Source organism: Panulirus ornatus, chromosome 58 (assembly GCF_036320965.1).
Source record: "Panulirus ornatus isolate Po-2019 chromosome 58, ASM3632096v1, whole genome shotgun sequence".
Taxonomy (NCBI): Eukaryota; Metazoa; Arthropoda; class Malacostraca; order Decapoda; family Palinuridae; genus Panulirus; species Panulirus ornatus.
The window spans coordinates 34965299-35037387 of NC_092281.1; the positions used below are offsets into that span (position 1 = coordinate 34965299).

Here is a 72089-nt window from a genome sequence, read left to right on the forward strand (position 1 = left end):
ACGATGATCTCACGAAAACGCTGGTGTACCTCGCACTCTGGCAAGTCAGCCTTATTGGCTGGAAGCTAACTTGTCATAATTTTGGTTCTTTTAACCTGCCATGGAGGTAATTTCCTCTTGACCAGCGAGTCCACTTCATTCACTTTGATGCCCGAGTTCTCACCGACGAGGTGTATTCTGACGGCCAGGGGCCTGACGCCTCTCTCGACAAGCTGTGAACATTCCTTTATGAGGCGACAGGTGGGAGTATTGTTTCTTCTGGCCATCAGAATATCACTTTTCCAGGGTAAAATGTCGCGTCTTAGCTGGAGAGGAGGAGTTACATTTGCTTCAACTTCCATTCGTGGAACTCCTGTGCATGATTGAGCTCCAAGACACATTCGCAAACATTTATTCTGTAACATATCCAACCTCCTCAGGGTATACTCGCCTGCCGAAACATACAGCTGAGAGCCAGAGTCTAATTTAGATGTAACCAAGGACTTATATGCCATTAATATAGATTTTCTGTCAGCTCCCCAGAAGGAACCCGAGAGATATTTGAGGATATTTAACCTTTTATTACAATTTACCACTAAGTAGTCAATATGACTTTTCCGGTTCAATCTTTTATCAAAATACAGTCCAAGAAATTTAGTATTATTGCGAAAAGGGATCGCGTTGGTATGTAATGTTAACTGCAAATTCAGGATAATATTTTACCGGAAAAAACAACCGCAATACTTTTGTTGAGTGAGAAGCTAGATCCCCGTTGTAGCGGCCAACGATGAACGGATCAAGCGTAGCTTGAACCCGCTCAGCCGAAAATTGTGCATTAGGCGAGGAATGCCACAATGCAATAATCATCAGCATAAATTGAGTATTTAAGATTTCACGGGACGGAAGCTGGAGTCAGAATATCATTAATCATTATTGGGCATCAGAGGAGGTTTGAACTTTAGGTTCTGTTCGAGGAGAAGGTGAGAGTTTTTCGGTGGCGATGGTCTTTGTGACGGAAGGAGTCTGCGTGGTAACTGTACACATAACAGGCTTGTGTTTCAATGCCGAAGCATAGGATTCATTGGGGTTGGGAGTCTCACAAGACTCCTTAACCCTCTTCCTAGCCTCGCCATACGAAATGTTTTTACGTGTCTTCACCTCACACACTTCCTTCTCGAACTTGAACCGTGGACATTCCCGGTCCCAGTTTGGATGGTTGCCTGAAGCAACGCAAACGGTTCGGGATGTAAGGTCTTACTTGGCAACGTAAGTAACCAACGAAGATCTCATCCGGGAGATTTGATTATCCAAATGTCAAATTTATCAACTGGGCCACATCAACGTCTGCCAGTTCCTTCACAATTTCGTCCTCCGACATGTCCATGAGTTCCAGACAGTAGATAATTCCCCTGCACGAGTTTATGGATACTGGAATTGTGACCACGACCTTGTAAATATGGAAGTGGGTCACCTTGAGCAAATCGGCTACCTGATCGCCGACTTGACCTTGACCAGATCACCACTTGCCAGTTTCCTGACCATGTCAACGGGCCCTGACCAGCCATCAATGACCTTCCTGATCAAGAAGGGATTGAGGGAGGCCAGGGTCGTTGAACCGGTCTCATGTATGTTAACAAATTTAACGTTTCTAGCTTTGATGTTGGGTCGTTCATTACCACTTCCCAGTACGGGGGCAGTGGATGGTTTCCCGTTATCCATCCTAACAGGGACCTCGTCCCAAACTAGGTGGTGAGCCACCCCAGACAGTGGGGAAAAAAGAACTACCTTACCCCCACAAAAAAGATGAGGCAGTTGGTCGAGCAGTAAGGTTTTCAGAGTTGGTCCGGACACACAAAGGCCAGGCTGAGTTCTCCTGCGGTCAGTGAAAGTTTAATCCTGCACAACCAACCTTATGAATACAAGTTGGACGCAACAGATATCAAGCCTTATAAACCAAGCCAGGGTAAGCACTGGCACGGGAGGAAGAGCTACAACCTGGCTACAAGACGCAGCAGCGGTCACCACCGTGGCAGCAACGTGACTGTGATGATGATTGTCAAGTTCTTATCCTGATATTATATATATACCATTACTGATGACCTTGAGACTCCTCTTACATGTTCAATATATATTCATACAGTTACATTATCATTCTTTTAGTATCATTTTGTGTTTAGAAAATATCTATAAGTCATTATAACTGTGTTATTTCAAATGTTCAGCAACATAATAAAGTTATATTTACATTACAAAGACAGACAACAGAAGGCCTGATTGGCCCACGACTGGGTTGTGTGAAAAACAAAAATAATAGCTTGACAAGAAAAATTTCATTCTGCACATTAGCCTTCTAGTGTCCCCGTTATCGCTGTCGTTTATTCGTTAATTTCTGGCGTTTTTCTCAAAGTATACCTGACTTTATAAGATAATTTTCTAAACGACTTTTGAAAGTATTTATGGTTTTAGCATTCACTACGTCTGACGGTAACTTATTCCAGTGATAAACCACACCTATAGGAAAAGAAACTTTATCCCACGTCCGTACTACATCATTTAGCTTTGAGTTTTATTCCATTTGTCCTGGTAACCACATTTTCTTGTATTTCGAAAAGATGCTCGACGTTCACTTTATCGAACTTATTCAGAATTTTGAACACTTGGATTAAGTCGCTGCGAAGTCAACGTGTCTTAAAGGAGAAGAGATCCAATCATTATAGCCTCTCTTCGTATACCAGATTTCTAAAGGATGAATTCCAGATAACTTCAACTTGCCTGTCGGCTGAGAGAGAGAGAGAGAGAGAGAGAGAGAGAGAGAGAGAGAGAGAGAGAGAGAGAGAGAGAGAGAGAGAGAGAGAGAGAGAGAAACATATCTACGAGTATTTACGATCACAAAAAAATACTGAAAACAAAGGCCCCGCCGGGAATCGAACCCGGACCAACTGTTTATGAGGCAGATGTGCTAACCACTACACCACGGAGCCACTTGTCAGTGGCGGAAAAATCTCTTATATATTAACAAACGTGACTGAGGACTTAAAGAATCTGGTACAAACATAATGGTTATTGTGATAAATGATTTGTTTATGATAGATATGTATTATATTGTATTATAATGGTTGTTCATAGCCAAGATCTTTAAGCATGAATCCTTGAGATTATATAAGAAATAATAAAAACGTGTTAGAAACATCAAAACTTGTGTTTATAAAGAACAGAATGCATTATCATGCGTGTATCTAAGTGAAAATGTAATACAAGGAGCTAGTTTAAGGCAGGAGTGTTTCATCTTTTAACAAAATATTTACATCTACGTCCCTATTCTTTCATCATCATTTCTTATGTTTACTATCAAGAAATGCCTCTTATCTTACATGAAAATTCTGTATAGGTATTTGATCAATATTCTCCAACGACTCGTGGTATAACTCTTCGTTAGTGAAGTTTATTTTGTGTAATGGATCATACATTACAAAATGTGTCTATCCACACAAGTGTTACACGTCCCAGGTAAAGATATATTCTAGAGATAGTGTATATCTAACATATATATGTGTTTTATAAATATTTATAAAAAGTTTTCCTGAGGGACAATACCTAAGACTTTCGTATTAAAGTTGATCAGTTGTAAGTGATCAAGCATTACAAAGGTGTGTCCATTGCCACAGGTGCTACTGATCCCGGGTCAAGGTATTTCACCATCTTTGTATCTTTAACCTTTCTAGTTATACATGTTTCATCCCTGATTCCATCCTCACAATCGATGACCAATCAACTACCGCGGAGGCGTAGCACAGAAATCATTGGGCCGCAGAGGACCAATCATAAATCGCAAGCAGCAGCGGTCCACCAATAGGGAGTCGACACACAGTAGCGCTGCCCAAGTGGCTACCGGGGACACAATATGGAGGATTGGCCACGCCCGGACACTGGCTCATCTGGGTCTATACCTTGCTCTTCATAATCCTAAACACAATATCTTTTCATCGTAGGGAATTAACGGAGTTACGATCTGCCTTTATTTCCGATCGTTTGAAGATAGTAAGAGGGTCGAGAGTGTGATGAGTAGGGACACAAAAATAGTCCTTCTTAGGAGGAGGGTAACAGGTCCTGAGTCTCAGCCCAGGTGATGGTGTGAACAGTATTATCATTATTACCACACATCACCAGCACACCTTTGATGACACTCCTACACCTTCGTATTATTATTACCACACATCACCAGCACACCTTTGATGACACTCCTACACCTTCGTATTATTATTACCACACATCACCAGCACACCTTTGATGGCGCTCCTACACCTTCGTATTATTATTACCACACATCACCAGCACACCTTTGATGGCACTCCTACACCTTCGTATTATTATTACCACACATCACCAGCACACCTTTGATGGCACTCCTACACCTTCGTATTATTATTACCACACATCACCAGCACACCTTTGATGACGCTCCTACACCTTCGTATTATTATTACCACACATCACCAGCACACCTTTGATGACACTCCTACACCTTCGTATTATTATTACCACACATCACCAGCACACCTTTGATGGCGCTCCTACACCTTCGTATTATTATTACCACACATCACCAGCACACCTTTGATGGCACTCCTACACCTTCGTATTATTATTACCACACATCACCAGCACACCTTTGATGACACTCCTACACCTTCGTGGCTGCTGCACTCCACACAGGAGCAGGGGATGATGGCACATATCTATGAAGCAAAAAGGTTTTCGATGAGACTGTGCTATTTCTTCCCTTCCCTGGTCGATGATACAGCCTTTCCCCAAGGTTACTTGTCATTCCTGGTGTAACGACGTACGGGTTGAGCCCGGTAACACCTTCTGAATGTGACAGAGTGGAGTGACCAGGAAGAAAAGCGTGTTCTGCACCTCAACTGACTGATTATATGATAAGAATAAAGAGAATTACACACATAAATGTCACTTGCAACGATCAAGCCAGAGATGAAGCATAGATAACTAGAAGGGTTAAGGAAACAAAAATTGTAAAATACCTTTACCCGGGATCAGTAGCACCTGTGGCAATGGACACACCTTTGTAATGCTTGATCACTTACAACTGATCAACTTTAATACAAAAGTCTTAGGTATTGTCCCTCAGGAAAACTTTTTATAAATATTTATAAAACACATATATATGTTAGATATACACTATCTCTAGAATATATCTTTACCTGGGACGTGTAACACTTGTGTGGATAGGCACAACTTTGTAATGCATGATCCATTGCACTAAATTATATCTTCACTATACCCTCTTCTTCACCACACAGTTACTTCTACTATACCATCATCATTGTACTCTCTAATGTTCACTAAAAATAATTTTTATCTTCACTACATAATCATTTCATATAAACTTTACTCTTTTATAACCCTTATCTCTACTACATTCGTATCTTCACTACATTCGTATCTTCACTACAACCTATCTTGACAATATCCTTATCATCACTATACTCTTCTTCACTACACTCTCATCTTAACATCATCCTTCTGTTTACCGAACTTAGTTCAAAGTCTGACTTGAACGTAGCTTTGGAAAGTTTGTGTTCCTCATTGTGTTACTCCCTTATCATCATTGTAAAGGCAATTGTCACTACTCCCTAACTAAACCCTCATCTTCACTACAGTCTCATCATTATCATTACTTCTTCTATATCATTACAACTTATTATCATTACAACTTCATTATCATTACAACTTATATATTTATCTTCACTACAGAATAATTTTCATTGCACCTTAATCTTCATTACTCCTTGTTTCAGCTACATCCATATCTTCCATTCATTCTTATATCTTATATTAATTACATCTTTACAATATCTTTATGTCTTCTCTGTTCCGTCTTTAGAAAAATTGAAAATGAGAGTAAAGGATTTCCGGCCTTCTGCTCCCTACCCTTTTATTCGCCTTGTACGACACGCAGGGAATACGTGGCAAGTATACTTTCTTCCCTATCCCCAGGGATAACAGCATCTGGTGTTCCCAGACGGTCACCCATCCAAGTACTGACCAGACCCAACGTTGCTTAACTTGACTGATCGAACGATATATATATATATATATATATATATATATATATATATATATATATATATATATATATATATATATATATATATATATATATATATATATATATATATATATATCCCTGGGGATAGGGGATTAAGAATACTTCCCACGTATTCCCTGCGTGTCGTAGAAGGCGACTAAAAGGGGAGGGAGCGGGGGGCTGGAAATCCTCCCCTCTCGTTTTTTTTTTTTTTTTTTTTTTTTTTTTTCCCAAAAGAAGGAACAGAGAATTGGGCCAGGTGAGGGTATTCCCTCAAAGGCCCAGTCCTCTGTTCTTAACGCTACCTCGCTAATGCGGGAAATGGCGAATAGTTTGAAAGAAAGATATATATATATATATATATATATATATATATACACACACACAAGACTGAAAACAATGAATTTCCCAAATAAAAAATGGAGGCGCCGGGGTTTGAACCCGGGTCCTCTCGCATGCCAAGCGAGTGCTCTACCACTGAGCTACGCCCCCAGGAACATATTTTGTGACATAGTATTATATGAAGTACTGAGATTACCACGGCAAAATAGTGTTTGACCGACCGTTGCCGACTTGCCGGCAAAATAATCACAGGGTAAAGCTCCATGTTGCTGTCGTGTTTTCCTCTCAATTTTCCACAAAGAAATGAGTTTTACTTTTTTATTTTCTTTGCAATAGACTGGAACTAAGCAATAGACTGGAACTAAGCAATAGACTGGAACTAAGCAATGGACTGGAACTAAGCAATAGACTGGAACTAAGCAATAGACTGGAACTAAGCAATAGACTGGAACTAAGCTGACCTGGTATGAGGTCAGAGCCCTCATTATCATCCCTGCTAACTACCGGAAGCAGATTAAGTCGTTCCACAACCGATGTCCGGCCCATGTTAACTCTGATGTGCCCAGCAGTTGGAGGAGGATCGCCAGAAGCTTCTGGAAGATTTCAAGGACGTCTTGGTGGACCTGACCCTTTCAGATAAGGTCGAAAACCTCAATTTATTGTGAAGATCTTCGCTATAACGTTGGACGAACATACTGAATGTTGCACACATGTGATGCGGACAAAATGAAACAAGAAAAAGACAAAAATTATGTCTGGTGTGGGTCTCGAACCCACGACCTTGAGTGTGTGAGACTCACGCTCTACCACTGAGCTAACCAGACAAGAGAAAAATACGTCTGTTTCTTCAATTTGAATTAATGAAAATCTTTGCGAGGCAGCGTTAAGAAAAGAGAGATGTCTTTGACGAAATTTACTTGTTTGGCTTATTCTTCTGTTCTTCATTATCGAAAGTAAACATATTGAAAGATATATATATATATATATATATATATATATATATATATATATATATATATATATATATATATATATTTATATATATATATATATATATATATATATATATATATATATATATATATATATATATATATATATATATATATATATATATACTGGAAAGGATCACAATTTTGTGCGTGATCAAGTATATTCCCATGAGTCCACGGGGAAAATGAAACAAGATAAGTATGAATGAATGAAAGTGTAATAAAGTCATGATGAATGAATGAAAGTGTAATAAAGTCATGATGAATGAATGAAAGTGTAATAAAGTCATGATGAATGAATGAAAGTGTAATAAAGTCATGATGAATGAATGAAAGTGTAATAAAGTCATGATGAATGAATGAAAGTGTAATAAAGTCATGATGAATGAATGAAAGTGTAATAAAGTCATGATGAATGAATGAAAGTGTAATAAAGTCATGATGAATGAATGAAAGTGTAATAAAGTCATGATGAATGAATGAAAGTGTAATAAAGTCATGATGAATGAATGAAAGTGTAATAAAGTCATGATGAATGAATGAAAGTGTAATAAAGCCATGATGAATGAATGAAAGTGTAATAAAGTCACAGTTTAAAGGTTGGTATGTACAATGTTGACCAGATGGCGGTAGTGTGTAGACACAGCCATACCAGGTCGTATTTATCATCATTAAAGTCACCTTCCTTACTTACTTATGGCGGCGATGAAATTCACTGGTTCTTGATTCTGCACCAATTAACCTATCAGATAATGGTACAATGTTTGCCTGGTGTTGCATATATCACGTCTGTTGTTGAAACACAAGAATGCCAGGTGACTTTGGGAGTGGATGATAATGTAAAGATCAATATAAATGTGGGAAATCTTGAACCGCCATCACCAGACACAACACATGTTTGGATCTGGCGGGGGGAGGGACTTGCCTGTGACGTCACGATGCCCCGCCTCCAGCCTGGCGCCGCTCTGTGTGTGTGTGTGTGTGTGTGTGTGTGTGTGTGTGTGTGTGTGTGTGATTAGTATTTATGTATTACGGGAGAGAGTTGTACACTCGTGTTGTTCCGTCCCTTAACCTTTACTATGTGTGCTCACACACACACACACACACACACACACACATAACTTAGGATTTAATCCAGTATTTTCTTTAGACATATACCTTGTAGGTTGATTAGAAAAGATGAGGAAAAAAATATAAAAACATATACATATATTTCCACACGTGTAGATATATGTTATGTATTGAGATGTGGAGAAAGAATTTCTTATATATTAACAAACGTGATTGAGGACTTAAAGAATCTAGTACAAACATAATGGTTATTGTGATAAATAATTCGTTTGTGATAAATATGTACTGTGTTGCATTATAATGGTTGTTCAGTACCAAGGTCTGTAAGCCAGAATCCTTAAGACATGATAAAAACGTTTTAAAAACATAAACATTTATGATCATAAGGAACAGATTACATTAGCATGTTTGTATCTAACAGAAAATCAATTATAAGAGAGACCATTTAAGGCAGGAATATTTCATCTCTTAATAAAACATCTACATCTACGTCCTTTTCTTTCATCATTTCTTATGTTCACTTGTAATAAATGCCTCTTATCTAACATAAAAATTCTGTATAGGTATTTGATTAATGTTCTCCAACAACGCGTTGTATAACTCTTCGTTAGTGAAGTTCATTTCGTGTAATGGATCATGCATTACAAAATGTGTCTATCCACACAAGTGTTACACGTCCCAGGTAAAGATATATTCTAGAGATAGTGTATATCTAACATATATATGTGTTTTATAAATATTTATAAAAAGTTTTCCTGAGGGACAATACCTAAGACTTTCGTATTAAAGTTGATCAGTTGTAAGTGATCAAGCATTACAAAGGTGTGTCCATTGCCACAGGTGCTACTGATCCCGGGTCAAGGTATTTCACCATCTTTGTATCTTTAACCTTTCTAGTTATAGACGTTTCATCCCTGATTCCATCCTCACAATCGATGTATGTGGTTTGTGTTGTCTTAACATATCATTAGTCAGTTGAAGTGGAGAACATGCTTCTGAGCCTAGCCACTCTACTCTGTCTTATACATGCTATTCAAGAGGTGTTACCGGATTCCGCCTATAAGTGTTTACGCCGGGGGAAACAACTTACCTCCGGACAGCTTCTTTTTACTTTTGATGATTTGAAAAATTTGTTAATCATATTTGGTTATATGATGTCAATAAGATTGTTGGAAATTGTATATAATAATCTTTATCTGTCATTTGATGAACTTTAATTCATCAAAGATAAAGTTTATGAATATTGATTGTTTATCTCTCGTTGTTACTGATGTAAATTTTTTATCTAACAAAATACCTTCATTTGATTCATAAAGAATATTCTTAAGAAAAACGTAAATAATTTGTCATTAGTTCTCATCACACAAAATAAAAGTCTGTTTTTTCAAAGTTTTCTCAGTGGATGATGCTAACATTTTGAAGAGTAGAAACTCATAACTTAGAATCCTTGAACCTTGTGTTGATAATAATTACATTACTTTTCTCTAAACAATTCTTTTCTACAGTGTGTAAAACCCGGATTAAAAGTCAGCAACATAGATACTGACGCAATTATCTTTATGTTATTGAAAACATTATTGATTTCTACATGTAAAACATTTATCTGCAAAATAGAAATTTTTATGTTAGATGTGCTAATCTTAACGATATCACGTTACATATATTTCTGTACCTTGTGCTCCAGAAAAGTTATGAAATCTTATTTATTATCGTATCAAATGTTTAGCTTGCATGCGATATCCCATGTATTTTCACTAAAAGTCCACAAGTAAAACATATTTTTGCCATATGTATTTAACGGTAATCAGTGATAGGTTGTTAGAATAAGTAAATGTGTAATACATTACCAGGGTAGTAAATCCTTCGTCCATCACAATATACCGTAAGAGTGTCTAAGGCTCACCCTAGCTGGGGTTTACATTGTTGAACAACGTAATGCTTTTTGGTCGGTTTAGGTTTCTTAATTGTTGACTACAGGGACGAGTTTATAAGGAAGTGAGGAATTTGGGAAGGGTTTATTGATGGGTGCCGGGAGTGTGGTGGTGATGATGAAGGATCAGAGAAAATATATTATGTCGGAGGTCAATAGATCCTGGTGCTCGACCCAGAACCTTGACTAATCGTCTATAAGAAAGTGGTTGTTTATGTTTGGCCAAGTCCCAGCTTGGCAGGGGCTCTGGTCTTATGACACACTGTTATCTGGCTTTATTTGTCACTTTTTTTTTTTTCCTTGGGCTGAACTGATAAGAACATTAAGAGTTAGAAATCTATCTAAACACACTATGCCATCATATGAATTCTATGTTTTGAATTTGTAAATGATTCCTAAAATGTACATAAGTGGATGTATCATTACACTTGACATATATTTCAAGACATTTATCTCTTCATTTTTGTCAATTTATCCAATAATGGCTTGTGTCAGTGTGTCTGTCCCTCAGTATAGCAAGTCAAGCATTACTCCACCGTACAACAACTACAAGGTCACAAATGAGGGGACAAATAACATATAGGTTGGGTCACGGAAAATGCCTAATGAGCTGAGGAAAAGGAAGGACATTACATACACTGGCTTTATCAGTGAATCATTTTGTGATGGTTGTGAAATATTGGTCATGTGTAGAAGATGGTCCTTGTACATGAATCAGGACAAATATTAGTTTCATAATATGTTATAACGGTGTCTTTATCTGGTGAACTGATATGTGATACAATAGATATGATATGTGCATGTCCTATACTTCTCTTCAGAAAAATCTTTGAAACTTATATCCGATTTTTCGCACATGCAGTCAAATTGAATTTACGAGTTTGATAGATTTTCCTGATATTTGATATCTATAAGAGACACTGATTACTAAAAGCAATTTCACGATGGCAAAATCAGCCAACATTATCAACTGGTACGATGACGCAAGACGACTGCAGAAAGATGACCAGCGTCTCGTTGTACAGCGTACAATGGTGGCCAGTGATATTCACTGTAGGTATGCGCAAAATGATATACCTTGTGCACATAGCAAGCAAATTAGAGGATCATCATAAGATTTAGAAATAGAACTATCAAGGAAGGAGAAAGTCGTAGGTGTAATTATTAGTCAAGATGTAAAGCCAATACATAAACATCATGAGCAATGTGTACTGCTCCTATTCCTCTGGCTTTTGATTCTTACTGTCACATTTTAATATATATAAATAATGGAAGAGCAAGTCACAGCCAAGACAAATTCAGTTACTCGTGGATTACTTGCCTTGCCGATGGTGACTTGTCACTCCAGGTGTAACTACTTACAGTTGGAGTCCGGTAACACCATTTCAATGGTATCATTTGAGAAACACAGTAAAGTGGCTGGACTGAAAAACGTGTTCTGCACTTCAACTGACTAATTATATGATAAGGATAAGGAGGAAAAATCGATTGTAAGGCTGGAATCAGGGATGAAACATCTATAACTAGGAAGGTTAAAGATACAAAGATGGTGAAATACCTTTACCCGGGATCAGTAGCACCTGTGGCAATGGACACAGCTTTGGAATGCTTGATCACTGACAACTGATCAACTTTCATACGAAAGTCTTAAGTACCATCCAGCAGGGGAATATTATACAAATATTAAGAGATAATATATCTATGTTAGACAGACGCCATATCTAGGAATTATCTCTACTTGGGACGTGCAACACCTGTGTGGATGGACACAACTTTGTAATGTTTGATCCATTACACGAAATAATGTCAACAATAGAGTTATACAACACGTTGTTGAAGATCATTCATGAAATATCTATACTGAATGATCATATTAGGTAGTACATGGCAGTTCTTCGAAGTAAACCAGAAAAATGATGCTGAGAGAAAAGGGACGTAATAGGAAATAATTTGTTAAATGTCTAGAAACTTTGATCTTAAAGTAGTCGTCTTGTGTTGGGTCATCTTTTAGACACCAAGAGGAGAACATAGTCTGTGTTTTGTAATCATTAATAAATATATATTCTCAACGCCTTTCATCACTTCTTCCAGACCTTAACGGATTTTGGCTGAACGATCTTGGCCCTGTGACGGCCACAAAATGCAGCACAATACACATTTATTACAAAAAAAAAAAAAGAAATTTATCACAACAGTCGTTATGTTTTTTACCGGAATCTTTAAGCTTTCAGTAGCATTTTTAAGTACATAACACATTCATCTGCCTCATTTACATGCATATAGGTATATCTACAAGTGTATATGTACATGTTTTATATTATTTATCTGATTTTAAAGTTTATCATGATATCCGTGTAAACAAAATACTAATGGATACCACAACATATGTACAGTTGCTAAAAGATTATTCTGAACTTCTACCATGTTATGACACACCTGGCCCCCTGACCTGCCAGGGCAATAATCTGTTATTGATAAAGAATTGATCATATTCTTAGTTGACAACCTAAACCTGCACCAGTGCGGTGGCAATGTCTAATACAGAGAGAGAGATAGATAGATAGATAGATTATCAGATAGATAGAGAGAGAGAGAGAGAGAGAGAGAGAGAGAGAGAGAGAGAGAGAGAGAGAGAGAGAGAGAGAGAGAGAGAGAGAGAGAGAGAGAGAGAGAGAGAGTATGTTAACCGCCACACTCCAGTATTTCTGGAAGCGTCAGTCAGAAGTAAACGTGTTTTCGTCACACAAGACAACGTGATCCCAGAAGCCAGTATCTTTATCACAATATTCAGGGTCATATTGCCTGCTCTTCTCCATGTTTAAGTTACTCAGAAGCTGGTGTGTGTGTGTGTGTGTGTGTGTGTGTGTGCGGCTGTGTCAGTCCTTGGAGTGAAGTGTGTTTTCGGACAGTGTGAGTGAGGGGCGCATCATCATCATCAGAGTTGAATAATTATGCCAATAATTAGGGCTAGGCTAACCTGACCTCAGGTCTCATCACAACACGGTATGGCGTAGTGGTGGTCTGTGTTTAATATTAGTATACTGACCTGATGGTACTGGTGAGTAATGGGTAAATGGGAGAAATTTCTCTTAACTTAGTGTGAAAATAAGGAATAAACAAAACTAAATACCAAACGAGTATAACAATATATACACACAACAAAATTCCCGTAACACAAAGATGAAACAAACCAAAGATGTTGCCCATGTAATATGTGATATAAAAATATCACACAAAAACAGTAAAATACAATGAAGAAAATGCAAGGCTAAGATAATATAAGTAAAGAAAAGAGAAAGAGAACTAGAAAATACTGAAGTTCTCATACATGAAAAAGACATATAGACTAGGCTGTCCATCCAACAACAGATTAACGTATAATAGGAGATTAAAATCATAGATTTTACATCTTACATTATTAGATAAAAGGCAAAGAAAATAATATATGCAAATTATGAATAAAGTGTATACTTATATAAGATTATGTAGTTAATGGCACCAATAGAACAAGCACTAACATTCAAAAATATAATAATCTATGGAAATATAAGGTAAGACATCAAATAATGTTGCAGCAAAACAAGGATGGGATAAATCCAAGAGAAATAGATAACAAACAACCACATTTTTCTACAAACTCAGCAAAGATAAAGGCGAAGGTTTTAGATATGAGGAAGTACATACCATATTTCTTCAATACCTACAGTTTTGTAATTAAAGAAAAAAATATTCTTGAGCTTACTTATTGACGAGTCACTTATGCTAATTAACTTTGTTTTCAAGCTCATTATTGTTAGAGTATTTCCCATCATCTCTTATCTGCATAATTACTTCATCAGGATCATTAGGCTTACGTGGACCAATTACAGGATATGTATGTAAATATGTTGCTTTAATGTTAAAGAATGAAATATGTCCTGGTTGATATGGCATGATTGTTGATGAAACCGTCCAGTTGATTTGGTCCCTAACATTGTGTTTAATGTTACCTATATATGTTATTGCTCATAGTAGTCTGAAGTCGTGCGTACAAGACTTTATCCTTGGGAAAAACATGAAAAACAAGTTTTGGATTATTTTCTTTTCTCTTTTTTCAAACTGAAAACTCGCTGTAAAGTTCTCGTCAACAAACAGACAGCTAGACAGCACAAGGGTAATTAGTACCACCAGCTGTTGACAACGTGCACAATTAAGCAGCCATTGCTCACGCGAGATTACTCCTGCTTTCCTGTCTTTCTTATATAGTCTTTGTATCACTACGTAAACACACACACACAAACACACACACACACACACACACACACACACACCATTATATTTCCACTACAAGCTACATTACACTCTCCACTAGAGGCAATTCTGCCCAGTGTACACCCTCTACCGTAACCTGCCATCTTCACTATGCTGGTGTTTCATCTTCATTACACTAGTTCTTCAACTTCACTATGTTAATGTATCATCTAGGATATCAAATCAATGAGGAAACGAGAGTCGACTATATTTTTGTGTGGCTTCACTATATTTTTGCAAGTGCTGGTCTATGAAAGTTTACTTCGTCAAGTAAATCACTCATCTCACCAGATCGCAGAAATGACTCACGTCCGCGCTGCCCATCGGTACCCTGGCAAGGAATCCTTCCTTGAATTTTTCGAGGCTCACATCCAGCAAACCGGGGCTGTTAAAGATTGTATAAGCCGAACTGAGCTATATTTGCGATACTGTGAATTCTGCGAAGGGTTCGGGTACGAGAAAGCTGCCGTCCTGAACGTCGGGAGAACACTGGGACGGTGGGGCATCAAGGCAGATCGCAGACTTGGAGGACGCAACGGCCGCCACCAGGAGTACGCCTACACCAGAATTGCCTGGTTGTCCAGCAGTGAGGGCCTGGCCCAGGGAGGAAAGCGGTGCCTTCCAGAATGCCAAAGGCCTTCCAGGAAGAGATCACGTCTGGATATCGAACCCGTGCACGAGAGAGTAGTGGTGAAGATCCAGACTCGGCATCAAGATGATGATGACCTGTGCGAAGGCGGACCCAGCAAGGAAACTGGTGTAGTTGACACAGGAACAGCCGCCATCCCCATCAATGTTTCTTTGGCTCCCACCAAACAACGGGGCAAAGTGATGCCTACCACTGAATTGGTGACCTTGATACCCTACTTCTATGGGGATGAATCAGGCCTGGTGGATCCCGACGTACTCGTACTGGTCGTCGATGAAGACCCTGATGTGTCCGTCGCTGCGACTGGAGGATCAGCAGCACCTGCAGCAGCAGCCGACCTTAAAGCTGAAGCGACCGTGTTGAAGATTAAAGTCCACACCACCAACATTCATCCCTGAAATTCCTTGAACCTTAAGTTCCCGTCGTTGAGATTGGAGAATCTCCTCCTTCTCCAGCAGTCGACCCTGTTATACCCGGTCCTCAAAAGACACTTCCTATGGCAAAAGTTTTCATTCAGTTGCAAATTATTGACAAACTATTGTACGAATGAAGCGGTTATCATAAAGGATCAAATCGTTAGGAAAAGTTCCTAACATTTATGAGTCCCATCCATAGGGATGAAAAAAAATAAGAAGAATACATCCATTCTGTTGGGGGCCATAAACATGGCACAAATGGACCCTAAGTCGAACTGCTGACCTCCTAGTGGTAGGGTCCGGGCAACTTTGAGGGAACATTAACCCTCAAAGGCTAACAGCAGTCGCACAAGAGCAATAAAAATTAATCATTATTAGTCATTTACAATAATCAAAGACGATGGTTATAGCCTCGCCCATTTATCATCTCATTCGCTGTGAACGAAATCATAGGCTACTCTGATTCCACCTACATCTATCAAGTTTACCTATTTATTCAACCATCTATCTATCTGTCTATCGTTCTTGTTTGAAGATTTTCTGTATCATGTAAATCTCAGCCATTGAAATGTCCTGAGATCAATGTCGTAGTGAACAAATGAATTCTAGTTTTGACCAAAATAGCCCCGTTGTTGCACCTTCCTTCACCATTTGTCCACCATTTATTCCCCGTAAGGATTTACGAACTAACTTCAGAGTTGTATTACAAATATATGAAACATGTCACCAACTCACTGTTTTGTGAATATTTCTTGCTATATTACATCTGTCAGTTTCTAACTGCAATCATCGGATGAGTATCTTTATATATTTTGCTGCTGTTTCAGTTCCTTCATGACAATAATAAACCAGACCTTGTTTTCATCATGTAACATGCAGTTCAAGAAGAAGTCTATAGATGAGAAAAATCCAGTTGCATAAACTCAATTAATTAGATTACACGCAGAATTTTAGGCCCTCTTGACCAACTCCATTTCAGACGTAATGGTTGCTCGAACATCGGCTGTTGAGGTAAAGAAAAACAAAAAAATGTTTAGTAAAACTATATCAGTACAAATCCAATGTATCGTATGTACTAATATGAAAGATAATATATAGTCTGTATTGATATCAAAGACAATATAGGCAGCAAGTATGAATTTTTCCTGGGGATAGGGGAGAAAGAATACTTCCCACACACTCCCCACGTGTCGCAGAAGGCGACTAAAGGAGACGGGAGAGAGGGGCTGGAAACCCTCCCCTCCTTGTATCTTAACTTATTAAAATGGGATACAGAAGAAGGAGTCACGCGGGAAGTGCTCATCCCCATCGAAGGCTCAGGCTGAGGTGTTTAAATGTGCGTTGATGTAACTAAGATGAGAAAAAAGGAGAGATAGGTAGTATGTTTGAGGAAAGGAACCTGGATGTTTTGGCTCTGAGTAAAACGAAGCTCAAGGGTAAAGGGGAAGAGTGGTTTGGGAATGTCTTGGGAGTAAAGTCAGTGGGTAGTAAGAGGACAAGAGCAAGGGAAGGACTAGCACTACTCCTGAAACAGGAGTTGTGGGAGTATGTGATAGAGTGTAAGAAAGTAAAATCTAGATTGATATGGGTAAAACTGAAAGTGGATGGAGAGAGATGGGTGATTATTGGTGCATATGCACCTGGGCAACACCACCACCACAACCACCAACACCACCACCATCACCAACACCACCACCACCACCATCACCAACACCACCACCACCACCACCATCACCAACACCACCACCAACACCAACACCACCATCACCACCATCACCACCACCACCACCACCAACACCACCATCACCAACACCACCACCATCACCAACACCACCACCATCACCAACACCACCACCATCACCAACACCACCATCACCAACACCACCACCACCACCACCAACACCACCATCACCAACACCACCACCATCACCAACACCACCACCACCACCACCATCACCAACACCACCATCACCAACACCACCACCATCACCAACACCACCACCATCACCAACACCACCACCATCACCAACACCACTATCACCAACACCAACACCATCACCAACACCACCACCACCACCACCACCACCACCATCACCACCACCACCACCACCACCACCACCACCACCATCACCAACACCACCACCACCACCACCACCTACACCCCCAACCACCACCATCACCAACACCACCACCATCACCAACGCCACCACCACCACCATCACCAACGCCACCACCACCACCATCACCGACACCACCACCATCACCAACAAAACCACCACCACCACCTACACCCCCAACCACCACCATCACCAACACCACCACCATCACCAACGCCACCACCACCACCATCACCAACGCCACCACCATCACCACCACCATCACCACCATCACCAACACCATCACCACCACCACCACCAACACCACCACCATCACCAACACCACCACCATCACCAACGCCACCACCACCACCATCACCAACGCCACCACCATCACCACCACCACCACCACCATCACCAACACCATCACCACCACCACCACCAACACCACCACCATCACCAACACCACCACCATCACCATCACCACCACCATCACCAACACCACCACCATCACCAACACCACCACCATCACCAACACCACCACCACCACCACCATCACCAACACCACCATCACCAACACCACCACCATCACCAACACCACCACCACCACCACCTACACCCCCAACCACCACCACAAAAAAAAAGTCAAAACATTTGTGAACTTCGCAACCAGGTGCGTGCAGAAGTCTTCTTAACTGGCTCTCCCCTTTCTTCAAGAACCTCATTAGTTCCTTGTTACTTATGTAAACATTCTGTTTAACATTATATCATAAGAAAACAGAAAGTAGAACCAAGAAAGGTATCCTAAATATATCTTTCTCTTACGCCTCCGAGACTATTTTCATCGTATTATCAAATCTCTTGCAGATATGATGTCCACAGTGCTTAGTATAACAATAACAACAGATACTAATGGCAGAACATGATGGTAAAAGACAAGTGAAAATGATCATAAATGTGAGAGATTCGCTTGGTGCGGGGAACGTAGTGACCCCGTCCAATATATGGTAGTAATGGTCACGCCCGTTCATGCTTCAGATCAAAGACATTGGTCACCTTAAGTGTGGGAGCCAACCTGACTACACGGCTCCCTTTTCTAATGCCCGCAGGAGCAGACCTATGGGGAAAATATGCATTATATCAAGAGTGAATGAGAAGACAAGAACTACTTCTCACAACTGACGACCTATGAATTTATGGACATTTTGTTGTTATTGTGGGTTGCTGGCGAAGTACACAAACTTTTCTTGTGTTTAAAGTGGGTTTGAGAGCCTCTAGTGATACACACATTCTATTGTACTACTGAAGTATGGGTTGGTACGTCTGTAGTCTTCCTGCTTATCAAATTTAGGTAAATATCTCCTTTTGTCACGTAAAAATGCAGGCTCCCAAACCCCAACACTTTCCATGTTAGTGAAACGTACACTGGAAAGCCCACAGACATTTATATAACCGCGAAAGGCAGGCAGCTAGCTTAAAAAGCTGGCTGACAAGTGACACAGCAGGGAAGCAGGCAACCAGGCAAAAAGGAAATTTGACAAAAGGGCAGGCAGGCAGACACGCAGAAAAAGGCAGGAAGGCAAGCAATCAGGTGGACAAACGCAGGCAAGCAGGCAATGAAAAAACAGGGACGCAGGCAATCAACCAAACAGGCAGGTAGACAAGAAAGAAAATAAACAAAAACGCAGGCAAGCAGACAGGCAAGAAAAGAAAAGAAAAAACAAGCAAGCATACAATGGTGTCTTAGTAACACTTCTTCTTTATATATCAACTGACCGTTGTACGTCATCTATCTCGTTCTTGCATCTCCCCTGACGACGTGATCATTACACAAAAGTGCACTTGGGAATTTTTATTCATATATATATATATATATATATATATATATATATATATATATATATATATATATATATATATATATATATTGGAAAGGATCAATATTTTGTGCGTAATCAAGACATTCCTATGAGTCCACGGGGAAAATGAAACACGATAAGTTCCCAAGCGTACTTTCGTGTTATAATCACATGATCAGGGGAGACACAAGAGAGACAGAAATATAACAGTCAGTTGATATACAACGAAGAAACGTAGCAAGGACGCTATTTGGTAAACATGCGATTGTCCAAGACAGACTTATCATGTTTCATTTTCCCCGTGGACTCATTAATACATACATATATATATATATATATATATATATATATATATATATATATATATATATATATATATATATATATATATATATATATATTATCCCTGGGGGATAGGGGAGAAAGAATACTTCCCACGTATTCCCTGCGTGTCGCAGAAGGCGACTAAAAGGGAAGGGAGCGGGGGGCTGGAAATCCTCCCCTCTCAGTTTTTTTTTTTAATTTTCCAAAGGAAGGGACAAAGGGGGGGGGGGGGCAGGTGAGGATATTCCCTCTGAGGTCCAGTCCTCTCTTCTTAACACAACCTCGCTAATGCGGGAGATGGCGAATAGTAAGAAAAAAGAATATATATATTTATATATATATATATATATATATATATATATATCATATGACGACGTGAGACAAACACAAGTTCCTTTGGTATGGTTAAAGCAGCTGGTGATTACTTCAAATGATGTTGAGGGAAAACAAAGAGAAAACTATGAGAATAACCTTTATTTTAATGAGCTATCAAGAATTAATCTTGAATATGATAAACTTATGTCGGAGTTTAGTGAAGCTTGGGATGAATCTATGATATTTTCTTTGAAAAACGCAGCTGATGGATTCTTCTCTATTCCTGAAACAATAGGTAAATCATCTTGTCCCAAATGGTGCCGAACAACCCTGTATGAGTAACGACCCTATATTAGTGGCTCATAGAAGACGTCACTGCCTATCCAGCCAAGCCGAGTGGGAGAGCTATAACCAGGAGGCCACACCTGGGAAGGTGTCACCTGGTACGTCCGGCTGGCCGGCGGTGGCAAGATTGGGCTGGAGTCAAGAACAAATAACTAACTAAGGCTGTTTACCCAGGCCACCTCCCCTGCCTGCCTGCCTGCCCGACCACACCTGGGAAACATAAGGAATAAGCGGAGATGCAGAACCTGCACCACGACAGAGGTGAGCTGTCTCCAGTCGCCATGGTAACTTGAGGAGAGAATGTTCGTGACCAGTGTTGGGAGGAGACCATATACTGTTCACCAACCTTACGTATACAAGAGGTGTGGGGGCGGGTCGTTAACACAGCTCAGTAAACAATCAACAGTGGTGGTTATAGGTAGTTAGCTAAGAGTTCAATTGTAGCACTTAATCACCTGTTGTCACTGTTAGATTCGTGTGGTCCTCGACTAACCATCACTCGATGTCGTTGTTAGAGTTGCCAGGTTACGGGCCCTTACCTGTAGACAGTCCGCTGTCTGATCTTGTCTTACAGGTCAAATATTGTTTAGAGACTCGTCAAGTACTTGTCTGGCTCGGTCTCTTATGATAAGGAGTCTGCAATATGTATGCAGGTATGTTTAGCGTTAAACTTTCTGGTTATTGACCGTCCGTTATCAAGCCAGAATCTGTACCTTACGGCAAAACATAAGAATCACGATATTTGCAACATGATAACATGTTTGACTTAATGACCATCAGCAGGTAAGGTCATCAAGACGCACCATACATACGTCAGACAGTAACATCAGTTGTATAACAGGATGTATATATGTTGGTGGATTTAAGGGATATCACCTAAAGGTCATGAAGCCAGAATATGAACCATAAGTTCAACATAAAATGATCATCCAGGTCCAGCAGGTAACTGGAATTCGTGAGGATTTTTGGAGGGTTTTCGTGTTGTTGTGAGGAAGAGAAAGAGAGAAAGAGATGGAAAGGAGGGAGGAGGGTAACAAGTCCTGGTGTTCAACCCAGGTGCTCCATTGTCAGTCAAGCCAAATATCCAGAGTAATAGTAAAGTGGGTTAGTTTTGGGGTTTTAGGTTCATCGACCGCCTGAGTCAGTGAGGTCAACAAGTTAGTCATAACCACCATTCAAATATTGTTAAACACCTTCACCTGTTGATGATGGCTGTACGGCCATACACACTCACTAAATATTTGACACATATACGTAATACTATTTTTTTTTTTTCTTTTTTTTACTTTCCGCTCTATCAACTGCTGAGGTCATAACCGTGCTAAACGTCAAACTGTAACCACTATACAAATCATCCTGAACACATTTTCCAGGGGTTCAAGATCATTCTAAGACCATACACGTTCTCACTGCATATATGACCTTGTTCCTACGACCAATGTTTAAGTTTAACAGACAGCGACCTATGGAAGGTCATTACGTCACTAATCCTTTATATGTTCCACTTTAAAGTTACCTAACAATCCTTTCCACGTATTATTGTTTAAATAGTTGGGACAGTGAAATATAGGAAGGTGTGCGTTCAAGGAAGACATATGCAATGACAGACTTACGTACAGCGACGACAAGTAGGACAGACAAACCTGAGAAATGGTTGTTAGTGACGGTGTGAACAGCAGTATTATTATTACCACACATCACCAGCACACCTTTGATGGCACTCCTACACCTTCGTATTATTATTACCACACATCACCAGCACACCTTTGATGGCACTCCTACACCTTCGTATTATTATTACCACACATCACCAGCACACCTTTGATGTCGCTCCTACACCTTCGTATTATTATTACCACACATCACCAGCACACATTTGATGGCGCTCCTACACCTTCGTATTATTATTACCACACATCACCAGCACACCTTTGATGGCACTCCTACACCTTCGTATTATTATTACCACACATCACCAGCACACCTTTGATGACACTCCTACACCTTCGTATTATTATTACCACACATCACCAGCACACCTTTGATGGCACTCCTACACCTTCGTATTATTATTACCACACATCACCAGCACACCTTTGATGTCGCTCCTACACCTTGGTGGCTGCTGCACTCCACACAGGAGCAGGGGATGATGGCACATATCTATGAAGCAAAAAGGTTTTCGATGAGACTGTGCTATTTCTTCCCTTCCCTGGTCGATGATACAGCCTTTCCCCAAGGTTACTTATCATTCCTGGTGTAACGACGTACGGGTTGAGCCCGGTAACACCTTCTGAATAATAGTATGTGACAGAGTGGAGTGACCAGGAAGAAAAGCGTGTTCTGCATGCACCTCAATTGACTGATTATATGATAAGAATAAAGAGAATTACACACATAAATGTCACTTGCAAGGATCAAGCCAGAGATGAAGCATAGATAACTAGAAGGGTTAAGGAAACAAAAATTGCAAAATACCTTTACCCGGGATCAGTAGCACCTGTGGCAATGGACACACCTTTGTAATGCTTGATCACTTACAACTGATCAACTTTAATACGAAAGTCTTAGGTATTGTCCCTCAGGAAATCTTTTTATAAATATCTATAAAACATATATATGTTAGATATACACTATCTCTAGAATATATCTTTACCTGGGACGTGTAACACGTGTGTGGATAGACACAGCTTTGTAATGCATGATCCATTACACTAAATTATATCTTCACTATACCCTCTTCTTCACTACACAGTTACTTCTACCATACCATCATCATTGTACTCTCTGATGTTCACTAAAAATAATTTTTATCTTCACTACATAATCATTTCATATAAACTTTACTCTTTTATAACCCTTATCTCTACTACATTCGTATATTCACTACATTCTTTCCTTCAGTACAAGCTATCTTGACAATATCCTTATCATCACTATACTCTTCTTCACTGCACTCTCATCTTAACATCATCCTTCTGTTTACCGAACTTAGTTCAAAATCTGACTTGAACGTAGCTTTGTAAAGTTTGTGTTCCTCATTGTGTTACTCCCTTATCATTGTAAAGGCAATTGTCAATACTCCCTAACTAAGCCCTCATCTTCACTACACTCTCATCATTATCATTACTTCTTGATGTTCAATACAAAATCTCAACATATATATTTATCTTCACTACAGAATAATTTTCATTGCACCTTAATCTTCATTACTCCTTGTTTCAGCTACATCCGTATCTTCCATTCATTCTTATATCTTATATTAGTTACATCTTTACAATATCTTTAAATCTTCTCTGTTCCGTCTTTTGAAAAATTGAGAATGAGAGTAAAGAATATCCAGCCTCCCGTTCCCTCCCCTTTTAGTCGCCTTGTACGACACGCAGGGAATACGTGGCAAGTATACTTTCTTCCCTATCCCCAGGGATAACAGCATCTGGTGTTCCCAGACGGTCACCCATCCAAGTACTGACCAGACCCAACGTTGCTTAACTTGACTGATCGAACGATATACATATACAAGACTGAAAACAATGAATTTCCCGAATAAAAAATGGAGGCGCCGGGGTTTGAACCCGGGTCCTCTCGCATGCCAAGCGAGTGCTCTACCACTGAGCTACGCCCCCAAGAACATATTTTGTGACATAGTATTATATGAAGTACTGAGATTACCACGGCAAAATACTGTTTGACCGACCGTTGCCGACTTGCCGGCAAAATAACCACAGGGTAAATCTCCATGTTCCTGTCGTGTTTTCCTCTCAATTTTCCACAAAGAAATGAGTTTTACTTTTTTATTTCGTTGCAATAGACTGGAACTAAGCTGACCTGGTATGAGGTCAGAGCCCTCATTATCATCCCTGCTAACTACCGGAAGCAGATTAAGTCGTTCCACAACCGATGTCCGGCCCATGTTAACTCTGATGTGCCCAGCAGTTGGAGGAGGATCGCCAGAAGCTTCTGGAAGATTTCAAGGACGTCTTGGTGGACCTGACCCTTTCAGATAAGGTCGAAAACCCCAATTCATTGTGAAGATCTTCACTATAACGTTGGACGAACATACTGAATGCTGCACACATGTGATGCGGACAAAATGAAAAAAGAAAAAGACAAAAAATATGTCTGGTGTGGGTCTCGAACCCACGACCTTGAGTGTGTGAGACTCACGCTCTACCACTGAGCTAACCAGACAATAGAAAATACGTCTGTTTCTTCAATTTGAATTAATGAAAATCTTTGCGAGGCAGCGTTAAGAAAAGAGAGATGTCTTTGACGAAATTTACTTGTTTGGCTCCTTCTTTTGTTCTTCACTATCGAAAGGAAACATACTGAAGGATATGTATATATATATATATATATATATATATATATATATATATATATATATATATATATATATATATATATATATATATATATATATATATATATGTATATTGAAAAGGATCGCAATTTTGCACGTGATCAAGTATATTCTTATGAGTTCACAGGGAAAATAAACACGATAAGTTCCCAAGTGCACTTTCGTGTAAAACTCACATCATCAAGGGAGACACAAGAGAGAAATATAACATTCAGTTGATATACAACGAAGAAACGTAGCTTGGACGCCATATGGTAAACATGTGATTGTCCAAGACAGACAACAAGCGTATCATAAACTTATTATGTGGACAAGAAGGGTCAAGTCAATTGGGAGGTGAGTTTGAATGGAGAAAAACTGGAGGAAGTGAAGTGTTTTAGATATCTTGGAGTGGATCTGGCAGCGGATGGAACCATGGAAGCGGAAGTGGATCATAGGGTGGGGGAGGGGGCGAAAATTCTGGGGGCCTTGAAGAATGTGTGGAAATCGAGAACATTATCTCGGAAAGCAAAAATGGGTATGTTTGAAGGAATAGTGGTTCCAACAATGTTGTATGGTTGCGAGGCGTGGGCTATGGATAGAGTTGTGCGCAGGAGGATGGATGTGCTGGAAATGAGATGTTTGAGGACAATGTGTGGTGTGAGGTGGTTTGATCGAGTGAGTAACGTAAGGGTAAGAGAGATGTGTGGAAATAAAAAGAGCGTGGTTGAGAGAGCAGAAGAGGGTGTTTTGAAGTGGTTTGGGCACATGGAGAGGATGAGTGAGGAAAGATTGACCAAGAGGATATATGTGTCGGGGGTGGAGGGAACAAGGAGAAGAGGGAGACCAAATTGGAGGTGGAAAGATGGAGTGAAAAAGATTTTGTGTGATCAGGGCCTGAACATGCAGGAGGGTGAAAGGAGGGCAAGGAATAGAGTGAATTGGAGCGATGTGGTATACCGGGGTTGACGTGCTGTCAGTGGATTGAATCAAGGCATGTGAAGCGTCTGGTGTAAGCCATGGAAAGCTGTGTAGGTATGTATATTTGCGTGTGTGGACGTATGTATATACATGTGTATGGGGGGGGTTGGGCCATTTCTTTCGTCTGTTTCCTTGCGCTACCTCGCAAACGCGGGAGACAGCGACAAAGTATAAAAAAAAAAAAAAGAAGGTGCATTGTTTACAAATTTTATCAACATTAAAGTTATCCAATTTGTATAGACCATCACTAATATTAAGATTATAATTCTTTGTGTATTCAGTAATAGAAGATTCAATTATATTTTTCGTGGTACTTGAGTTAGAGTTAAAAACTGAGATGGCATTATTAACTCTAATTCCAATATCACGAGAAATATCATTGAATCTTCTATCATTAAATACACAAAGAATTATAAACCTTAAAGCAACATGGCGGTCAAAAATAAGCTTTAGGAATGAAGTTTATGAATGGAATATCAGTGAGACGATCCAAATGACGAATGAATGAGAGCGTAGTCAACATACAATATAAAAGGACATATTATGAATGGCAGCCAGGCAAGTAACGGCCCAACTGAATGGAAGGATTTAAAAGTTCGCGTTATATGACGAATTTTGATAGATTATTCAAATTTCCATTCCAGTTATGAAACGTAATGGTTGTGTTCAGTTCTAGAGACAAAGTTTAAAGATTTGTGTTTCAAAGATGAACCACAAAGGATATCGTTAAATTAACTGACATTAAAATTTGTCAATTAAGTAAATCATTTTGTACAATAGCTGTAATTTGACAGAGTTAAAAGTTCGCATTTTCATTACAATTCTAATTCAAAAGTTTGAGATTCAATGATGGTTTGCACAAGCTTAACGTACATTCAAGTTTTGTGTTTATATGACGTATCTTAAAGGACTCTGGTAAAATAACGCAGCTGGAAGGTTTACGTTCAAATGATGGTGTTTAAATGTTGATTGATGAATGGTAGATTTAAATGGATAGATTTTAAGTTCGCGTTTTCATGAGCGACCTTAAACCTTGTGGTTGAATGTCACAGTTTAAAGGTTGGTATGTACAATGTTGACCAGATGGCGGTAGTGTGTAGACACAGCCATACCAGGTCGTATTTATCATCATTAAAGTCACCTTCCTTACTTACTTATGGCGGCGATGAAATTCACTGGTTCTTGATTCTGCACCAATTAACCTATCAGATAATGGTACAATGTTTGCCTGGTGTTGCATATATCACGTCTGTTGTTGAAACACAAGAATGCCAGGTGACTTTGGGAGTGGATGATAATGTAAAGATCAATATAAATGTGGGAAATCTTGAACCGCCATCACCAGACACAACACATGTTTGGATCTGGCGGGGGGAGGGACTTGCCTGTGACGTCACGATGCCCCGCCTCCAGCCTGGCGCCGCTCTGTGTGTGTGTGTGTGTGTAGTCCCTGGGTTCATGTTGGCTACAGCCCACCGGCCGGTGGTCAGGTCAGTGGGCGGTGTGTGTGTGTGTGTGTGTAGCCCCTGGGTTCATGTTGGCCACAGCCACCCACCCACCGGCCGGGTGGGCTGGCGGTAGTTTATAACTAAGACTGGTAGTTTCACATGCCACTTGGAGTGTCCCTCACTACAGAACTTGAGCAGCTCTTATCCTGAGGTGGAGCAGTTGACCCTCTCCACCAGGCTGGTACACTTGGTCTGTCATCTTGGGTCCAGGTAATGTTAGGTAGCGGTCATACAAGTTGTCCATGACCTTCATCATGTGGGTTGGGAAGGAGTCAGGAGGTGTGGCGTTGTACTCGGTGTACCACTTGCCAAGTTGGTCAGTGTGTATACCATGGAAGTTACAGGGGAATCATCAGTCTGTATGTTAACAATTAGGTTGAGCAAATAACACTTGGCCTTACGCTGAAGCCTCATAATGACTGGATGGAGGAAGGTAGAATGTTTTCCCACCAGACTGCATCCATTAATACGACTTAGATCAGAAGATCTAGCCTTAGGTAATTTGTTAGATCGAGATTATCAAAGCCTTTCATCATTTTTAATCTTTGTACTTCGTGACCATCTCTGTTTTAAGTTTTTACGTTGACGTATGATGAATCTAATATGGAGAACAAATTTAGGAGGAAACCTGGCAAAGCTACATATGAGTGATTTTACCGTTTGCAAGTAAACTACGATTTTGTAAAAACGAATAGCATCTATGTTGTGTATAGAAAACGTAACTCCTTAGCTGCATTCTCTATGAATGTCATCAAAAGTAAAACATAGACAAGGGAAGGAATGAGGCTTGACGATACGAAACATCACTCAATCGTGTCCTGCCTGCCCAGACCCTCCCTCGCCACACCACTGGCCATAACTTCATCAACACATTGCTTACTCCGTCAATGTCATCCACACATTTTGCCTGGCTTGAACAACCGCTTGGCATTCATGAACCGCTGAATGTTTACACTTTCTGATTATCTGTAGTAGCTGATGCAGTTGCAAGATAGACTATTAAACCATTTTCTTACAATACTCGCTGGTAAGGAGACAATTTTCACAAAACACAGAGGTAACACTGCCTAAGAAACGGGCTTAAGAACAATTGTACGAACATAGAGTCACATTGGTACATCCACAAGGCACCAGTGGTCTGGGTGGCCTGAAATAGATTTGGGACTAAGAAGGATGATGGGTGTAGGGAGTAAACCTACCACAGACCATCATTAATTATGAAGAGTTGACAATGGTTACCTCCAGCCATAATCTATAAATCAATAGACAAATGTTAATGCAAACAAAGCAAGAATTAAACAAGCAGGAAACACAATCCAATGTACCATTTAACGGTAGTTATGTCAAGTTGTCGCATCTGTTGATTACCTGACTTCGTCTTACGTCTCACCTTTAGTAACGTCTGCGAATTTCGTTGTAGTGAAACTCATGCGACCCGAGAGTCAATGTTAGTGATACACAAGAGGAAGAAATATAACTCCGAAGGTATAAAACAGTTGTGGACACACCAAACGCTTGACAAATATTCCTTAGTAGATGACAGAAAACACAAAGAGATCGTCCTTGTAAACTTATGATGAGGTTTGCTTGAAGAGCCTCCCTACGTCATCGTCGTCCACAGGCGCCCTTTGTTGGAGTGGGTGTGGCGTGGACACAGTACTGGGACCTTCATGATAAATTATCTACAACGTTCCAGGTGTCCACATATCAGGGATATGACTGTGTACAACGGTGGCTGGGGTTAAAGTCACTGGATCATATATAAAACATACAAAGGTTAACATTGATTCTCTCAAGATTTCAAGGCAATGAAAGGTTTGTGGTGCAGTCTTTTTGACTGAAGGTCATATTTAGATAGAGATTTATCAAATGGATATTACATCAACGTCACAGTAGCCACTCCGGCCACTGTATTACTAACACAAGGGTTAACTGTAGTCATACAATACAAATACTAAAACTTAGTATTATTTTCTTGTTTTAGTTTTATAACCGAGAGAAACATGAAGTGTAAACAGACGGTGTATCGCCATACCTTCCTCCATCCAGTCATTATGAGGCTTCAGCGTAAGGTGGTGGTTGACGAGCGGAGGCAGACTCGTCCACATTATTATCTGCTGCTGTTGGACGTCCCCAGTGTCCAGGTGCAGCCAAGGTCGTCATCATGTTGGACGTCCCCAGTGTCCAGGTGCAGCCAGGGTCGTCATCATGTTGGACGTCCCCAGTGTCCAGGTGCAGCCAGGGTCGTCATCATGTTGGACGTCCCCAGTGTCCAGGTGCAGCCAGGGTCGTCATCATGTTGGACGTCCCCAGTGTCCAGGTGCAGCCAGGGTCGTCATCATGTTGGACGTCCCCAGTGTCCAGGTGCAGCCAGGATCGTCATCATGTTGGACGTCCCCAGTGTCCAGGTGCAGCCAGGGTCGTCATCATGTTGGACGTCCCCAGTGTCCAGGTGCAGCCAGGGTCGTCATCATGTTGGACGTCCCCAGTGTCCAGGTGCAGCCAGGGTCGTCATCATGTTGGACGTCCCCAGTGTCCAGGTGCAGCCAGGGTCGTCATCATGCTGCCCGTCTCTGCATCGCCTGATCCGTGGTGCACCGGTGGGTCGGTGGCTGTCGTGACATGGTAATGTTACCGTCATATTCCGCGTCTCATCTCACGTCTGTCCAGGTGGGCTAAGCTCGTCTGGTCTGAATGAACCATATACAAGTAAGGCGTATCGCTGTTGTGAGTCTCAGTACATATGGAGGCAATATGATTGTGCAGTCTCTCTCTCTCTCTCTCTCTCTCTCTCTCTCTCTCTCTCTCTCTCTCTCTCTCTCTCTCTCTCTCTCTGAGAGAGAGCAATTGGTTGAGGTAGAGCGGAGGTATCGTGGCAAAGTTGTGTGTCACACAAGAACGAGTTTTCTAATCGCCTGGTTTTACTGGCGGCCTCGTTGTGACGTCACTACATCAACACCGACATTTTCATTTAAAAGTTAATTGCAAGATGACTTTGCTCCGCTGTGTGTGTGTTTTCAATACTTTTCGTGTTTGTAATGTTATTTCGTTTGTATTCTATAGTTAATAACTTTGTAGTGAGTTTAATTTCGTTGCTGTAGTTGTAGTATAGTGATTTATAACTTGTATTTGAACTAAATCAGATGAGCAGTGTTGAGGATGACCCTGGGCCATTTTCATGTGGTAATGCAGAAGGGAGTGACCACAGGCAGGCAGTAGTGGTGTTTACCAAGCCATTCCCAACACCATCGTACTGGCTACCTCTGTGTAATGTACCACGTTCCTCTGTTGAAAAAGAAATAGAGAATTTCACTGAATTGCAGACTGGGCTGTTAATGTGCATCTTTCTAAATTGTTTTATTTTGTCTTCGTTAAGAATTTCTTCTTGTGTTTGATGTGCATTGTTTTGAGAATTCTTTGTTATATAACAAAACATGTTCTGTATCTACTGTTTCCTGTCTTTATTTAGATAAGTATTTTTGTTATTGATTTTATGACTATGTTGTTTTGCTGTAACATTTATAGACTTTTTTTGCTATTTGATAATGTTTTTCTTCTTGTTATTCTATACCAATGTGTACAATTCTATTACGTAGCAATGTTTTTCTTGTTATTTTATACAAATGTGCACAATTTTGATCTGTTAAAGATTTTTGGACGCATTGATTTGTTTTATTGTTGTCTTTGTTGTTGTTGTTGTTGTTGTTGTTGTATTACTTTAGTTAATTAAGTGATTCCTGGTACGTGCCACTATCTAGCTGGGGGCGAATGTTGAGTTGCTTTCGGCCCTAGATGATGGGCCGCATCTTAGATGTTGCCTTAAATGTTCCCTTTAGCAACAATAATACTATACAGAATATCTTAATCAGGAATTCACCAGAAAATTCTCTTGGTTGCATCTATAAAGTGCCATGTGGAAATTGTGATGAATTTTATGTTGGGCAGACTGGTAAGGATCTTTCTGTTAGACTTAAGCAACATGAATATAGCATAAGAATGGGACAAGAATCAAATGCCTTGTTTAATCACGTTAAAAACTATGATCATTGTATTGACTGGAGTAATGCCATCTCAGTTATTAACTCTGACTCTATTACCACGAGAAATATCATTGAATCTTCTTTTATTAAATACACAAAAAATTATAATATTAATATTAGTGATGGTCTATACAAATTAGATAACTTTATTGTTGATAGAATTTGCAAAATGATAAGTTTATGATACACTCGTTGTCTGTCTTGGACAATCACATGTTTACCATATGGCGTCCTAGCTACGTCTCTTCGACGTATATCAACTGACTGTTATATTTCTCTCTTGTGTCTCCCCTGATGATGTGATTATTACACGAAAGTGCACTTGGGAACTTATCGTGTTTCATTTTCCATGTGGACTCATAGGAATATATATACACATGTACATATTCTTACCTTACTTGCCTTTATCCATTCTCGGCGCTACTCCGTGTGTGTGTGTGTGTGTGTGTGTGTGTGTGTGTGTGTGTGTCTGTCTGTCTGTCTGTCTGTCTGTCTGCCTGCGTGTCTGTCTATTCATCTGCATACGTATCTTCTGCATATCGTGGAAGGCGACTGAGGGTTGGGAACTGGGGGGGTTGGAAATCTTCCCCTTCTGTATTACTTTTCAAATGAAGGAATAGAGGAAGGAGCCCAGCTAAGTTTCCCTCTAGGATTCATTCACTTATTCCTGACGCTACCTTGTTCTTGCGGGAAATGGCAAACAAATATGAAAAATAGAGTATGAAAGAAAAAAGACAATGGCCAAGTGTTATGTGTTCTGTATCCTTGATAACCATTTGATCTGACTCATTCAGATAAGGTCCAAAACGCCAGTTGTGAAGATGTACAAAGGATAATAGAACGATGTACGTACGTACGTAGTGTGAGTATCTTGACTGATAGAAAGTACTGAAAGCGGCAGGAAGTAGCGAGATATTGTATTGTGCTTCGTACAAGACTGGCGGGCGACTCCGTCCTTCGTGCTGTGCCACACACAGTCTGGTGATTGTCGGGATGTGTAGCCATAATGTTTGATCTTATGACCATTAGTGATGCATCATGTGATGTTTACTATCACAACATCGGCTTCTTCCTCCTCCTCCAGGAGAGTGGCAATCAGGTGGCGGTTATTGTGGTAGCCCGGCACATGCAACTGTAAGATTGGAAGCAACGTTCAGAAAATGGGACACATTATAAAGAGTTCCATAATTTTTCTAATTCTTCCCCAAATTCATGTGGACCTGCAACACTGAAAATGTTGAAATACCGCTGGTGCAGAGGGAGGGAGAGGCAGGCCTGGGATGAGAGTGAGGCTTTGTAGGAGAGAAAAGCTCGGGATGAGAGAGGCTGAACACAAGATGTTTGGCTGGAGAGTGAGGCTTTGAAGGAGAGAGAGGCTTAGGATGAGGGTTGGGTTGTACCAGAGAGAGAGGCTTGGGATGAGGGTTGGGTTGTACCAGAGAGAGAGGCTTAGGATGAGGGTTGGGTTGTACCAGACAGAGGCTTGGGATGAGGGTTGGGTTGTACCAGAGAGAGAGGCTTGGGATGAGGGTTGGGTTGTACCAGAGAGAGAGGCTTGGGATGAGGGTTGGGTTGTACCAGAGAGAGAGAGGCTTGGGATGAGGGAGTCTGAACATGAGATAGGTTTGTGAGGAAAGTGAGGATTTGAAACAGAGAGAGACTTTATGTGAAAAAGGAAGGACAGGCGGAGGAAGCTTGGGATGAGAGTCAGGCAGGACAGGAGAGAGAGGCTTGGGACGAGAGTCAGGCAGGACAGGAGAGAGAGGCTTGGGACGAGAGTCAGGCTGGACAGGAGAGAGAGGCTTGGGACGAGAGTCAGGCTGGACAGGAGAGAGAGGCTTGGGACGAGAGGTAGAGAAGTGAACCTTCATAAGTTATCCTTCAATAAAAAAGGGTTGTCTTGCTCCACTCAGTTGGAATGGGAAAGTAGTTGAAAATAACAAGTTGATGAATTGAAGATTTTAGTGTGGCAAAACCTGAACTGATTTTAAGGTCACACATGAAAGAAGATTAACATTTCAGAAGGTTGAAGGAAGATCAATATAAATGTCATCATTGATAGACTATTAGATTCATTAGAAGCCTCGGTAGATGAATGTTCTTGTTATTTTTATTAAGAATGAGGATGAATTAGTAATTAAGGCACCTCACGGCGCTAATATCTTTGGTTAGTGAGCCATTATGTTTTGCACTGGTGTTATATTAAAGAACTAGAGTATGAGTGAGGGAGTGAGATGTGGAGATTATATATCATTGTGAGTTATTACATAAAGTGATCGTGATGAACGTTACGAAGATCAGGCAAACTATGAGGCTCATTATTCCTACATCAGATATAATAATGTCAATCATTCCAGTAATCTTACCATAATTGACCTCTTCCATCTAGGCAGCCTTCCTCCCTCCCTCTTATCTTCTCCAGAACAAACCTGGTTCATTCTTGTGAGAGACGATAGTGTTTACTAAACTCTTCCTGTGACCAACATGTAAATGGTGTGACTGATCACCACACCTTACCTCACCTACTTCCTCCACCTGATCAATCTGCATCACTCCTTCCATTGCTCACTTCCATAATAGAATTAACGTTTCTACTACAAATGACCAGATTCACTTGGCCATGTTTGTTAACATCAGAGCAATAATCTTGAAGACCGACCATTCCTCACTATTGACCTTTAAGGCAGGAATCATTATTTTCCTCAAACTATCAATTGCTGTTTATGTGGGGTCGGTCGGCTGTGGCTCCGGAGGGGTAAGCGACAACACAGACTCTGGTGAAGTTCCAGTAATGATGTTACTGAGTCAGTCGGGCACACAACACTGTGGTACACCTGGTAATATTTTGTTTGTCTTAACTAAGTCGATAAGTGGAAAACTGAGCAGCAGTTTACTTGCTTAGCTTGTGTACTTGTTCCTGGATTGTTGATGACGTTCACAATAATAGGTATAGGACTGGTCTTATATCTCTGTGTTCCAGCTGTGATTGGTACAAGTCGAGTGTACTGACGAACGGCGGTCCGTGGGGATGAGGAGAGAGAGAGAGAGAGAGAGAGAGAGAGAGAGAGAGAGAGAGAGAGAGAGAGAGAGAGAGAGAGAGAGAGAGGTCATTGTGCCGGGGGTGATGGGGGTCAGGGGTGGTGTTGGTGGGGTGGACGGGGTCAGCCAGATGAGCACATCTTGGTAGGTGGTGTGAGATGGACCCAGGAGGATTGTGTGTGTTGTGTCCAGCTGGTGGTGCCTGTGTGTGTGTGGCTCTAGTTAGTCAGGAGGACCTGGCTGGGGCGCGGCTCAGGTACAATAAAGATGGTATAGACATTCCTGACCTTGAAGAGTGATGTCAGTCGGCGGTGAAGGTAGAGACAGTATGAGGAAGATTTGATGATGGAGTGAATGTGTTGAATATGAAATGTCTGAGGACAACATGTGGTGTGACGCGGGTTGATCCAGTAAGTAATGATAGGGTAAGAGAGATGTGTCATGATAAATAGAACATGGTTGACAGAGCTGAAGAAGGTGTACTGAAATGGTTTAGACATTTGGAGAGAGTGAGTGAGGGGAGGTTAAAGGAGGATACATATGTCAGAAGTGTAGAGGACAAGAATAGGGCGGCCATATTGGAGATGGATGGAGGAAGTGAACAAGAGTTTAAGTGATCAGGGCCTGAATATGCTCAAGGTCACGTGAGAGGCGTGTATAGGATAAAGTGAACTAGGGCGATGTGATTTACAGGGGACGACCTGCTATCAGTGAACTGAAGCAGGACATATGAATCAAATGGGGTAAACCACGGACAGGGTTGTAGGGCCTGGTTCTGGACTGTGGGCTGTGCTTTCGTTGCATTACATATGACAGGTAAGGAATGTATGTGAGGGTATGAAGCATTATCTTATGTTCCTGGTGCTATCTCGATACTGTGGACAACGGTGAACAGAACATCGTAGACACAGAGTTTAAAAGGCCATATTATGAATGGTAGCCAGGGAATGAATGGCCCAGGAAATGGAAGCTTTTAAAAGTTCGCGTTAAGTGATGGACTTCAATAGAATGTACAAACTTCCTTTCCAGTAACTGAACTAAAGCTTATGTTTATTTCCAGAGACGGAGTTTGATGGTTCATTATATAAAGACAGACTTCAAAGGATATCGTTGAATTAAGTGACTATAATTTTTTTCAATTAAATGAGACATTTCCTAAAACAGCTGCAATTTGACGGAGTTTAAAAGTTCGCAGTTGTTTGAGAGAATTTTAAAGTTATTGACGGGATCAAAAGTTTAAGTTTAAATGACGCTTTGCACAAAATTTCGTTTAAATGACATACTTTCAATGTTTGTCTTTATATAATTTAGTTTAAAAGTCTCTGATCAAATAACGCAGCTGAAATGATAACGCTCGAATACTGACGCTTAAATGTTCCTGAATAAATGACGGAGTTGAATGGATGGATTTTAAGTTCCACAGCCATACCAGACACAGCCATACCAGGTCGTATTTATCATCATTAAAGTCACCTTCCTTACTTACTTATGGCGGCGATGAAATTCACTGGTTCTTGATTCTGCACCAATTAACCTATCAGATAATGGTACAATGTTTGCCTGGTGTTGCATATATCACGTCTGTTGTTGAAACACAAGAATGCCAGGTGACTTTGGGAGTGGATGATAATGTAAAGATCAATATAAATGTGGGAAATCTTGAACCGCCATCACCAGACACAACACATGTTTGGATCTGGCGGGGGGAGGGACTTGCCTGTGACGTCACGATGCCCCGCCTCCAGCCTGGCACCGCTCTGTGTGTGTGTGTGTGTGTGTGTGTGTGTGTGTGATTAGTATTTATGTATTACGGGAGAGAGTTGTACACTCGTGTTGTTCCGTCCCTTAACCTTTACTATGTGTGCTCACACACACACACACACACACAGACACACACACACACACACACACACACACACACACACACACATAACTTAGGATTTTATCCAGTATTTTCTTTAGAATATACCTTGTAGGTTGATTAGAATAATGAGGAAACAAATATAAAAACATATACATATATTTCCACACGTGTAGATATATGTTATGCATTGAGATGTGGAGAAAGAATTTCTTATATATTAACAAACGTGATTGAGGACTTAAAGAATCTAGTACAAACATAATGGTTATTGTGATAAATAATTCGTTTATGATAAATATGTAATGTGTTGCATTATAATGGTTGTTCAGTACCAAGGTCTGTAAGCCAGAATCCTTAAGACATGATAAAAACGTTTTAAAAACATAAACATTTATGATCATAAGGAACAGATTACATTAGCATGTTTGTATCTAACAGAAAATCAATTATAAGAGAGACCATTTAAGGCAGGAATATTTCATCTCATAATAAAACATCTACATCTACGTCCTTTTCTTTCATCATTTCTTATGTTCACTTGTAATAAATGCCTCTTATCTAACATAGAAATTCTGTATAGGTATTTGATTAATGTTCTCCAACAACGCGTTGTATAACTCTTCGTTAGTGAAGTTCATTTCGTGTAATGGATCATGCATTACAAAATGTGTCTATCCACACAAGTGTTACACGTCCCAGGTAAAGATATATTCTAGAGATAGTGTATATCTAACATATATATGTGTTTTATGAATATTTATAAAAAGTTTTCCTGAGGGACAATACCTAAGACTTTCGTATTAAAGTTGATCAGTTGTAAGTGATCAAGCATTACAAAGGTGTGTCCATTGCCACAGGTGCTACTGATCCCGGGTCAAGGTATTTCACCATCTTTGTATCTTTAACCTTTCTAGTTATACATGTTTCATCCCTGATTCCATCCTCACAATCGATGTATGTGGTTTGTGTTGTCTTAACATATCATTAGTCAGTTGAAGTGGAGAACATGCTTCTGAGCCTAGCCACTCTACTCTGTCTTATACATGCTATTCAAGAGGTGTTACCGGATTCCGCCTATAAGTGTTTACGCCGGGGGAAACAACTTACCTCCGGACGGCTTCTTCTTTTTACTTTTGAAGATTTGAAAAATTTATTAATCATATTTGGTTTTATGATGTCAATAAGATTGTTGGAAATTGTATATAATAATCTTTATCTGTCATTTGATGAACTTTAATTCATCAAAGATAAAGTTTATGAATATTGATTGTTTATCTCTCGTTGTTACTGATGTCAATTTTTTATCTAACAAAATACTTTCATTTGATTCATAAAGAATATTCTTAAGAAAAACGTAAATAATTTGTCATTAGTTCTCATCACACAAAATAAAAGTCTGTTTTTTCAAAGTTTTCTCAGTGGATGATGCTAACATTTTGAAGAGTAGAAACTCATAACTTAGAATCCTTGAACCTTGTGTTGATAATAATTACATTACTTTTCTCTAAACAATTCTTTTCTACAGTGTGTAAAACCCGGATAAAAAGTCAGGAACATAGATACTGACGCAATTATCTTTATGTTATTGAAAACATTATTGATTTCTACATGTAAAACATTTATCTGCAAAATAGAAATTTTTATGTTAGATGTGCTAATCTTAACGATATCACGTTACATATATTTCTGTACCTTGTGCTCCAGAAAAGTTATGAAATCTTATTTATTATCGTATCAAATGTTTAGCTTGCATGCGATGTCCCATGTATTTTCACTAGAAGTCCACAAGTAAAACATATTTTTGCCATATGTATTTAACGGTAATCAGTGATAGGTTGTTAGAATAAGTAAATGTGTAATACATTACCAGGGTAGTAAATCCTTCGTCCATCACAATATACCGTAAGAGTGTCTAAGGCTCACCCTAGCTGGGGTTTACATTGTTGAACAACGTAATGCTTTTTGGTCGGTTTAGGTTTCTTAATTGTTGACTACAGGGACGAGTTTATAAGGAAGTGAGGAATTTGGGAAGGGTTTATTGATGGGTGCCGGGAGTGTGGTGGTGATGATGAAGGATCAGAGAAAATATATTATGTCGGAGGTCAATAGATCCTGGTGCTCGACCCAGAACCTTGACTAATCGTCTATAAGAAAGTGGTTGTTTATGTTTGGCCAAGTCCCAGCTTGGCAGGGGCTCTGGTCTTATGACACACTGTTATCTGGCTTTATTTGTCACGTTTTTTTTTTCCTTGGACTGAACTGATAAGAACATTAAGAGTTAGAAATCTATCTAAACACACTATGCCATCATATGAATTCTATGTTTTGAATTTGTAAATGATTCCTAAAATGTACATAAGTCGATGTATCATTACACTTGACATATATTTCAAGACATTTATCTCTTCATTTTTGTCAATATATCCAATAATGGCTTGTGTCAGTGTGTCTGTCCCTCAGTATAGCAAGTCAAGCATTACTCCACCGTACAACAACTACAAGGTCACAAATGAGGGGACAAATAACATATAGGTTGGTTCACGGAAAATGCCTAATGAGCTGAGGAAAAGGAAGGACATTACATACACTGGCTTTATCAGTGAATCATTTTGTGATGGTTGTGAAATATTGGTCATGTGTAGAAGATGGTCCTTGTACATGAATCAGGACAAATATTAGTTTCATAATATGTTATAATGGTATATCTAGCTGGTGAACTGATATGTGATACAATAGATATGATATGTGCATGTTCTATACTTCTCTTCAGAAAAATCTTTGAAACTTATATCCGATTTTTCGCACAGGCAGTCAAATTGTGTTTACGAGTTTGATAGATTTTCCTGATATTTGATATCTATAAGAGACACTGATTACTAAAAGCAATTTCACGATGGCAAAATCAGCCAACATTATCAACTGGTACGATGAAGCAAGACGACTGCAGAAAGATGACCAGCGTCTCGTTGTACAGTGTACAATGGTGGCCAGTGATATTCACTGTAGGTATGCGCAAAATGATATACCTTGTGCAAATAGCAGGCAAATTAGAGGATCATCATAAGATTTAGAAATAGAACTATCAAAGAAGGAGAAAGTCGTAGGTGTAATTATTAGTCAAGATGTAAAGCCAATACATAAACATCATGAGCAATGTGTACTGCTCCTCCTCCTCTGGCTTTTGATTCATACTGTCAGATTTTAATATATATAAATAATGGAAGAGCAAGTCACAGCCAAGACAAATTCAGTTACTCGTGGATTACTTGCCTTGCCGATGGTTACTTGTCACTCCAGGTGTAACTACTTACAGTTGGAGTCCGGTAACACCATTTCAATGGTATCATTTGAGAAACACAGTAAAGTGGCTGGACTGAAAAACGTGTTTTGCACTTCAACTGACTAATTATATGATAAGGATAAGGAGGAAAAATCGATTGTAAGGCTGGAATCAGGGATGAAACATCTATAACTGGAAGGGTTAAAGATACAAAGATGGTGAAATACCTTTACCCGGGATCAGTAGCACCTGTGGCAATGGACACAGCTTTGGAATGCTTGATCACTGACAACTGATCAACTTTCATACGAAAGTCTTAAGTACCATCCAGCAGGGGAATATTATACAAATATTAACAGATAATATATCTATGTTAGACAGACGCCATATCTAGGAACTATCTCTACTTGGGACGTGTAACACCTGTGTGGATGGACACAACTTTGTAATGTTTGATCCATTACACGAAATAATGTCAACAATAGAGTTATACAACACGTTGTTGAAGATCATTCATGAAATATCTATACTGAATGATCATATTAGGTAGTACATGGCAGTTCTTCGAAGTAAACCAGAAAAATGATGCTGAGAGAAAAGGGACGTAATAGGAAATAATTTGTTAAATGTCTAGAAACTTTGATCTTAAAGTAGTCGTCTTGTGTTGGGTCATCTTTTAGACACCAAGAGAAGAACATAGTCTGTGTTTTGTAATCATTAATAAATATATATTCTCAACGCCTTTCATCACTTCTTCCAGACCTTAACGGATTTTGGCTGAACGATCTTGGCCCTGTGACGGCCACAAAATGCAGCACAATACACATTTTTTTTTTTTTTTTTATACTTTGTCGCTGTCTCCCGCGTTTGCGAGGTAGCGCAAGGAAACAGACGAAAGAAATGGCCCAACCCTCCCCATACACATGTACATACACACGTCCACACACGCAAATATACATACCTACACAGCTTTCCATGGTTTACCCCGGACGCTTCACATGCCTTGATTCAATCCACTGACAGCACGTCAACCCCTGTATACCACATCGCTCCAATTCACTCTATTCCTTGCCCTCCTTTCACCCTCCTGCATGTTCAGGCCCCGATCACACAAAATCCTTTTCACTCCATCTTTCCACCTCCAATTTGGTCTCCCTCTTCTCCTCGTTCCCTCCACCTCCGACACATATATCCTCTTGGTCAATCTTTCCTCACTCATTCTCTCCATGTGCCCAAACCATTTCAAAACACCCTCTTCTGCTCTCTCAACCACTCTCTTTTTATTTCCACACATCTCTCTTACCCTTACGTTACTTACTCGATCAAACCACCTCAGACCACACATTGTCCTCAAACATCTCATTTCCAGCACATCCATCCTCCTGCGCACAACTCTATCCATAGCCCACGCCTCGCAACCATACAACATTGTTGGAACTACTATTCCTTCAAACATACCCATTTTTGCTTTCCGGGATAATGTTCTCGACTTCCACACATTTTTCAAGGCTCCCAAAATTTTCGCCCCCTCCCCCACCCTATGATCCACTTCCGCTTCCATGGTTCCATCCGCTGACAGATCCACTCCCAGATATCTAAAACACTTCACTTCCTCCAGTTTTTCTCCATTCAAACTCACCTCCCAATTGACTTGACCCTCAACCCTACTGGACCTAATAACCTTGCTCTTATTCACATTTACTCTTAACTTTCTTCTTCCACACACTTTACCAAACTCCGTCACCAGCTTCTGCAGTTTCTCACATGAATCCGCCACCAGCGCTGTATCGTCAGCGAACAACAACTGACTCACTTCCCAAGCTCTCTCATCCCCAACAGACTTCATACTTGCCCCTCTTTCCAAGACTCTTGCATTTACCTCCCTAACAACCCCATCCATAAACAAATTAAACAACCATGGAGACATCACACACCCCTGCCGCAAACCTACATTCACTGAGAACCAATCACTTTCCTCTCTTCCTACACGTACACATGCCTTACATCCTCGATAAAAACTTTTCACTGCTTCTAACAACTTGCCTCCCACACCATATATTCTTAATACCTTCCACAGAGCATCTCTATCAACTCTATCATATGCCTTCTCCAGATCCATAAATGCTACATACAAATCCATTTATTACAAATGGATTTATTACACATTTATTACAAAAAAAAAAAAAAGAAATTTATCACAACAGTCGTTATATTTTTTACCGGAATCTTTAAGCTTTCAGTAGCATTTTTAAGTACGTAACACATTCATCTGCCTCATTTACATGCATATAGGTATATCTACAATTGTATATGTACATGTTTTATATTATTTATCTGATTTTAAAGTTTATCATGATATCCGTGTAAACAAAATACTAATGGATACCACAACATATGTACAGTTGCTAAAAGATTATTCTGAACTTCTACCATGTTATGACACACCTGGCCCCCTGACCTGCCAGGGCAATAATCTGTTATTGATAAAGAATTGATCATATTCTTAGTTGACAACCTAAACCTGCACCAGTGCGGTGGCAATGTCTAATACAGAGAGAGAGAGAGATAGATAGATAGAGAGAGAGAGAGAGAGAGAGAGAGAGAGAGAGAGAGAGAGAGAGAGAGAGAGAGAGAGAGAGAGAGAGAGAGAGAGAGAGAGAGTATGTTAAACGCCACACTCCAGTATTTCTGGAAGCGTCAGTCAGAAGTAAACGTGTTTTCGTCACACAAGACAACGTGATCCCAGAAGCCAGTATCTTTATCACAATATTCAGGGTCATATTGCCTGCTCTTCTCCATGTTTAAGTTACTCAGAAGCTGGTGTGTGTGTGTGTGTGTGTGTATGTGTGTGTGTGTGTGTGTGTGTGTGCGGCTGTGTCAGTCCTTGGAGTGAAGTGTGTTTTCGGACAGTGTGAGTGAGGGGCGCATCATCATCATCAGAGATGAATCATTATGCCAATAATTAGGGCGAGGCTAACCTGACTTCAGGTCTCATCACAACACGGTATGGCGTAGTGGTGGTCTGTGTTTAATATTAGTATACTGAACTGATGGTACTGGTGAGTAATGGGTAAATGGGAGAAATTTCTCTTAACTTAGTGTGAAAATAAGGAATAAACAAAACTAAATACCAGACGAGTATAACAATATATACACACAACAAAATTCCCGTAACACAAAGATGAAACAAACCAAAGATGTTGCCCATGTAATATGTGATATAAAAATATCACACAAAAACCATAAAATACAATGAAGAAAATGCAAGGCTAAGATAATATAAGTAAAGAAAAGAGAAAGAGAACTAGAAAATATTGAAGTTCTCATACATGAAAAAGACATATAGACTAGGCTGTCCATCCAACAACAGATTAACGTATAATAGGAGATTAAAGTCATAGATTTTACATCTTACATTATTAGATAAAAGGCAAAGAAAATAATATATGCAAATTATGAATAAAGTGTATACTTATATACGATTATGTAGTTAATGACACCAATAGAACAAGCACTAACATTCAAAAATATGATAATCTATGGAAATATTAAGTAAGACATCAAATAATGTTGCAGCAAAACAAGGATGGGATAAATCCAAGGCAAATAGATAACAAACAACCACATTTTTCTACAAACTCAGCAAAGATAAAGGCGAAGGTTTTAGATATGAGGAAGTACATACCATATTTCCCCAATACCTACAGTTTTGTAATTAAAGAAAAAAATATTCTTGAGCTTACTTATTGACGAGTCACTTATGCTAGTTAACTTTGTTATCAAGCTCATTATTGTTAGAGTATTTCCCATCATCTCTTATCTGCATAATCACTTCATCAGGATCATTACGCTTACGTGGACCAATTACAGGATATGTATGTAAATATGTTGCTTCAATGTTAAAGAATGAAACATGTCCTGGTTGATATGGCATGATTGTTGATGAAACCGTCCAGTTGATTTGGTCCCTAACATTGTGTTTAATGTTACCTATATATGTTATTGCTCATAGTTGTCTGAAGTCGTGCGTACAATACTTTATCCTTGGGAAAAACAGGAAAAACAAGTTTTGGATCATTTCCTTTTTTCTATTTTCAAACTGAAAACTCGCTGTAAAGTTTTCGTGAACAAACAGACAGCTAGACAACACAAGGGTAATTAGTACCACCAGCTGTTGACAACGTGCACAATTAAAGCAGCCATTGCTCACGCGAGATTACTCCTGCTTTCCTGTCTTTCTTATATAGTCTTTGTATCGCTACACACAAACACATACACAAACACACACACACACCATCATTGATGTCATTATGTTTCCACTACAAGGTACATTACACTCTCCACTACAAGGTAATTCTGCCCAGTGTACACCATCTACCGTATCCTGCCATCTTCACTATATTGATGTTTCATCTTCACTACACTAGTGCTTCAACTTCACTATGTTAATCTATCATCTAGGATATCAGATCAATGAAGAAACGAGAGTCGACTATATTTTTGTGTGGCTTCACTATATTTTTGCAAGTGCTGGTCTATGAAAGTTTACTTCGTCAAGTAAATCACTCATCTCACCAGATCGCAGAAATGACTCACGTCCGCGCTGCCCATCGGTACCCTGGCAAGGAATCCTTCCTTGAATTTTTCGAGGCTCACATCCAGCAAACCGGGGCTGTTAAAGATTGTATAAGCCGAACTGAGCTATATTTGCGATACTGTGAATTCTGCGAAGGGTTCGGGTACGAGAAAGCTGCCGTCCTGAACGTCGGGAGAACACTGGGACGGTGGGGCATCAAGGCAGATCGCAGACTTGGAGGACGTAACGGCCGCCACCAGGAGTACGCCTACACCAGAATTGCCTGGTTGTCCAGCAGTGAGGGCCTGGCCCAGGGAGGAAAGCGGTGCCTTCCAGAATGCCAAAGGCCTTCCAGGAAGAGATCACGTCTGGATATCGAACCCGTGCACGAGAGAGTAGTGGTGAAGATCCAGACTCGGCATCAAGATGATGATGACCTGTGCGAAGGCGGACCCAGCAAGGAAACTGGTGTAGTTGACACAGGAGCAGCCGCCATCCCCATCAATGTTTCTTTGGCTCCCACCAAACAACGGGGCAAAGTGATGCCTACCACTGAATTGGTGACCTTGATCCCCTACTTCTATGGGGATGAATCAGGCCTGGTGGATCCCGACGTACTCGTACTGGTCGTCGATGAAGACCCTGAAGTGTCAGTCGCTGCGACTGGAGGATCAGCAGCACCTGCAGCAGCAGCCGACCCTAAAGCTGAAGCGGCCGTGTTGAAGATTAAAGTCCACACCACCAACATTCATCCCTGAAATTCCTTGAACCTTAAGTTCCCGTCGTTGAGATTGGAGAATCTCCTCCTCCAGCAGTCGACCCTGTTATACCCGGTCCTCAGAAGACACTTCCTATGGCAAAAGTTCTCATTCAGTTGCAAATTATTGTCAAACTATTGTGCGGATGAAGCGGTTATCATAAAGGATCAAATCGTTAGGAAAAGTTCCTAACATTTATGAGTCCCATCCATAGGGATGAAAAAAAAAAATAAAAAAGATACGTCCATTCTGTTGGGGGCCATAAACATGGCCCAAATGGACCCTAAGTCGAACTGCTGACCTCCTAGTGGTAGGGTCCGGGCAACTTTGAGGGAACATTAACCCTCAAAGGCTAACAGCAGTCGCACCAAAGCAATAAAGATTAATCATTTTTAGTCATTTACAATAATCACAGACGATGGTTATAGCCTCGCCCATTTATCATCTCATTCGCTGTGAACGAAATCATAGGCGACTCTAATTGCAAATACATCTATCAGTTTTCCTATTTATTCAACCATCTATCTATCTGTCTATCGTCCTTGATTGAAGGCTTTCTATATCATGTAAATCTTAGCCATTGAAATGTCCTGAGATCAATGTCGAAGAAGTGAACAAAAGAAATCTAGTTTGGACTGAAATACTGAGCCCCGTTTTTGCACATTTTCTCACCATTTATCCACCATTCACTCCTTTTAAGGATCTACGAAGTAACTTCAGAGTTGTATTACAAAGATATGAAACATGTCACCAACTCACTGTTTTGTGAATATTTCTTGCTATATTACATCTGTCAGTTTCTAAATGCAATCATCGGATGATTATGGTTGTGTCTACACACTCCCGCCATCTGGCCAACCTTGTACATATGATCATTTAAACTCTGACATTTTAACAAATTGTTGCAAAACGACTCCATGAAACGCGAACTTAAAATTCATCCATTTAACTCGCTCATTCATTAACGAATATTTAAACAACATCATTTGAACGTAAATCTTCCAGCTGTGTTATGTCAACAAAGACCTTTTAGATATGTCATTAGATTAGGTTAGGTTAGGTTAGGTTAGGTTTTGATTAACCTTGTCAATTAAACACTAAAATACTACCATGCAACAGTGAACTTTTACACACCGCCATATTGCAGCTGTTGTATGAAATGCTTCACATAACTAAAGAATTTTAAAGTGAATTATTTTAACGATATTCTTGGAATTCTGCACTTTAAGATGAACCTTTAAATTCTGACTGTAGAGGTACACATGGCCTTTAAATTCCACCGGAGCAATGGAAGTCTGTACAATTGATTTAGCTCTGCCACTGAACGCTAACTTTTAGATTTAGCTGGGCGGCCTCTTATTCCCTGGCTGCCATTCATACTTTGTCCTTTTAAACTGTGTTTATATCGCTCTCATTCACTCTTGATTTCGATCGTCTCTGATATTTCAGTCGTAAAATTTGTTCATGTTGCCATATTGCTTTAGTTAAGGTTTATGGTTTAACCTAAAGATTCTACAGTGTTTACAGTGACGGAGCCACCTGTATGCTGTACCAGACAACCAGTAATGTATGGTGACTGACGTCTACAGTGACGGAGCCACCTGTATGTTGTACCAGACAACCAGTAATGTATGGTGACTGACGTCTACAGTGACGGTGTAGGACTCACGCACACTACCGTTAATTTTTCATTAGCTATTTGTTATTATCATTTTACTGTGAGTTACATAGATGCATGTTGCCACGGGCTCACTGTTCCCACGGGCTACTGTTAATCAGGATGTTTGAACACGTAAGAGCTGATCTGTTGTTTGAACACATAAGATCTGATCTGTTGTTTGAACTCGTAGTTGAATGGGTGTTGACGGACTCCAATATAACCCCTGCCAGTGTGACCTGAGGGGACACACTGGCCAGCATCGTCACACTGTTCACTAGAATGTGTCGTAGTGTGTCATAAGACTATACCCCAGAGTACTACAGATGGATGTACACGTTTTTTTGTAATAAATCTACAAAGGCCGCCTGATCTTCATTGAGGACCACAGATGAAGACCTGATTTTCTTCCTATCAACTCAACCTTACAGAGAAGGATTGGAGGAGGGTCATAGGTCTTGGGTGGGGTCAACCTTGGTGCTTCATTGTCAATCAAGCAAAATAAGTGAGATGATTATCGAAGAAAGATAGATTTTTGTGTTGATTTTAACGATCAGTGACCTATGAGTAAGGTCATAAGTTTTGCTTGATTTATAAAGGTATAAACCGTCATGACATTAATTAGTTCTTGATACTGATGACTTAACCAAACAAATCTGTTGCATTTGGACATCAATGATAAGGATATTTCAGTGTGTTTATGTTAATCTGTACTACTCGCCGCTCAATGAAATTCATTTAATCAAGGGCATAAATTTCAGGAGAGACTGTGTACAGAATGGAAAAAGGTGAGAACAATGGAAGTAAGGGGAGTGGGGGAGGAATGGGATGTATTTAGGGAATCAGTGATGGATTGCGCAAAAGATGCTTGTGGCATGAGAAGAGTGGGAGGTGGGCTGTTTAGAAAGGGTAGTGAGTGGTGGGATGAAGAAGTAAGAGTATTAGTGAAAGAGAAGAGAGAGGCATTTGGACGATTTTTGCAGGGAAAAAATGCAATTGAGTGGGAGAAGTATAAAAGAAAGAGACAGGAGGTCAAGAGAAAGGTGCAAGAGGTGAAAAAAAGGGCAAATGAGAGTTGGGGTGAGAGAGTATCATTAAATTTTAGGGAGAATAAAAAGATGTTCTGGAAGGAGGTAAATAGGGTGCGTAAGACAAGGGAGCAAATGGGAACTTCAGTGAAGGGCGTAAATGGGGAGGTGATAACAAGTAGTGGTGATGTGAGAAGGAGATGGAATGAGTATTTTGAAGGTTTGTTGAATGTGTCTGATGACAGAGTGGCAGATATAGGGTGTTTGGGTCGAGGTGGTGTGCAAAGTGAGAGGGTTAGGGAAAATGATTTGGTGAACAGAGAAGAGGTAGTAAAAGCTTTGCGGAAGATGAAAGCCGGCAAGGCAGCCGGTTTGGATGGTATTGCAGTGGAATTTATTAAAAAAGGGGGTGACTGTATTGTTGACTGGTTGGTAAGGTTATTTAATGTATGTATGACTCATGGTGAGGTGCCTGAGGATTGGCGGAATGCGTGCATAGTGCCATTGTACAAAGGCAAAGGGGATAAGAGTGAGTGCTCAAATTACAGAGGTATAAGTTTGTTGAGTATTCCTGGTAAATTATATGGGAGGGTATTGATTGAGAGGGTGAAGGCATGTACAGAGCATCAGATTGGGGAAGAGCAGTGTGGTTTCAGAAGTGGGAGAGGATGTGTGGATCAGGTGTTTGCTTTGAAGAATGTATGTGAGAAATACTTAGAAAAGCAAATGGATTTGTATGTAGCATTTATGGATCTGGAGAAGGCATATGATAGAGTTGATAGAGATGCTCTGTGGAAGGTATTAAGAATATATGGTGTGGGAGGCAAGTTGTTAGAAGCAGTGAAAAGTTTTTATCGAGGATGTAAGGCATGTGTACGTGTAGGAAGAGAGGAAAGTGATTGGTTCTCAGTGAATGCAGGTTTGCGGCAGGGGTGTGTGATGTCTCCATGGTTGTTTAATTTGTTTATGGATGGGGTTGTTAGGGAGGTAAATGCAAGAGTCTTGGAAAGAGGGGCAAGTATGAGGTCTGTTGGGGATGAGAGAGCTTGGGAAGTGAGTCAGTTGTTGTTCGCTGATGATACAGCGCTGGTGGCGGATTCATGTGAGAAACTGCAGAAGCTGGTGACGGAGTTTGGTAAAGTGTGTGGAAGAAGAAAGTTAGGAGTAAATGTGAATAAGAGCAAGGTTATTAGGTACAGTAGGGTTGAGGGTCAAGTCAATTGGGAGGTGAGTTTGAATGGAGAAAAACTGGAGGAAGTGAAGTGTTTTAGATATCTGGGAGTGGATCTGTCAGCGGATGGAACCATGGAAGCGGAAGTGGATCATAGGGTGGGGGAGGGGGCGAAAATTTTGGGAGCCTTGAAAAATGTGTGGAAGTCGAGAACATTATCCCGGAAAGCAAAAATGGGTATGTTTGAAGGAATAGTAGTTCCAACAATGTTGTATGGTTGCGAGGCGTGGGCTATGGATAGAGTTGTGCGCAGGAGGATGGATGTGCTGGAAATGAGATGTTTGAGGACAATGTGTGGTCTGAGGTGGTTTGATCGAGTAAGTAACGTAAGGGTAAGAGAGATGTGTGGAAATAAAAAGAGCGTGGTTGAGAGAGCAGAAGAGGGTGTTTTGAAATGGTTTGGGCACATGGAGAGAATGAGTGAGGAAAGATTGACCAAGAGGATATATGTGTCGGAGGTGGAGGGAACGAGGAGAAGAGGGAGACCAAATTGGAGGTGGAAAGATGGAGTGAAAAGGATTTTGTGTGATCGGGGCCTGAACATGCAGGAGGGTGAAAGGAGGGCAAGGAATAGAGTGAATTGGAGCGATGTGGTATACAGGGGTTGACGTGCTGTCAGTGGATTGAATCAAGGCATGTGAAGCGTCCGGGGTAAACCATGGAAAGCTGTGTAGGTATGTATATTTGCGTGTGTGGACGTGTGTATGTACATGTGTATGGGGAGGGTTGGGCCATTTCTTTCGTCTGTTTCCTTGCGCTACCTCGCAAACGCGGGAGACAGCGACAAAGTATAAAAAAAAAAAAAAAAAAATTTCAGGATGAGTAATGCAATCTATTGGTCACTGATACATGTAATACAAAATGATTTTCAAACTTCAAAGGATTATAAGAACGTATGCAAAGTGAAATTATGGATTCTGATCTCCTTGATCTACTGTTGATAAAATTTGTAAACAATTCACTTTCTTACCCACATAATAACGAAATAATGAAAGTTACACCAAAATAGATATTTCATGCAGTTTCAAGGAGAAACAAACTAGCTCAACTAAATTATTTAAACAACCTGGCAACATGAGGAAAAGAGAAAAGCTCTGGAATTGTTTTACATCTTGTACGACATTTTTACTTCACAATAAAAGTATTCTCTTAAACAGGGTCATCTTGGGGCTCAGCGAGGCCATTCCTCTCAAATTACAGTCTGCGTACAACATCCAAATATATAAGTACGACTGGAAAATTTAGGTAGGCTAAACATTAACTGAAAACATCAGGGGAGACCCATTATGAAGAAGACCAAAGTAACTTGTCAACTTTACCTTTTACTGCAGATAATATCTGAAGAATTCATTTCAATGAGTCCTTAACTTTACAGAGATGCAGAAGTGTCTTGTTCCTCTGAAAAATATAAAGAACAAAATGGTAATCAGCAGCGTAGTTACAAGAGGATGGAGGGTAGGCCCCAGGAACCACCGACTGTTCAGGGTTTTTATGACATCCAATTCTGTCTAGCTCCTAGGTTGCCATCCAGTCAATTTGGCCGTGATAATCTTGGCAAATCTATCTCCAAGGGTCCCAAATATCTAAACGCCAGTGGTAAATAGCACCTCGACTTAACTCAAAATATCACATACTGTTTACTTGACACTTATAGAGCCTAGCTTTCATGTGGTAATCAATAAGATTTGAAAAAGAACTTTGTCTAAATACAACACAAACACTTTAAACAGCTAATGATAGAAATGAAAAGAAAATTACTAATTAATAATAACAAATATAAACAAACCTGTAACTTTTATTCTGTCCCTTACCACCATGCATGTCTGTTCAAACAAAACAAACTGACCAAAAATAATTCTTAATAAACGTCTCGATTAACTAGAATTTCCCAAGAAACAATAACATATAAGAGAAGTTTTAGTGTGCAAACAAAACAAATACTTAAAACAGCTAACACAAAAGTAAAATATAGATATCATAAATGATCATAAATTAAAGCCAGTAACTATCAATAGCTGTCGCTTACACTCACGAATGGCTGACCCGTACCATATTTTGGTCTTCCGCTTCACGTACAAATCTTGACCTATAACAATTCTAAATTACAATTACTATAATTTTCTTTAATCATTACATTACAATATTCTTATGTTAATAATTAGTATAACAAACACAAACAAAAACTGTAGAACTATCAGAAGACAAATTTCAGGCAGCAACTATGAACAAGCGGGAAGGTTTGATCATTTCTCTCCTGCTCCTGCCTCTCTCTCCGTCTCCCATATGGCCTTCCCATACACCAAGATGATATATATATATATATATATATATATATATATATATATATATATATATATATATATATATATATATATATATATATATATATATATATATATATATATATATATCTGGCCAATTCCCTGATCAACTTTGTTAATGTAGGTTGCATAAAATATACAAAATCACTAACCTCATTACAGGTTACTATATTATAAGAAATAATTTCATAGATTTTTGTTTATTCTCCATAGATTTGAGACACTTTAAAAGCCTAGCTTGTATACTAAGATTTTCATCCTCTGAGCGAAGCCATACAATAATAGTCCTTATCTACTCTGAGCTTTGGATAGCCTCCTGATGATCAAGGTTGCTGTTTTGGTTGTCCGTTTCCCTTGTTACTGCTGCGCCTCACTGCACACCTTACATGAGTGCCTTCCACAGTATTAGGGACAGCTGCTGGGCCTCACTGTAGCTACTTCTGGGACGGTTGCCAATCTCCCTCGTATTCCCTCATGACCACCGCGCCAAACCGACTCCCGCCATCAGGCCGAAACGCACAAACATTTCTGACAAAATTGAGACAACCGCTTTCGCATCAGTTTTGACACCAAGTGAATTTATACGACAATTACGTTCAAAATGCTTGGTTTTTCGTTCATGGATTGAACAGAAGCAACCAACGATGGTTGCTACTGCCCAATCCATGAAGTCCCCCCCACCACGGAAAGGTAACCAAGCTTCGGGGGGGATGGGTGTTTACCCTGACGCCAACGGAGAAACTCAATACAATATCTTTATTATAACTTTCCTTAATCTTGAAAAATGAATCAGTGAGAGGGAACAATAGCCCCAGCCATATGAAGATTGGCTAACCGACTCCTTGCACATTGTGTAGAAAGTGATTTCTTTGAGGGTTGCTTTATGGAAGGCACGGTAGCATCGGAAGAGTTTCATTTTTTCTTTGAAGACGAAGGAAATTATCCCCGTGAATTTATGTATTTTTTTTTGAACGGGATAATGTTCCCATTTTTTTTCTTTGTTTTTCAACTTCCCTATGTAGATATTATGTGCCATCCACTACTGGGAGAAAGCCAGACTTCCGCCAGATTAACGCAATCCTTGTCGGGGCGAAACTAAAGTTGTCTTGGTGTTGGTTCCTCAGTGATAACCCAAACACAAACACAAACACACCTCCAGTGTCCACTCTAGGGCCGTGTTCTCCTGCAGCACCAGCAGGAAGAAAGAACTCAGGTTCCTCACCAACTGAATCTTTTGGCACGGGGAACGTGTGTCATCTCGACACGCCTTTTAACGTCCGTACCTGGTGCGCAGTGCAGTCGGTCTGTAACGTAGGACATGTCATGTGTTATTGGTCCCAGTCGGTCTAGAACGCTGGGCCTGACATGTGTTGGGGGACCAAGTCGGTCTTGAATGGTGGGCCTGACGTGTGTTGGGGGACCAAGTTGGTCTTGAATGGTGGGCCTGACAGGTCTTGAGACCTGCCATGTCTCCCTGAAGGTGGGCCTGACAAGTGGGGTGGGCTGCATTTCCTCATGGATGGTTGGTTTGGTAGGGCGTGTGGGCTGCAGTTCCACTTGAGTGGGCGAGGTCACTTGGTCAGCATCAGTGGGACGGTGAGGTTTCACTTTTGCACAGCGACCGTTGACGGAAAGTGGTGTCACGTTGGCAAGAAGTGCCTTCTTGTAGGAGGCATAGCAGGGGTGCTGGATGACGGCAATCCCGCGGTGGTTCTCGTACGTGGATGCAGCCAGGATACTTCTCCGTGGTGGGGTTCGCTTCGTGGTTGGTGGATGTGGCCCTCCCCGCCACATGGTCACAGTGGTTGACCTATTTTACGTCAACACATTACGAGGTCAACCTTCACCAAATCCATATGGCCTTCATACCAGCTTCACCCATATTCCATTTCCTCCAATTCCACTTCTGGATATTCCACCTCCATATCCACACAGCCAAATTCCACTCCATCCATGACTTCCACGTCCGGGTATTCCATCAATTCCACTCCATCCATCTCTTCAACGTCTGGGTATTCCACCTCCATATCCACACAGCCAAGTTCCACTCCATCCATCACTTCCACGTCTGGGTATTCCACTTCCATGTCCACACAGCCATAGCCCATGTCAAATACATGGACATATTCAAATTCCATCTCCTGGACAAAGGAGGATCGTCCTACCTCCTTGGTGAACATTATTATATTGAAGTGTTCGAGGAAAGGTTGAGGGAGCTCGCAAGGCGGAGCAGAGATGTTCACTCGACAGAGGTCACAGCTCAAATGATGCTCTCGGTCCCGGCTCCCGCCCTTATATAACCTGGGAACTGATCATATCCTAGCATAGCTTAATATAGAGAAGTCTAATATAGCGAAGTCAATACTTTAATACAGTTAAGTTTATTTCTCAATAGTTTAATACATGTGCCTAACAACAGTTCCTTCACCCGTACAATGTCCCATCACAGAACGCAAGGATTGTCATTATAATTCGTTTTTATCAGCAGAAATTAGATTAAAGTGACTAAAGATAAGTGGTTTAATATGTTATGTGTATTCTCTGTCATCATAAAGATGGCCATCTACCCTGATGTGTAAAGAAAACATCAATTTTGTCGAGGCTGTGGTGAAGATACGAACACAATATGATAATGTGGTCATACAATGGTGTAGTCAAGATGTTGTGTTAGAACTATGTAGTGAAGATGGGAGTGTAGTGAAGAGGAGGATTTAGTGAAAATATATATGTTTCTTCACGCTGAGCCATTCCATATAGATGAATATATCTATAATCTAATTGCGGTAAATTACCATATGACTTTAACGGCACCAGCCAGCAGGAAAAATGTCGAATATAGGAGTGACTGAATATTTTGTCGGGTACAGAAATAATTGAATATTTGGTACGATCGATCAAAATGCTTTTTATAGGCAAATAATTTCTGATTTTTCAAATGATTTTTTCCATCTGTTGGAACTGGTGTAAGTAATTAAAGATTTGAAAACCGATGGAAAAGTTTAGTTTAACGCTTTTACGAATGTCTTGCTACGTGTTTGGGAAGAGCAGTAAACTACAGGAATATATTGGTCTAATGTCCCCTGCTCGTCCAACAGCAGATATTGTATGGTCTGAGACATTATTTCTGGTGGAGGTGGATTCTCTCCGGCATTGCGTAAATCACTTCCACAAACTTGCGCCATTTTGCACAAATACCGATCCGATATGATGCATTTCCCAGCTCTGTTACGTTATGGACCCTATTCATCCTAGCCTAACCTAGCCTAAATAAAAGGTGTGGAATAATGTGTAACATTTCTCCTTCATTACAAGTGATAATAAACCTATGCTATACAGCAACCAGGAACGTCCATATTTGTCTAACTTCTCACATGTCTGTGTCATCTGTCTGCAAACATGTCGACCATTACCATGAGGGCAATTGCGGCTTTTGATTTTGAATATCACACGTTTCCTCTCTGCCGTGAGATCTTCATACTTAAACAAAATGGTGGGCCGTAAGAAATATATGTCCATCGAAGGTCAACTATATGGCTCATTCCATCATCAGTTTCTAAGAAAACTGAAAAGGTGAGGTCCCAACGAGATTCGAACTCGGATTGCTGGATTTAGAGTCCAGAGTGCTAACCCTTACATCATGGGACCTGATAAGAAAAGATGTGATTCCATCTAAATGTTTTACATATAATCAACCAGAGGCCATTCCTCCCTCCCTGCCTGCAGGGTTCAAAGGTTTTCTAGAAGGTTCTCGAAGATTCTGGTGAGGAACTGCCATTGAGAGGACGTTGTTATACCTCATTATCATTGATTTTGTTGACTTTCCGATATAGAAAGGTAGATAGATAGATCGATAGATTGGTAAAAGTATAAATATTTAGATAGATCGATAGGTACGTAAGGCTGTATATGTTAACTTTCACAGAAATCATTGATATCTGCGTTATTCTGCAAGAAATACATGTACTTGGATGTAGTGATAATATGAGTTAGGTATAAGACCAGTCGTGTTGAGGTTGTAGTGATTGTGACCATTGACTTCAACCGCAAGGGTGTAGTGATGATAAAGTTGTAGTGAAGATAAATCTTGAAGAAGGTCATAATGTTCTTGTGAGTACAAGGATCCATCGTATATGAGTACTACCTACCTGAAAGTCAACAATTACAAAATGGATATAACAACGTCCTCGGACAACCAACTACAAACACCAACCATAGAGTGAACCTGACTGTCACCTAACGACGACCTCTCAAAGGTAATGATCTTACCAGAATCTTCGAGAACCTTCTAGAAAACCTTGAACCCTGCAGGCAGGGAGGGAGGAATGGCCTCTGGTTGATTATATGTAAAACATTTAGATGAAATCTTTACTAAATACACCTCAATATTTTTGGCTCAAAACTGCTATGAAAGCTCACTACACTAAAGTTCATCTCAAATTCATCATATGTTCACTACACCTTTGTGTTCACCCTTGTGTTCATTATGTCCTTACGTTTCTAAAGTATTGTATGTTAATTATATATCTATCTTATCTATATAACACAACTATGTAATTTAATCGTTTCTATCTTTACTAAATACACCTCCATATTTTTGGGTCAACACGGCTATGAAAGTTCACTACACTAAAGTTCATCTCAAATTCATTATATGTTTACTACACCATTTTGTTCATTATGTCCTCACGTTTCTCAACCACTGTATGTTAACTATGTATCTATCTTATCTACATAACACCACTATGTAAGTTAATCGTTTCTATCTCTACTAAACATACCTTCATATTTTTGTCTCAACACGGCTATGAAAGTTCACTACACTAAAGTTCATCTCAAATTCATTATATGTTTACTACACCATTTTGTTCATTATGTCCTCACGTTTCTAAACCACTGTATGTTAACTATGTATCTATTTATCTACATAACACCACTATGTAAGTTAATCGTTTCTATCTTTACTAAACATACCTTCATATTTTTGTCTCAAAACGGCTATGAAAGTTCGTGTGCCTACACAAATCTCATCAAAAGGACAATAACAAAATACCTTCCGTATGGACAGAGTTACTCGAATCGTCGAAACCCGGAGAAGGGCGAGTCAATGGGAGCGTCAACAGGCTATTGCGTGGCGTCGCCAGCACACCGTTCGTCGGGAACGTCGTCGCCCTCGACAGGAGCCTGCGGTGGACGAGCGGCAGGCGAGAGTGAACCGCATTGTTGCTGCCCGCAATGCTGCCGCTATGCGGGAGAGACTTGGAGCTCGCGGGATACACATATTAGTCACCTGTGGGGAAGTAGTAGACTCCCCCACCATCGTTCCACAACCCACCCCCTTATCAACGGCAGTCGTGGCCCAACAAACCCACCCGCCAACTGCACCCCCCCAGCCAGTCGTGGCTCAACAAACCTACCCACCAAATGCATCACCCCCACCAGTCGTGGCCGAACAAACCCACCCACCAACTGCATCCCTCCCTCCAGTCGTGGCCTGTCTCAACTTGGAAGCATACCTCGCGGAATACATCCTCAGTGAGGTCCAGCTGCGTAACATTGAAGTATTTCGGGATATTGGAGAGGGCGCCGATGGATCAGTTCAGCTCGTGCGATACAACGCACAAGATATGGTCCTTAAAACATTGATAGACGAGGGCAAGAAGGACCCTCTCCTGCACGAAGCTGCCATCCACATCACCCTGGCCGGCGCTGGAGGGGCCCCATTGCTCAAGGGGTTGGCTTTCCATCCACCAAGACTCCTCATGTCCTACGCTGGCCAAGCCTACGAGAACTATCTGCAAGATCGCAGCGTCCAGGAGGTTCTCCAGTCTCTCATCTCCATTGGCTACAGATTGATAGAAATTCATGATAAGGGGGTCATTCATGTTGATTTCAATGGGAATAACGTGACGGTCACCCAGACCGGCGATGGCCCAGACTTCCACATCATCGACTACGGTCTGAGCGCTTACGCTGGCCAGGTGGTAACTGTATAAGCTGACCCACGCATAAATAACTGGATTGCCCCCGAAATCATGCAGAAGAAGCCAATTTCTCCTGCTACCGACGTCTACTCCTTCGGGCGACTCATTGCAATATTGGTTGAGTATTTTCTTCAGGACGAGGGGATCCGACACCGCCTGTGGCAACTTGCCCAACGCGCCCTTGACAATGACCCACAACACCGCCCCCATCTGCTCTCCCTAGTCCGAGACTTGCAGGTCATCGCGGAGTCCTAACCAGATGGCAAATAAACCCACCCACCAACTGCATCCTCCCCTCCAGTCGTGGCCCGTCTCAACCTGGAAGCAGACCTCGCGGACTACATCCTCAGTGAGGACCAGCTGCGTAACATTGAAATACTTCGGGGTATTGGAGAGGGCGGCAATGGATCAGTTCAGCTCGTGCGATACAATGCACAGGATATGGTTCTTAAAACAATAATATATGAGGGCCAAAAGGACACTCTCCTGCACGAAGCTGCCATTCACATCACCCTGGCCGGCGCTGGAGGGGCCCCATTGCTCAAGGGGCTCGCTTTCCATCCCCTAAGACTCCTCATGTCCTACGCTGGGCAAGCGTACGAGGACTATCTGCAAGATTGCAGCGACCTGGAGGTTCTCCAGTCTCTCATATCCATTGGCTACAGACTGAAAGAAATTCATGATAAGGGGGTCATTCATGTTGACCTGAAGTGCAATAACGTGACGGTCTCACAGACCGACGATGGCCCAGTCTTCCACATCATCGACTACGGTCTGAGCGATTACGCTGGCCAGGTGGTAACTGTATAAGCAGACCCACGCATACATTACTGGATGGCCCCCGAAATCATGCAGAGGAAGCCAATTTCTCCTGCTACCGACGTGTACTCCTTCTTGCAACTCATTGCAATATTGGGTGAGTCTTGTATTCAGGACCAGGTGGTCCGAGACCGCCTGTGGCAGCTTTCCCAGCGCACCCTTGACAGTGACCCACAGCACCGCCCCCGTCTGCTTTCCCTAGTCAGAGATTTGCAAGTCATTGCGGAGTCCCAACCAGATACCACACACCACTGAGTGCACAGGCGAAGTTGGGAATAACCTTAAATCTACTCTTTAGTTCATGTCGTTTAGTTTCTACAGTACTTGGCAAAAACGAAGTTTTCGTTCAAAGAAAATATATCTCTATCAGTGCTTTACATCAAGGTCTGCTGGAGGTTTTCCCAGTGCTGGTAGAGCATATGTCCAGCCGTAGTAATTGGCGTAAGATACAATATTGATGAAACCTATCTATCTATCTATCTCTGTAAGCATCTCTCTATCTAACTATCTGTCTATCTATTCCTTACACGCCTTTCACCCTCCTACATGTTCAGGCCCCGATCACTCAAAATCTTTTTCAATCCATCCTTCCACCTCCAATTTGGTCTTCCAATTCTCCGTTCCCTCCACCTCAGATACATATATCCAATTTTTTAATCTTTCCTTATTCATTCTCTCCATGTGACCAAACCAATTTCAATACACCCTCTTCTGCTCTCTCAAGCACATTCTTTTAATTACCACGCATCTCTCTTACCCTTTTATTACTTACTCGATCAAACCACCTCACACAATATATTGTCCTCAAACATCTCATATCCAACACATCCACCCTCCTCCGCACAAACCTATCTATAGCCCTCGCCTCGCAACCATATAACATTGTTGGAACCGCCATTCCTTCAAACATACCCATTTTTGCTTTCCGAGAAGATGTTCTCGCCTTCCAGACATTCTTCAAAGCTCCCAGAACTTTCGCCTTCACCCAGTAGCTCAATTCCGCCTCCATGGTTCCATCCGCTGCCAAATCCACTCCGAGATATCTAAAACACTTCACTTCCTCCAGTTTTTCTCCATTCAAACTTACCTCCCAATTGACTTGTCCCTCAGCCCTACTCTGCCTGATAACCTTGCTCTTATTCACATTTACTCTCAGCTTTCTTCTTTCACACACTTTACCAAACTTAGTAACCAGCTTCTGCATTTTCTCACCCGATTCAGGCACCAGCAGTGTATCATCAGCGAACTACAACTGACTCACTTCCCTAGCTCTCTCATCCATAACAACCTGCATACTTGCCCCTCTCTCCAAAACTCTTTCATTCACCTCCCTAACAACCCCATCCATAAACAAATAAAATAACCGTGGAGACATCACGCACCCCTGCCGCAAACTGACATTCACTGAGAACTAATCACTTTCTTCTCCTCCTACTGGTACACATGCATTCCTTCCTTGAAAAAAATTTTCACTGCTTCTAGCAGCTTGCCTCCCACACCATATGTTCTTAATACCTTCCACACAGCATCTCTATCAACTCTATCATATGCCTTTTTCAGGTCCGTAAATGCTACATACAAATCCATTTGTTTATCTAAGTATTTCTTACGTACATTCGTCAAACACCTGATCCACATATCCTCTACCACTTCTGAAACCAACTTCTCTTTCCCAATCTGATGCTCTGTACATGCCTTGACCCTCTCGATCAATAACCTCCCATATAAATTCCCAGGAATACTCAACAAACTAAAGCCTCTGTCATTTGAACACTCACCTTTATCTCCTTTGCCTTTGTACAATGACACTATGCATGCATACCGCCAATCCCCAGGCACTTCACCATGAGCCATAGATACATTGAATATCCTCCCCAACCAGTCAACAACACAGTCACCCCCTTTTTTAATAAATTCAACTGGTAAACCATCCAAACCCGCCGCCTTGCCGGCTTTCATCTTCCGAAAAACTTTCACTACCTCTTATGTTTACCAAACCAATCTCCCTGACCCTTTCACTTTGCACACCACCTCGAACAAAACACCCTATATCTGCCACTCTATCATCTAACACATTCAACGAACCCTCAAAATACTCACTCCATCTCCTTCTCACATCACCAATACTTGTTTTTACTTCCCCATTAGCCCCCTTCACCAATGTTCCCATTTGTTCTCTTCTCTTACGCACTTTTTTATTTCCTTCCATAACATCTTTATTCTCCCTAAAATCTAATGATACTCTTTTGCCTCAGACATATCCATCACAATCAGTTTTACAAAATTCAGTGATATAGAAATAAAGAATAATCATCTTTTATTCACATTTTGGCACTGAAGACATAAAGACACCAACCATTAGTGGTTCGCTTATGACGTAGGCACGAAAAACATTTCCAACGTCGTGTTTACATATTCCATAAGATAGACAGATGTGATCCTCACTGATGAGAACTTGACAGATATAAAAGTCCCCTCGCCGCATTACCATACTTTATGACAGAGGGGCAAATACCACTACTACCACTGATACTATTCTCAAAACACATACTCAGGAGCTACCACCACCGCTCGTCCTTTCTCATAACACACACTAGAACTACCACCACCACTCTTACGTTTCTCATACCACACACATGAACTGCTATCATGAGCGACCTTCTCATACCACAAACAGAAAAACTATCACAATCACTAGTACTTTCCTCATAGTACACACTCAGGAACTACCATCATCAGTGATTCCACCCTCACACCACAGACACAAGACCTAACACCACCACTGGTCCTCTCTCCACACCACACACACAGGACCTACCACCACCATTGGTCCTCTCCTCACACCACACACACAAGAACTGCCACCACCACTGGTCCTCTCCTCAAACCACACACACAAGACCTACCACCACCACTGGTCCTCTCCCCACAACACACACACAAGACCTACCACCATCACTAGTCTTCTTCCAACACCACACACACAATACCTACCACCATCACTGGTCCTCTCCCCACACCACAAACAAAAGACCTACCGCCATCACTGGTCCTCTCCCCACACCACACACACAAGAACTACCATCACCACTGGTCCTCTCATCACACCAAACACACAAGACCTACCACCACCACTGGTCCTCTTCTCACAGCACACACACACACAAGAACTACCACCACCACTTTTGCTCTTCTCAGACCACACACACAAGACCTACCACCATCACTGGTCTTCTCACACCACACACACAAGAACTACCATCACCACTGGTCCTCTTCTCACAGCACACACACACAAGAACTACCACCACCGCTGGTCCTCTTCTCACACAACACTCACAAGACCTACCACCACCACTGGTCCTCTTCTCACACCACACACACAAGACCTACCACCACCACTGGTCCTCTTCTCACACCACACTCACAAGACCTACCACCATCACTGGTCGTCTTCTCACACCACACACACAAGACCTACCACCACCACTGGTCCTCTCGTTACACCACGCACACAAGAACTACCACCATTACTGATCCTCTTCTGACACCACACACACAAGAACTACCAACACCAATGGTCCTCTTCTCATACCACACACACACACAAGAACTACCACCACCACTGGTCCTCTCATCACACCACGCACACAAGAGCTACCACCATCACTGGTCCTATTCTCACACCACACACACAAGAACTACCTCCACCACTAACCCTCTCATCACACCACACACACAAGAAATGCCACCACAGTTTTACAGTTCATAATTTTCACAAAGAAGAACCTGGACATATTCATTGTTTTTGACTCTGGCACAAGAATTTCTTTAAGCGTTGGTCAACATTTTATGATAAAAACACTTAAACTAACAAAAATCATCTAAAACAAAAGAAACAGACATTAAAGCTATTAACAATTGTCTAAACCAAATCATGACACAAAAACCTAAAATCATTTGCCAATACTTTAATGACATGGGCATGAACATCAAGATCATCGGTTTCACACTTTACCACACAAGCAAGAAAGAGAAAGAAATGATATCGTAAATTGTGGTTTATAAATCACCTGTTATAATTTACGGCCATAATAATCCTCCTGCATATGGTGTAAATACAAGGTAACTACCAACACTGCTCCACACTCAGACATATGAATCACCACCGACAGTAGTTTATCACAACTTCCATCACCAACATCTCCAGCACCACACCTTGCTACCACCAACACTACCTACACCAGTGGTACACACTTAATAGTACTTTCATGTCTGATCCACCACTCCTAATGAGTGAGGGTAACCTCTTCTATAATACCACAGGTAACGGGGAATATCAAGCGCTATGGAGGATATAATTATGATGCTCCTCCCGAATTACATCATGGACCATCATTTCAGTTTTGTCCATGTATGTTCAGCCAATATGAGGGACCTAAAGATGCGTTAGATAATCAAAAGCAGGATTCATTTTCATTATGAATTTGTTGCAATACAAAGTCATTGATAGTAATGAATGTGTTTCCCAGTGTTGACTGACCCACTGCCAACAGTTGAAAGATGTGAGCATAAATATATTTTATAAAACATGACCCTTATAGCGAGTGGAAAAGATATGAAAAATTTCATTTTCGTATGTATGTTCAACATTTTGGCCTGTTGTAGACAAATTTATATATATATGTATATATATATATATATATATATATATATATATATATATATATATATATATATATATATATATATATATATATATATGTATATATATATATATATATATATATATATATATATATATATTTTTTTTTTTTAAACTATTCGCCATTTCCCGCATTAGCGAGGTAGCGTTAAGAACAGAGGAATGGGCCTTTGAGGGAATATCCTTACCTGGCCCCGTTCTCTGTTCCTTTTGGAAAATTAAAAAAAAAAATAATGAGAAGGGAGGATTTCCAGCCCCCCGCTCCCTCCCCTTTTAGTCGCCTTCTACGACACGCAGGGAATAAGTGGGAAGTATTCTTTCTCCCCTATCCCCAGGGATATATATATATATATATATATATATATATATATATATATATATATATATATATATATATATATATATATATATATATATATATATATATATTAGAGAGGATTACAATTTTGCGAGTGATCAAGATATTCCAATGAGTCCACGGGAAAAATGAAACACGATAAGTTCCAAAATGCACTTTCGTGTAATAATTACATCATCAGGGGAGACACAAGAGAGAAATATAAGTCAGTTGATATACATCGAAGAGACGAAGCTAAGACGCCATTCGGTAAACATGTGATTGTCCAAAACATACAACGAGGGTTCATAAACTTATCATTCTACAATTTTTATCAAGAATAAAGTTATCTAATTCGTATTGACCATCACTAATATTAAGATTATAATTCTTTGTGTATTTGATAATAGATGATTCAATGATATTTCTCTTGGTAATAGAGTTAGAGTTAATAACTGAGATTGCATTACTCCAGTCAATACAATGATCATAGTTTTTAACGTGATTAAACAAGGCATTTGATTCTTGTCCCGTTCTTATACTATATTTATGTTGCTTAAGTCTAACAAAGATCTGTATTGGTCTGACCTACATAAAATTTATCACAATTTCCACAAGGCACTTTATAGATGCATCCAAGAGAATTTTCTGGTGAATTCCTGATTAACATATTCTTTATGGTATTATTGTTGTTAAAGGCAACATTAATGTTAAAGGATTTCCGCAACCTGGGAAGTAAAGTGAAATTATTATCAAATGTGAGAACTAAAAGATTCTTGGTGTCAACGGGAAGTTCGGGCTCAACTCTATAAAATGATTTCTTTACTAACTTAAGGGATTTATCATTGAAAGACCAAGGGTACTTTAACTTAGATCCAATAGGATATATGTTTTCAAACTCATCATCAATAAACTCTGGACTGCAAATACGTAATGCCCTAAGGAACATAGATTGAAATGATGATAATTTAACTCTGTTATGTTGAGATGAGTAATAATGGATATATGAGCATACATTGGTGGGTTTTCTGTATATGCTAAACTTAAACTTGTTTCCTTGCCTATGGATCATGCAATCTAGAAATGCTAACATACCATTATTTTCACTTTCTTCAGTAAATTTGATGGAAGGTACTAAATTGTTAAGGGGAGAAATATTTGTAGATTTCCATTTGTTGGCCAAAAACAACGAATATTATCTACATACCTAAACCAAATTGCATTAGAAGGTAAGATATCCTTTAGTGGTTTTGTTTCAAAAAATTCCATATAAAGATTACTTAGTACAGGTGAAAGAGTGTTACTCACTACCATAACATATTTTTAAGCATAATCTCCATTGAATTGAAATACAGTCTTTTATACACAATTTTACTAGTTCAATGAAAACAGACTTTGAAACAGGTAAATGAATATCATCCAAGACATTGAATGATTATTCTAAAAGGACATCAACTGTAAGTTTAGTGAAAAGTGAGGAAACATCAAAGCTAACCAATTTGAAATCAAAATTAACATTGATATTGTTTAGCTTGTTGACTAAATCTACAGTGTTCATGATATTAGAATTTGATACCTTACCCACTAAAGGGCTTAATGGAGAAACTATCCATTTTGACAACTTACATGTGATTGAGCCTACTAGAAAATTCCGTTTATGTGTGTTGATAAGTCCATACATATTTGGCAATGAAGGGGACAAAGATGACAAACTTTTGATAAGAGAACTATTACCTCTCAACAACAACTTCATTTCTTTATTGAAATGAGAATTAACTGCTTCAAAGGGATTTTTACTAAGTTTCGAATATGTTGTGTCATCATTTAGAAGACCATTCATTTTAGATGAATAGTTACTTTTGTCTAAAATCACAACAGTGTTAGCCTTATCTACTTTAGTAATATGTATATCCTTGTCTTTTTTAAGGTGGTAATAGCTTTTATAAATCTTTTAGGGCAATTAAGTTCCACTGGTTTTGACAAACTGGCATACACAAAACCCTTACAGATATTAATTTCATCATTACTTACATTATTGTATTTTTCTAAATTACAAAAAGACTTTGTGACATCAACACAGATGGCTTCCCTGTTAGAGCACAAACTTAAACCATAGCCTAATGCGCACAAGAAATCCTTATCTAGTTGTTTACTAGACAGGTTTACCACAAAAGATGGGCTTGTGTTCTTGGTCCAGTCGCTGTTTTTAATAAGATGGTCCAACTCACAATTTAGTGACATTTGTAGCATATTTCGTTCTTTCCTTAATCTATCATAGCAATGGTCCAACATCCGGTTCTTCCAGTGCGTCGGTATTGCCGTTTGAAAGGCACGTTTCTTCTCTCTTGAAATGCGAAAAGCCTCCTCCATTTCAATTTTCTTTAATTCAATCTTTTTCTTTAGAATAATATTTTGGAATTGGTCAAATGCTCGAACAGACAGGTGCAACAATCGTTGAGGTAGGACAGATCTGGGCATCACGTGCTCATCAAGGCATTATCTAAGGAATCCAAATCGTAACTTCAGTTGGTGGACCCTGATTAGCGATTTGGAGAAAGCAGTAACGAAAGGAGAAAGTCCAGGACAGCTTGTAGAGAAGCAATAGAAGAGCCGTGTGGAATCCATGTTGGAAAGGATCACAATTTTGTGCGTGATCAAGATATTCCTATGAGTCCACGGGGAAAATGAAAAACAATAAGTTCCCAAGTGCACTTTCGTGTAATAATCACATCATCAGGGGAGACGCAAGAGAGAAATATAAGTCAGTTGATATACATCGAAGAGACGAAGCTAGGACGCCATTTGGTAAACATGTGATTATCCAAAACATACAACGAGCGTTCATAAACTTATCATTTTACAAATCTTATCAACAATAAAGTTATCTAATTTGTATAGACCATCACTAATATTAAGAAAATAATTCTTTGTGTATTTGAACATAGATGATTCAATGATATTTCTCATGGTAATAGAGTTAGAGTCAATAACTGAGATGGCATTACTCCAGTCAATACAATGATCATAGTTTTTAACGTGATTAAACAAGGCATTTGATTCTTGTCCCGTTCTTATACTATATTCATGTTGCTTAAGTCTAACTGAAAGATCTTCACCAGTCTGACCAACATAAAATTTATCACAATTTCCACAAGGTACTTTATAGATGCATCCAAGAGAACTTTCTAATGAATTCCTGATTAAGATATTCTTTATAGTATTATTGTTGCTAAAGGAAACTTTACGTTAAAGGATTTAAGCAACATGGGAAGTAAAGTAAAATCATTATTAAACGGGAGAACTAAAAGATTCTTGGTGTCAATGCTAGGTTTCGGATTAGCTAAATAAAATGATTTCTTTGCTAACTTAAGGGATTTATCAATGAAAGATCTAGGGTACTTTAACTTAGATCCAATAGAATATATCTTTTCAAACTCATCATCAATAAACTCTGGACTGCAAATACGTAATGCCTGAAGGAACATAGATTGAAATGATGATAAGACCTATAGTGAGTTCAGTAGGCTCCATCACATACAAATTGTCAAAATGATTAGTTTCTTTATTAAGTCCTTTTGTGGGTAAGGTATCAAATTCTAATGTCATGAACAATGTAGATTTAGTCAACATGCTAAACTATATCAATGTTGATTTTGATTTCAAACTAGTTAGCTTTGATGGAGATTATTATGCTCGAAAATTTGGTATGGCAGTGGGTAACCCTCTTTCACCTGTATTAAGTAATCGTTATATGGAATTTTTTGAAACAAAAATACTAGAGGATATCTTACCTTCTAATGCAATTTGGTTTATGTATGCAGATGATGTTCTTTGTGTTTGGCCAACAAATGAAAAACTACAAATTTTTCTCCCCTTACTTAACAATTTAGTACCTTCCATCAAATTTACTGTAGAAAATGAAAATAATGGTGTATTACCATTTTTAGATTGCATGATCCATATGCATGGAAACAAGTTTAAGTTTAGCATATTCAGAAAACCCACCAATGTATGCTCATATATCCATTATTACTCATCTCAACATAACAGAATTTAATTATCATCATTTCAATCTATGTTCCTTAGGGCATTACGTATTTGCATTCCAGAGCTTATTGATGATGAGTTTGAAAAGACGACTTCTATTGGATCTAAGTTAAAGTATCCTAGATCTTTCATTGATAAATCCCTTATGTTAGCAAAGAAATCATTTTATAGTTTTGAGCCCAAACCTCCCATTGACGCCAAGAATCTTTTAGTTCTCTCTTTCAATAATAATTTTACTTTACTTCCCATGTTGCTTAAATCCTTTAATGTAAATGTTGCCTTTAACAACAATAATACTATAAAGAATATCTTAATCAGGAATTCACCAGAAAACTTGGATGCATCTATAAAGTGCCTTGTGGAAATTGTGATAAATTCTATGTTGGTCAGACTGTAAAGGATCTTTCTGTTAGACTTAAGCAATATAGATATAGTAAAAGAACGGAACAAGAATCAAATGCCTTGTTTAATCACGTTAAAACTATGATCATTGTATTGACTGGTGTAATGCCATCTCAGTTATTAACTCTAAATCTATTACCAAGAGAGATATCTTTGAATCTTCCAGTATTAAGTACACAAAGAATTATAATCTTAATATTAGTGATGGTCTTTAAAAATTAGATAACTTTATTGTTGATAAAATTTGAAAAATTATAAGTTTATGAACGCTCGTTCAATGTTTTGGACAATCATATGTTTACTAAAAGGCGTCCAAGCTTCGTCTCTTCGATGTATATCAACTGACTTATATTTCTCTCTTGTGTCTCCCATGATGATGTGATTATTACACTAAAGTGCACTTGAGAACTTATCGTGTTTCATTTTCCCCGTGGACTCATACCTCCACCTCCGACACATATATCCTCTTGGTCAATCTTTCCTCACTCATTCTCTCCATGTGCCCAAACCATTTCAAAACACCCTCTTCTGCTCTCTCAACCATGTTCTTTTTATTTCCACACATCTCTCTTACCCTTACATTACTTACTCGATCAAACCACCTCACACCACATATTGTCCTCAAACATCTCATTTCCAGCACATCCACGCTACTGCGCACAACTCTATCCATAGCCCACGCCTCGCAACCATACAACATTGTTGGAACCACTATTCCTTCAAACATACCCATTTTTGCTTTCCGAGATAATGTTCTCGATTTCCACACATTCTTCAAGGCTCCCAGGATTTTCGCCACCTCCCCCACCTTATGATTCACTTCCGCTTCCATGGTTCCATCCGCTGCCAGATCCACTCCCAGATATCTAAAACACTTTACTTCCTCCAGTTTTTCTCTCTTCAAACTTACCTCCCAATTGACTTGACCCTCAACCCTACTGTACCTAATAACCTTGCTCTTATTCACATTTACTCTTAACTTTCTTCTTTCACACACTTCCGCTTCCATGGTTCCATCCGCTGCCAGATCCACTCCCAGATATCTAAAACACTTTACTTCCTCCAGTTTTTCTCTCTTCAAACTTACCTCCCAATTGACTTGACCCTCAACCCTACTGTACCTAATAACCTTGCTCTTATTCACATTTACTCTTAACTTTCTTCTTTCACACACTTTACCAAACTCAGTCACCAGCTTCTGCAGTTTCTCACATGAATCAGCCACCAGCGCTGTGTCATCAGCGAACAACAACTGACTCACTTCCCAAGTTCTCTCATCCACAACAGACTTCATAGTTGCCCCTCTTTCCAAAACTCTTGAATTCACCTCCCTGATAACCCCATCCATAAACAAATTAAACAACCATGGAGACATCACACACCCCTGCCGCAAACCTACATTCACTGAGAACCAATTACTTTCCTCTCTTCCAACACGTACACATGCCTTACATCCTCGATAAAAACTTTTCACCGCTTCTAACAACTTGCCTCCCACACCATATATTCTTAATGCCTTCCACAGAGCATCTCTATCAGCTCTGTCATATGCCTTCTCCAGATCCATAAATGCTACATACAAATCCATTTGCTTTTCTAAGTATTTCTCACATACATTCTTCAAAGCAAACACCTGATCCACACATCCTCTACCACTTCTGAAACCACACTGCTCTTCCCCAATCTGATGCTCTGTACATGCCTTCACCCTCTCAATCAATACCCTCCCATACAATTTACCAGGAATACTCAACAAACTTATTCCTCTGTAATTTGAGCACTCACTTTTATCCCCTTTGCCTTTATACAATGGCACTATGCACGCATTCCGCCAATCCTCAGGCACCTCACCATGAGTCATACATACATTAAATAACCTTACCAACCCGTCAACAATACAGTCATACCGTTTTTAAATAAATTCCACTGCAATACCATCCAAACCGGCTGCCTTGCCGGCTTTCATCTTCCGCAAAGCTTTTACTACCTCTTCTCAGTTTACCAAATCATTTTCCCTAACCCTCTCACTTTGCACACCACCTCGACCAAAACACCCTATATCTGCCACTCTATCATCAAACACATTCGACAAACCTTCAAAATACTCACTCCATCTCCTCACATCACCACTACTTGTTATCACCTCCCCATTTGCGCCCTTCACTGAAGTTCCCATTTGCTCCCTTGTCTTACGCACATCATTTACCTCCTTCCAGAACATCATTTTATTCTACCTAAAATTTAATGATACTCTCTCACCCCAACTCTCATTTGCCCTCTTTTTCACCTCACCCTATATATATATATATATATATATATATATATATATATATATATATATATATATATATATATATATATATATATATATATATATATATATATATATATATATACATACATATATATATATATATATATATATATATATATATATATATATACATATATATATATATATATATATATATATATATATATATATATATATATGTATATATATATATATATATATATATATATATATATATATATATATATATATATATATATATATCATATGCGAGGGTATTGATTGAAAGGGTGAGGGCATGTACAGAGCATCAGATTGGGGAAGAGCAGTGTGGTTTCAGAAGTGGTAGAGGATGTGTGGATCAGGTGTTTGCTTTGAAGAATGTATGTGAGAAATACTAAGAAAAGCCAATGGATTTGTATGTAGCATTTATGGATCTGGAGAAGGCATATGATAGAGTTGATGGAGATGCTCTGTGGAAGGTATTAAGAATATATGGTGTGGGAGGCAAGTTGTTAGAAGCAGTGAAAAGTTTTTATCGAGGATGGAAGGCATGTGTACGTGTAGGAAGAGAGGAAAGTGATTGGTTCTCAGTGAATGTAGGTTTACGGCAGGGGTGTGTAATGTCTCCATGGTTGTTTAATTTGTTTATGGATGGGGTTGTTAAGGAGGTGAATGCAAGAGTTTTGGAAGGAGGGGCAAGTATGAAGTCTGTTGTGGATGAGAGAGCTTGGGAAGTGAGTCAGTTGTTGTTCGCTGATGATACAGCGCTGGTGGCTGATTCATGTGAGAAACTGCAGAAGCTGGTGACTGAGTTTGGTAAAGTGTGTGAAAGAAGAAAGTTAAGAGTAAATGTGAATAAGAGCAAGGTTATTAGGTACAGTAGGGTTGAGGGTCAAGTCAATTGAGAGGTAAGTTTGAATGGAGAAAAACTGGAGGAAGTAAAGTGTTTTAGGTATCTGGGAGTGGATCTGGCAGCGGATGGAACCATGGAAGCAGAAGTGGATCATAGGGTGGGGGAGGGGGCGAAAATCCTGGGAGCCTTGAAGAATGTGTGGAAGTCAAGAACATTATCTCGGAAAGCAAAAATGGGTATGTTTGAAGGAATAGTGGTTCCAACAATGTTGTATGGTTGCGAGGCGTGGGCTATGGATAGAGTTGTGCGCAGGAGGGTGGATGTGCTGGAAATGAGATGTTTGAGGACAATGTGTGGTGTGAGGTGGTTTGATCGAGTATGTAACGTAAGGGTAAGAGAGATGTGTGGAAATAAAAAGAGCGTGGTTGAGAGAGCAGAAGAGGGTATTTTGAAATGGTTTGGGCACATGGAGAGAATGAGTGAGGAAAGATTGACCAAGAGGATATATGTGTCGGAGGTGGAGGGAACGAGGAGAAGTAGGAGACCAAATTGGAGGATGAAAGATGGAGTGAAAAAGATTTTGTGTGATCGGGGCCTGAACATGCAGGAGGGTGAAAGGAGGGCAAGGAATAGAGTGAATTGGATCGATGTGGTATACCGGGGTTGACATGCTGTCAGTGGATTGAATCAGGGCATGTGAAGCGTCTGGGGTGAACCATGGAAAGCTGTGTAGGAATGTATATTTGCGTGTTTGGACGTGTATGTATATATATGTGTATGGGGGTGGGTTGGGCCATTTCTTTCGTCTGTTTCCTTGCACTACCTCGCAAACCCGGGAGACATAGACAGAGCAAAAAAAAAAAGAAAAAAAAAAAATATATATATATATATATATATATATATATATATATATATATATATATATATATATATATATATATATATTTTATTTTATTTTTTATTTTGCTTTCTCGCTGTCTCCTGCGTTTGCGAGGTAGCGCAAGGAAACAGACGGAAGAAATGGATCAACCCACCCCCATACACATGTATATACACACACGTCCACACGCGCAAATATACATACCTATACATCTCAATGTACACATATATACACACACAGTCACATACATATATACCCATGCACACAACTCACACTGTCTGCCTTTATTCATTCCCATTGCTACCTCGCCACACATGGAATACCATCCCCCTCCCCCCTCATGTGTGCGGGGTAGCGCTAGGAAAAGAAAAAAAAGGCCTCATTCGTTCACACTCAGTCTCTAGCTGACATGCAATAATGCCCGAAACCA

At 40.0% G+C, this 72089-nt stretch overlaps 5 non-coding genes across 5 annotated transcripts; all 5 read right to left on the reverse strand.

The window, feature by feature from the left end:
• Positions 1–2888: 2888 nt before the first annotated feature.
• Positions 2889–2960, reverse strand: TRNAM-CAU (transfer RNA methionine (anticodon CAU)). The gene has a single exon. It is a non-coding gene; the product is annotated as a tRNA-Met (tRNA).
• Positions 2961–6505: 3545 nt separating this feature from the next.
• On the reverse strand, positions 6506–6577 carry TRNAA-GGC (transfer RNA alanine (anticodon GGC)). The gene has a single exon. It is a non-coding gene; the product is annotated as a tRNA-Ala (tRNA).
• A 602-nt stretch (positions 6578–7179) lies between these two features.
• Positions 7180–7251, reverse strand: TRNAV-CAC (transfer RNA valine (anticodon CAC)). The gene has a single exon. It is a non-coding gene; the product is annotated as a tRNA-Val (tRNA).
• A 17017-nt stretch (positions 7252–24268) lies between these two features.
• TRNAA-GGC (transfer RNA alanine (anticodon GGC)) lies at positions 24269–24340 on the reverse strand. Its single transcript has one exon. It is a non-coding gene; the product is annotated as a tRNA-Ala (tRNA).
• A 493-nt stretch (positions 24341–24833) lies between these two features.
• Positions 24834–24905, reverse strand: TRNAV-CAC (transfer RNA valine (anticodon CAC)). Its single transcript has one exon. It is a non-coding gene; the product is annotated as a tRNA-Val (tRNA).
• Between the last annotated feature and the right edge of the window lie 47184 nt (positions 24906–72089).